At 43.5% G+C, this 71985-nt stretch overlaps 3 protein-coding genes, 1 non-coding gene and 1 pseudogene across 5 annotated transcripts; 4 read left to right on the top strand and 1 right to left on the bottom strand.

Annotated features, from left to right (window-relative positions):
• Window positions 1-4128: 4128 nt before the first annotated feature.
• On the top strand, window positions 4129-5480 carry LOC121565816 (OX-2 membrane glycoprotein-like; the record flags this gene model as incomplete). Its single annotated transcript, XM_045218463.1, has 5 exons — window positions 4129-4485; window positions 4684-4989; window positions 5076-5111; window positions 5197-5305; window positions 5468-5480. Coding segments are annotated over 5 exons (821 nt in total), but the record flags the coding sequence as incomplete, so codon positions are not given.
• Window positions 5481-18946: 13466 nt separating this feature from the next.
• On the top strand, window positions 18947-19136 carry LOC121565818. Its single transcript, XR_006659706.1, has one exon. It is a non-coding gene; the product is annotated as a U2 spliceosomal RNA (small nuclear RNA).
• A 2013-nt stretch (window positions 19137-21149) lies between these two features.
• LOC121565817 lies at window positions 21150-21330 on the top strand (annotated as a pseudogene).
• Window positions 21331-31114: 9784 nt separating this feature from the next.
• Window positions 31115-35781, top strand: LOC123487280 (OX-2 membrane glycoprotein-like). Its single transcript, XM_045218462.1, has 10 exons — window positions 31115-31181; window positions 32256-32591; window positions 32815-33111; window positions 33530-33565; window positions 33700-33796; window positions 33900-33965; window positions 34282-34341; window positions 34495-34512; window positions 34657-34719; window positions 34993-35781. The coding sequence occupies exons 1-10, from the start codon at window positions 31127-31129 to the stop codon at window positions 35006-35008; spliced, it is 1044 nt and encodes a 347-aa protein (XP_045074397.1). The 5' UTR covers window positions 31115-31126; the 3' UTR covers window positions 35009-35781.
• A 19694-nt stretch (window positions 35782-55475) lies between these two features.
• On the bottom strand, window positions 55476-60108 carry LOC123487281 (nectin-4-like). Of its 2 annotated transcripts, XM_045218464.1 has the most exons (11): window positions 59940-60107; window positions 58693-59031; window positions 58100-58399; window positions 57811-57846; window positions 57568-57676; window positions 57406-57465; window positions 57184-57243; window positions 56411-56440; window positions 56213-56275; window positions 55974-56012; window positions 55476-55707 (listed from the first exon to the last, which is right to left on the bottom strand). In XM_045218464.1, exons 1-11 carry the CDS (start codon window positions 59989-59991, stop codon window positions 55680-55682), a joined length of 1116 nt encoding a protein of 371 aa, XP_045074399.1. In that variant the 5' UTR covers window positions 59992-60107; the 3' UTR covers window positions 55476-55679. The 2 variants fall into 2 exon arrangements, 1 of the variants encoding a protein (XP_045074399.1); XR_006659705.1 differs by lacking the exons at window positions 55476-55707; window positions 55974-56012; window positions 56213-56275 and having other exon boundaries at window positions 57351-57465; window positions 59940-60108.
• Window positions 60109-71985: the final 11877 nt, after the last annotated feature.

Raw genomic sequence — 71985 nt, 5'->3', positions numbered from 1 at the left:
TGACCCGTTCTAGGTGTGGATCTGGTGGTGGATCTATATTGACTGGATCTAGGTGTGTAACCTGGTGGTCCCTGCACGCACCCCACACCTGGAGTTCCAGGTCTCAGGCAGCCTCTGGAACTGCCGTTCTGCCCAACAAAGCTGACTTCATCCCAGCCTATGCCAACCTCCAGTCCCTCGACTTCCTGGCGCTGACGGAAACATGGATTACCACTGAAAACACTGCTACTCCTACTGCTCTCTCCTCGTCTGACCATGTGTTCTCGCATACCCCGAGAGCATCTGGTCAGAGGGGTGGTGGTACAGGTATCCTCATCTCTCCCAAGTGGACATTCTCAATTTTTCCCCTAACCCATCTGTCTATCTCCTCATTTGAATTCCATGCTGTCACAGTCACTAGCCCATTTAAGCTTAATATCCTTGTCATCTATCGCCCTCCAGGTTCCCTTGGAGAGTTCATCAATGAGCTTGACGCCTTGATAAGTTCCTTTCCTGAGGATGGCTCACCCCTCACAGTTTTGGGGGATTTCAACCTCCCTATGTCCACATTTGACTCATTTCTCTCTGCCTCCTTCTTTCCACTCCTCTCCTCTTTTGACCTCACCCTCTCACCCTCTCACCGTCCCCCCCTACTCACAAGGCAGGCAATACGCTTGACCTCATCTTCACTAGATACTGCTCCTCTACTAATCTCACTGCAACTCCCCTCCATGTCTCCGACCACTACTTTGTTTCCTTTTCTCTCTCGCTCTCCTCCCACACTACTCACTCTGCCCCTACACAGATGGTAATGCGCCGCCGCAACCTTCGCTCTCTCTCTCCCACTACTCTCTCCTCTTCCATCCTATCATCTCTTCCCTCTGCTCAATCCTTCTCCCTCCAATCTCCTGATTCTGCCTCCTCAACCCTCCTCTCCTCCCCTTTCTGCATCCTTTGACTCTCTGTGTCCCCTATCCTCCCGGCCGGCTCGGTCCTCCCTCCAGCTCCGTGGCTTGATGACTCATTGCGAGCTCACAGAACAGAGCTCCGGGCAGCGGAGCGGAAATGGAAGAAAACTAAACTCCCTGCCGACCTGGCATCTTTTCACTCCCTCCCTCTCTACATTTTCTTCATCTGTTTCTGCTGCTAAGGCCACCTTCTACCACTCTAAATTCCAAGCATCTGCCTCTAACCCTAGGAAGCTCTTTGCCACATTTTCCTCCCTCCTGAATCCCCCCCCTCTCTCTCTGTGGATGACTTCGTCAACCACTTTGAAAAGAAGGTTGACGACATCCGATCCTCGTTTGTTAAGTCTAATGACACTGCTGGTCCTGCTCACACTGCCCTACCCTATGCTTTGACTTCTTTCTCCCCTCTCTCTCCAGATAAAATCCTGCGACTTGTGACTGCAGGCCGCCCAACAACCTGCCCGCTTGACCCCATCCCCTCCTCTCTTCTCCAGACCATCTCCGGTGACCTTCTCCCCTACCTCACCTCGCTGATCAACTCATCCTTGACCGCTGGCCATGTCCCTTCCGTCTTCAAGAGAGCGCAGAGTTGCTCCCCTTCTCAAAAACGAACACTCGACCCCACTGATGTCAACAACTACAGACCAGTATCCCTTCTTTCTTTCCTTTCCAAAACTATTGAGCGTGCCGTCTTTAGCCAACTCTCTTGCTATCTCTCTCAGAATGACCTTCTTGATCCAAACCAATCAGGTTTCAGGACTGGTCATTCAACTGAGACTGCTCTTCTCTGTGTCACGGAGGCTCTCCGCACTGCTAAAGCTAACTCTCTCTCCTCTGCTCTTGTCCTTCTAGACCTGTCTGCTGCCTTTGATACTGTGAACCATCAGATCCTCCTCTCCACCCTCTCCGAGCTGGGCATCTCCGGCGCGGCTCACTCCTGATTACGTCCTACCTGACCGGTCGCTCCCTACCAAGTGGCGTGGCGAGAAGCTGTCTCCGCACCACGTGCTCTCACCACTGGTGTCCCCAGGGCTCAGTTCTAGGCCCTCTTCTTTTCTCCCTATACACCAAGTCACTTGGCTCTGTCATATCCTCACACGGCCTCTCCTATCATTGCTACGCTGACGATACACAACTAATCTTCTCCTTTTCCCCCTTCTGATAACCAGGTGGCGAATCGCATCTCTGCATGTCTGGCAGACATATCAGTATGGATGATGGATCACCACCTCAAGCTGAACCCTGGCAAGACGGAGCTGCTCTTCCTCCCGGGGAAAGGACTGCCCGTTCCATGATCTCGCCATCACGGTTGACAACTCCGTTGTGTCCTCCTCCCAGAGTGCGGAAGAGCCTTGGCGTGACCCTGGACAACACCCTGTCGTTTCTCCGCTAACATCAAGGCGGTGACCCGCTCCTGCAGGTTCATGCTCTACAACATTCGGAGAGTACGACCCTGCCTTACACAGGAAGCGGCACAGGTCCTAATCCAGGCTTTTGTCATCTCCCGTCTGGATTACTGCAACTCGCTGTTGGCTGGCCTCCCTGCATGTGCCATTAAACCCCTACAACTCATCCAGAACGCCGCAGCCCGTCTGGTGTTCAACCTTCCCAAGTTCTCTCACGTCACCCCCCCTCCTCCGCACACTCCACTGGCTTCCAGTTGAAGCTCGCATCCGTTACAAGACCATGGTGCTTGCCTTTGGAGCAGCGAGGGGAACGGCACCTCTGTACCTTCGGGCTCTGATCAGTCCCTACACCCAAACGAGGGCATTGCGTTCATCCACCTCTGGCCTGCTGGCTCCCTTCCTCTGCGGAAGCATAGTTCCCGCTCAGCCCAGTCAAAACTGTTCGCTGCTCTGGCACCCCAATGGTGGAACAAGCTCCCTCACGACGCCAGGACAGCGGAGTCACTCACCACCTTCCGGAGACATTTGAAACCCCACCTCTTTAAGGAATACCTGGGATAGGATTAAGTAATCCTTCTACCCCCCCACACACAGCGGAGTCGCTCACCACCTTCCGGAGACATTTGAAACCCCACCTCTTTAAGGAATACCTGGGATAGGATAAAGTAATCCTTCTACCCCCCCACAGCGGAGTCACTCACCACCTTCCGGAGACATTTGAAACCCCACCTCTTTAAGGAATACCTGGGATAGGATAAAGTAATCCTTCTACCCCCCACCCACAGTGGAGTCACTCACCACCTTCCGGAGACATTTGAAACCCCACCTCTTTAAGGAATACCTGGGATAGGATAAAGTAATCCTTCTACCCCCCACTGGCTATAGGGTGAATGCATCCATTTGTGAGTCGCTCTGGACAAGAGCGTCTGCTAAATGACGTAAATGTGCCCTTGAGCAAGGCACTTAACCCTAATTGCTCCTGTAAGTCGCTCTGGATAAGAGCGTCTGCTAAATGACTAAAATGTAAATGTAAAAATGGATCTGGACCACGGTCTATATTGACCCCGTTCTAGGTGTGGATCTGGACCACGGTCTATATTGACCCCGTTCTAGGTGTGGATCTGGACCACGGTCTATATTGACCCCGTTCTAGGTCCAGATCTGGACCGTGACCTGCCAGTTGAGTATGGCTGCTCTATAAAGTCATTTTTGATTGGTTTTCATCTTTCATTGCATTAGGTAAAGTGATGAAATGCCTAATAATAGAGTGGTAATTGTCTGCTTTCAGTAAAGTGAAACTTTCTGCACATCACACATGATGACATCACACAAATATGTTTTTCTGTCTCACTCTTCTTTATTCAAACAGTTGCATAACATTACACAACACAACATAACGCAACATAACATAACATAAGAAAACACAAGACAAGATTACATAACGCAACATAACATAACACAACGTAAAGTAACACAACACAACGTAACACAAATTGCCTCTAAATCATACAATTGACATTTTGGCCCTCCTGCACGTTGTATTAACATAAATAGTTTTTTAAAAAGTCTACGCCCTGTGCTACAAAACGATACAATATATATTTTAAAGATATGGCTTTTAGCTGACGCTTTTCTCCAAAGCAACTTACAATACAGTAAGTGCATACATTTTTTTATTATATGGTCCCAGCGAGAATCAAACCCACAACGCACCATGCTCTACCAACTGATTATGTGTGTTTGTGTGAGTTTGTAATATAGTAAGTACTAAGTAGTGTGTAACTGTCTTAATGCAGGGCTCTCTCAGTTGGTGAGAACACAGCAGGTTGTCACAGCAACCCTGGGAGAAGATGCAATCTTAAACTGTGAGCTCATGACACCCAAAGACGTGCGGCAAGTCACCTGGCAAAAACTGACACCAGGGGCGATTGAAAATGTGGCCACCTACAGTAAACGCGGTCCCAATGTCAACCCACCTTTTAAGGGGAAAGTGGAGTTTGAAGACGAGGGACTTCAGAACTGCTCTATCATCATCAGAGGAGTGTCAAGAGGAGATGAGTCCTGCTACAAGTGTCTGTTTAACGCCTATCCAGATGGACCAATCAGCGGAACGACCTGCCTCCAAGTCAATGGTAAGAACTGATAACATAATGTACTGTAAATGACTGACCCAGAACAACTTCTTCAGACCTTCAGGCAGCCATTTTATCAGATCATACATCCAATGTCTTGCAATAATTTATCAAAATGGAATCATTTAGTAAATCATGTACATGAAAACATTATAGTATTTACATTCACTGTGATCTGTGTCTGTTGTTGTTCTGTAGAGCTGTATGGACCCTCACTCCTCATCACACAAACCAACAACAGTCACACCACTCTGTCCTGTTCTGCTACTGGACGACCTGCTCCCATAGTGACCTGGGAAGACACAGAAATTCTAGAAAATTCCACAATGGCCAACGTCACCCATCCCAATGGAACTGTCAGTGTCACCATAACTTCCATGCTGGCAGCATTCAGTCTACCTGACAAAGACACGAGGGTTGGCTGTATGGTTTCACTGTTCTCTGGAGGTGTCACCAAGAACATATCCATGGTTATTCCAGCTAGAACTCAAGCTTCATTTGCTGGTGAGAAATGGTTCTGTACATGCCTACAGTAACAATCAACATGCTGGTGTCATTCTGAAGTACTGTTTCTGTATTTTCTGTGCTAGGTCTACCTGAGGTCACTGATGGTGACAGGATCAGTGGTAAGTCATTCATCTAATGACCACAACTAATCTCTGACACTCTTATCTGTGAATTGTACCATTCTCATCTTGTCCTCTTTGACAGGTAAGACAACAGTGATTGCTGCAGTGATGGGTTCACTGTGTTTCATTGCTGTGTGCTGTGGAGCTGGGGTACTGTGGTGGTGGTGCAAACTGAGAAAAAAAATGAGAAGGTAAGTTTTACTGTCCAGATGACAAAGAGAAAATACAGTATTAATTTGACATTGATTGTCAAACTTACAAAAACAATCTTTAGCCCAAATCCCACAGCCCATGACAGAGATCAGGAAGAACTATCAACAGTCAACCCTCAACATGATGACCCTGAAATCTAGAGGTCTGATCTAACAGTAAGACACATATTCTAATTAACAGTAGGGTTTATAATTTCAAGTAGACAGTGTTTGTACTTACTGTAGGTAAGGAATAGAGTAGAACACACTGAATTGTTTTTCAGCATCAAATGTAATCCCTGGAGAATATGTAACTGTAAATGCCCACAAAGTAGTTATATTAGTACACTTTTACAACAGATGATTTGGCTCTTCTCATTATCATTGCCAATTTTAATTTCTTTCAGGACCACACCAACCTCCAGTCCATTCCAAATGTAAGTATTTGTACAGCCTTATTTTTATCATCCTGGTAGAGTGCTTGAAACAGAGATGATTGTGAATGTTATAATGTGTCACAATAACCCCCAAAATTCAAAACAGGTTTCAGGTAACACTCCCTCAGCTCCTCAGCCAAGCGTATGATGCAACAAGCACAAGATGTTGTAGAGAAGTAGGTTTAAGTCCTCTTTTATTTTATTCTCTCAACAAGAAGCTCTGGAATGATGTTCTGTGGTGGTAGTCATGGTGACTGCATACATACAAATGAGTTGCATTGTTGTTATGTTAATCATGTCACTAATATAGGATACTCCATTCAGTCAATTTTTTAATTACCTTATTTTATACAGAATGCAGTGCATTCGGAAAGTATTCAGACCCCTTGACTTTTTCGACATTTTGTTACGTTACAGCCTTATTCTGAAATTGATTAAATAAAAGTATACTGTATAATGATCACTTTAATTGTATTTTAAACACCTTGGTCAGCTATTTGTTTGTATTAGACCATAGCTGTCAACACTTGACAGTTTTGACTTTTCTATTTTAGGAACCTTTTAGAGTCTTACGAGAACTGAGTGACTACCACACTGTCTAACACACATCTGTGTGGTTCAGAGACCGTCTCTATCCATAGGCATTGTGGGTACTGAATAGTGGACTGAATGGCTGACACACATACAGTGGGGGAAAAAAGTATTTAGTCAGCCACCAATTGTGCAAGTTCTCCCACTTAAAAAGATGAGAGAGGCCTGTAATTTTCATCATAGGTACACGTCAACTATGACAGACAAAATGAGAAGAAAAAAAATCCAGAAAATCACATTGTAGGATTTTTTATAAATTTATTTGCAAATTATGGTGGAAAATAAGTATTTGGTCAATAACAAAAGTTTCTCAATACTTTGTTATATACCCTTTGTTGGCAATTACACAGGTCAAACGTTTTCTGTAAGTCTTCACAAGGTTTTCACACACTGTTGCTGGTATTTTGGCCCATTCCTCCATGCAGATCTCCTCTAGAGCAGTGATGTTTTGGGGCTGTCGCTGGGCAACACAGACTTTCAACTCCCCTCCAAAGATTTTCTATGGGGTTGAGATCTGGAGACTGGCTAGGCCACTCCAGGACCTTGAAATGCTTCTTACGAAGCCACTCCTTCGTTGCCCGGGCGGTGTGTTTGGGAACATTGTCATGCTGAAAGACCCAGCCACGTTTCATCTTCAATGCCCTTGCTGATGGAAGGAGGTTTTCACTCAAAATCTCACGATACATGGCCCCATTCATTCTTTCCTTTACACGGATCAGTCGTCCTGGTCCCTTTGCAGAAAAACAGCCCCAAAGCATGATGTTTCCACCCCCATGCTTCACAGTAGGTATGGTGTTCTTTGGATGTGTCAGGATAAACGTGTATGCGGTGAACGAAGTCAAGCGCAGGACACTGAGAGACTGGCAGATGTACTTTACTAATAAACGTAAAGAGGTACAAAACAACAAAACCTCCAAAACAGGGAGGAACAATAATCGCAATACACAGTCCTGCCGAAAACAAACGGAGAACAATCACACACAACAAACGAATGACAGACAGGGGTTATAAAGGGAAACCATCAACACTAATGGGAAACAGGTGTACACAAAGCAGACCAATCTAGATGATTGCTGAAACCTAGATCGGTGGCAGCTAGTACTCCGGGGACGACGAACGCCGAAGCCTGCCCGAGCAAGGAGGAGGAGCAGCCTCGGCTACATCCGTGACAGTACCCCCCCCTTGACGCGCGGCTCCAGCCGTTCGCCGACCCCGGCCTCGGGGACGGCCAGGAGGACGCGGAGCAGGGCGAGTCGGATGACTCCGGTGGAAATCCCTCAGCATGGAGGGGTCTAGGATGTCCCTCCTAGGAACCCAGCACCGTTCCTCCGGACCGTACCCCTCCCACTCCACGAGATACTGCAGGCCCCCCATCCGACGCCTCGAATCAAGATGGAACGGACTGAGTACGCCAGAGCCCCCTCGATGTCCAATGGGGTCGGAGGAACCTCTCGTACCTCACTCTCCTGGAGTGGACCAGCTACCACCGGCCTGAGTAGAGACACATGGAACGAGGGGTTAATGCGGTAATTAATTGGCAGTTGTAATCTATAGCATACCTCGTTCAATCTCCTCAGGACTTTAAATGGCCCCACAAACCGCCGACCCAGCTTCCGGCAGGGCAGGCGAAGGGGCAGGTTTCGGGTCGAGAGCCAGACCCGATCTCCCGGTGCATACACCGGAGCCTCACTACGGTGGCGATCGGCGCTCGCCTTCTGCCGCCTGATGGCCCGTTGCAGATGGACATGCGCAGCGTTCCATTTCTCCTCCGAGCGCCGAAACTACTCGTCCACCGCAGGGGCTTCGATCTGGCTCTGATGCCAAGGTGCCAGAACTGGCTGATAACCCAGCACACACTGAAAAGGCGAAAGGTTAGTGGAGGAGTAAAGGAGTGAGTTTTGAGATATCTCCGCCCAGGGGATATATACCGACCACTCCCCCTGCCGGTCCTGGCAATAGGACCTCAGAAACCTACCCACATCCTGGTTAACTCTTTCCACCTGCCCATTACTCTCGGGGTGAAAACCTGAGGTAAGGCTAATCGAGACCCCCAGACGTTCCATAAACGCCTTCCAGACTCTAGAGGTGAACTGGGGACCCCGATCAGACACTATATCCTCAGGCCACCGTAGTGCCGGAAGACGTGTGTAAACAGGGCATCAGCAGTTTGTAGGGCTGTAGGGAGACCTGGCATAGGAATGAGACGGCAGGCCTTTGAAAACCGATCCACAATGACCAAGATCGTAGTGTTCCCCTGGGAGGGGGGAAGGTCCGTGACAAAATCAAAATCAAAAACGATGGTCAGTCAAAATGAGAAAAGGGTGGTTAGCCCCCTCAAGCCAATGTCTCCACACCTTCAGGGCTTGGACTACAGCCAACAGCTCCCTGTCCCCCACGTCATAATTACGCTCCGCCGGACTGAGCTTCTTAGAGAAGAAGGCACAGGGGGCAGAGTTTTGGTGGCGTACCCCGAGCGCTGAGATAGTACAGCACCAATCCCAGCCTCGGACGCATCCACCTCAACTTGGAACGCTAAAGAGGGATCCGGATGTGCCAGCACCGGAGCCGAGGTAAACAGGTCCTTCAGATGTCTAAACGCCCTGTCCGCCTCAGCCGACCACTGCAGACGCGCCGGACCCCCCTTTAGCAGGGAGGTGATGGGAGCTGCTACCTGTCCAAAGCCCCGGATAAACCTCCAGTAGTAATTGGCAAAACCCCAAAACCGCTGCACTTCCTTCACCGTGGTGGGAGTCTGCCAATTACGCACGGCTGAAATGCGGTCAATCTCCATCTCCACCCCTGACGCGGACAACCGATGCCCCAGGAAGGAGATGGACTCCTGGAAGAACAGACACTTCTCTGCCTTCACATACAGGTCATGCTCCAACAGTCTACCAAGCACCCGACGCACCAGGGACACATGCTCGGCGCGTGTAGCGGAGTATATTATAATGTCATCAATATACACCACTACACCCTGTCCATGCAAGTCCCATAAAATCTCGTCCACAAACGATTGGAATACTGAAGGAGCATTCATTAAACCGTATGGCATGACAAGGTACTCATAGTGACCCGAGGTTGTACTAAATGCTGTCTTCCACTCATCTCCCTCCCTAATACGCACCAGGTTGTACGCGCTCCTGAGGTCCAATTTTGTGAAGAATCGCGCCCAGTGTAATGACTCCGTCATACTAGCAATCAGAGGGAGAGGATAGCTGTACTTGATTGTGATCTGATTGAGACCACGGTAATCAATACACGGGCGTAAACCCCCATCCTTCTTCTTCACAAAAAAGAAACTCGATGACACAGGGGAAGTGGATGGCCGTATGTATCCCTGTCCCAGAGATTCGGCGACATATGTCTCCATAGCCGCCGTCTCCTCCTGAGACAGAGGATACACATGACTACGAGGAAGCGCAGCGCCTACTTGGAGGTCTATCGCACAATCCCCCTGTCGATGAGGTGGTAATTGAGTCGCCTTCTTTTTACTGAAGGCGAGCGCCAAATCGGCATATTCAGGTGGAATGTGCATGGGGGGAACTTGGTTCGGACTTTCCACCGTCGTTGCCCCTAAGGAAACACCTACACACCGCCCGAAACACTGATCAGACCATCCCTTGAGAGCCCTCTGCTGCCATGAAATGTTGGGGTCATGTGACATTAACCAGGGGAGTCCCAACACCACGGAAAACGCAGGAGAATCCATCAAATACAGACTAATTAACTCCTCATGGCCCTCCTGCGTTTTCATCTTGAGAGGTGCTGTGACTTCCCTAATCAATCCTGACCCCAAAGGACGGCTATCTAGGGCATGGATGGGGAAGGGCACATCAACGGGTACAATAGGAATCCCTAACTTATAAGTGAACTGGCGATCTATAAAATTCCCAGCTGCGCCTGAATCTACTAGCGCCTTATGCTGGGAATGAGGAGAGACCTCGGGAAACATAACAGTAATACACATATGCGCACCATAGAGCTCTGGGTGAGTTGGGTGCCTACTCACCTGGAATGACTCATCAGTGCGTTGCCTACCACCTCGAATCCCAGGAGACCCTCCCCAGCACCGACCAGCAGTGTGTCCTCTGCGGCCACAGTTGGTGCAGGGGACGGCCTCCCTCCTGGCCACTCTCCTGGTCTCCCTAGCACCAGCACCTCCGAGCTCCATAGGGGTCGGCTCGGAAGTGCTGGGGGATGGAATGGACGGCCCTGAATCCGGACGTCCGCGGGTAGCCAACAGGGTATCCAGGCGAATAGACATGTCCACCAGTTGGTCGAAGCTGAGGTTGGTGTCCCTGCAGGCCAATTCCCGACGCACGTCCTCCCTCAGGCTACATCGGTAGTGGTCGATGAGGGCCCTCTCATTCCATTCCGCGTTGGCAGCCAGCGTCCGGAAGTCCAGCGCGAACTCCTGTGTGCTCCTTCTCCCCTGCCTGAGGTGGAATAGACGCTCACCCGCCGCCTTACCCTCTGGTGGATGATCGAAAACCGCCCTGAAGCGGCGGGTGAACTCCGCATAGTTGACATTAGCGGCGTCTATTCCCCCCCACTCGGCGTTGGCCCACTCCAGTGCCTTGCCGGACAGACAGGAGATGAGGGCGGACACGCTCTCGTATCCCGAGGGCACCGGGTGGATGGTTGCCAGGTAGAGTTCAACCTGGAGCAGGCAACCCTGACACCCGGCAGCTGTGCCATCATAAGCCCTCGGGTGCGAAAGCCGAATCCCACTGGACCCCGGAGGAGAAGCGATGGGTAATGTCGATGGTGGTGGTATCGTAGGAGGAGGTGTAGGCAGACCCCCTCTTTCCCATCGCTCCATAGTGCTCACCACCCGTTCCATGGCGGTGCCGAGAGCCTGGATCATGGCCGCTTGTTGTTCAACGCGTTCCTCCACTGATCCAGCTGGCACCGCCGCTCCTGCTGACTCCATGTGTGGTGTGTGATTCTGTCAGGATAAACGTGTATGCGGTGAACGAAGTCAAGCGCAGGACACCGAGAGACTGGCAGATGTACTTTACTAATAAACGTAATGAAAAGTACAAAACAACAAAACCTCCAAAACAGGGAGGAACAATAATCGCAATACACAGTCCTGCCGAAAACAAACGGAGAACAATCACACACAACAAACGAATGACAGACAGGGGTTATAAAGGGAAACCATCAACACTAATGGGAAACAGGTGTACACAAAGCAGACCAATCTAGATGATTGCTGAAACCTAGATAGGTGGCAGCTAGTACTCCGGGGACGACGTTCGCAAAGCCTGCCCGAGCAAGGAGGAGGAGCAGCTTCGGCTACATCCGTGACAGGATGCAACTCAGCATTCTTTGTCCTCCAAACACGACGAATTGAGTTTTTACCAAAAAGTTATATTTTGGTTTCATCTGACCATATGACATCCTCCCAATCCTCTTCTGGATCATCCAAATGCACTCTAGCAAACTTCAGACGGGCCTGGACATGTACTGGCTTAAGCAGGGGGACACGTCTGGCACTGCAGGATTTGAGTCCCTGGCGGCGTAGTGTGTTACTGATGGTAGGCTTTGTTATTTTGGTCCCAGCTCTCTGCAGGTCATTCACTAGGTCCCCCCGTGTGGGTCTGGGATTTTTGCTCACCGTTCTTGTGATCATTTTGACCCCACGGGGTGAGATCTTGCGTGGAGCTCCAGATCGAGGGAGATTATCAGTGGTCTTGTATGTCTTCCATTTCCTAATAATTGCTCCCACAGTTGATTTCTTCAAACCAAGCTGCTTACCTATTGCAGATTCAGTCTTCCCAGCCTGGTGCAGGTCTACAATTTTGTTTCTGGTGTCCTTTGACAGCTCTTTGGTCTTGGCCATAGTGGAGTTTGGAGTGTGACTGTTTGAGGTTGTGGACAGGTGTCTTTTATACTGATAACAAGTTCAAACAGGTGCCATTAATACAGGTAACAAGTGGAGGACAGAGGAGCCTCTTAAAGAAGAAGTTACAGGTCTGAGAGCCAGAAATCTTGCTTGTTTGTAGGTGACCAAATACTTATTTTCCACCATAATTTGCAAATAAATTCATTAAAAATCCTACAATGTGATTTTCGGGATTTTTTTATTTCTCAATTTGTCTGTCATAGTTGACGTGTACCTATGATGAAAATTACAGGCCTCTCTCATCTTTTTAAGTGGGAGAACTTGCACAATTGGTGGCTGACTAAATACTTTTTTTTCCCAACTGTAGATAGGCCTGCTGGTTATTGTATGTGTAAATACAGTATGTATGTATGTAAATATATTTAGCAGTTGGTTAATGATGAAACATGATAAATCCACACTAGACTTGTGTTTTGTTTTATTCTTCCCTTTAATATTAATCAAATGTTGTAATATTATAACCTACATACACAATGTCATCATGTAGACTACTTTCATGGTGTGTGTTATAATATTATAACCTACACAATGTCATCATGTAGACTACTTTCATGGTGTGTGTTATAATATTATAATCTACACAATGTCATCATGTAGACTACTTTCATGGTGTGTGTGTTGTTTTCTTTCTTCACTTTTTATACATCAAATGCTGTAAGATACACAATATTGTAATGTACTTGGTTGTGTGTGTGTGTTTTCTACTTTTATAAATAAAATGTTTAAACAATGTTGTAATGTACGTTTTTATTTAACGTGTCATACATTTTCTGCTGGTAATGCTTTAAAAGTGAATCGTCTTTGATTCTTCTGCTACTCAAGAGACCAACAAAAGTTACAAACAATTGCCACTAGGGGTCGCCTAAATATACTTTTAGGGAGAGAGGTCGTAGAGAAACGGGTTTGATACTGTAGTTTTGCAGCGCTCATTCAACTGACGTCACTCATGAAGAGGCGGAACATATCATAGTCAGTGTAGCAGATTATGTTTTGCACAATACAGAGAACAGAATTGAGTGATTCTCACTAACTCCATCCACTGCTCAACGGGTAAGTAGTTGTTAAAGCAGTATGTATTTGTTATAGGGCCCAGTTAAAATAAAAACCTGTTAAACGTTCATAATAACGTTGTCTATATTGCATTCTTTTTGAAAGATGAGACAAACCTATAGGCCCTACATTTATAATAATCAATGTTTATATATTTTTTGGGGAAATTATATAGCCTATTTATAACCTGGAACAACTCCAAACACTTACAATACATGACCAGAAGTATGTGGACACCTGCTCGTTGAACATCTCATTCCAATACCATGGGCATTAATTATCTTGTTTCAGGAGAAGACCCAGATGCAGACAGTGTTGAAGTAACAAAAAGTTTATAACAAAAACAAGGCGCAGGCAAACGACAGGTCAGGGGCAGGCAGGGGTCAGTAATCCAGATCAGAGTCCAAAAGGTACAGAACGGCAGGCAATCTCAGGTTCAGGGCAGGCAGAATGGTCAAAACCGGGAAAACTTGAAAACAGGAACATGAGCAAGACAGGCGCAAGGAGAAAACCGCTGGTAGGCTTGATGAAACAAAACGAACTGGCAACAGACAAACAGAGAACACAGGTATAAATACACTGGGGATAATGGGGAAGATGGGCGACACCTGGAAGGGGGTGGAGACAATCACAAAGACAGGTGAAACACATCAGGGTGTGACATTAATATGGAGTTGGTCCCGCCTTTGCTGCTATAACAGCCTCCACCCTTCTGGGAAGGCTTTCCACTAGATGTTGGAACATTGCTGCTGGGATTTTCTTCCATTCACCTACAAGAGCATTAATGAGGTCGGACATTGATTTTGGGCAATTAGGCCTGGCTCGCAGTCGGTGTTCCAATTCATCCCAAAGGTGTTCGATGGGGTTGAAGTCAGGGCTCAGTGCAGGCCAGTCTAGTTCTTCCACACCGATCTCGACAAACCATTTCTGTATGGACCTCACTTTGTGCACGGGGGAATTGTCATGCTGAAACAGGAAAGGGCCTTCCCCAAACTGTTGCCACAAAGTTGGAAGCACAGAATCGTCTAGAATGTAATTGTATGCTGTAGCGTTAAGATTTCCCTTCACTGGAACTAAGGAGCCCGAACCATGAAAAACAACCCCAGACCATTATTCCTCCTCCACCAAACTTCACAGTTGGCACAGTTAGCGTTCTCCTTGCATCCGCCAAACCCAGATTCGTCCGTCAGACACTTGATTTGAAGAGTGTGCAAGGCGGTATAGAATGTGTCACTGTCTGTCAATGTGTCACTGTCTGTCACCTCACATTTTTCTCTCGACCTGTGTGCACCAACATTGCAAACTTACATTTATAGGCTCGGTTGTAGCAACCTCATGCTGAGTATAGGGAAAATGTGAGTATCATGTAGTAGCCTTAACCTATAGATGTTACATTGAACTGGGTGAATGGAATATGAGTGACAGTCATCCAATATGCTGTAATAGAAATTAGGCCATGCTCATAAATAAATAAAAATCGTCCTCCCTCATCTTAAACGGCACTGACTGCCACCTGACTACAATGCAACGTTATTTACTCAGTAGAGGAACAAAATAAAACTTAAGCAAACCAAAGTGATGCTCCTTTGACTGGGTTCACTTAGTTATAATGAACCTTGAGAATTGATAGGAGGAAGTGGTGCTGTTGTCTAGATTCTACCTGTCTTACAGTTTCACCCCCCAGCCACAGACCTTCGTTGACTCCAACCTCCTCTCCCCCTTGTTTTCCTAGGGATGGTCTGGTCTCCAACCTCCTCTCCCCCCTTGTTTTCCTAGGGATGGTCTGGTCTCCAACCTCCTCTCCCCCTTGTTTTCCTAGGGATGGTCTGGTCTCCAACCTCCTCTCCCCCTTGTTTTCCTAGGGATGGTCTGGTCTCCAACCTCCTCTCCCCCTTGTTTTCCTAGGGATGGTCTGGTCTCCAACCTCCTCTCCCCCTTGTTTTCCTAGGGATGGTCTGGTCTCCAACCTCCTCTCCCCCTTGTTTTCCTAGAGATGGTCTGGTCTCCAACCTCCTTCTCCCCCTTGTTTTCCTAGGGATGGTCTCCAACCTCCTCTCCCCCTTGTTTTCCTAGGGATGGTCTGGTCTCCAACCTCCTCTCCCCCTTGTTTTCCTAGGGATGGTCTGGTCTCCAACCTCCTCTCCCCCTTGTTTTCCTAGGGATGGTCTGGTCTCCAACCTCCTCTCCCCCTTGTTTTCCTAGGGATGGTCGGGTCTCCAACCTCCTCTCCCCCTTGTTTTCCTAGGGATGGTCTGGTCTCCAACCTCCTCTCCCCCTTGTTTTCCTAGGGATGGTCTGGTCTCCAACCTCCTCTCCCCCCTTGTTTTCCTAGGGATGGTCTGGTCTCCAACCTCCTCTCCCCCTTGTTTTCCTAGGGATGGTCTGGTCTCCAACCTCCTCTCCCCCTTGATTTCCTAGGGATGGTCTGGTCTCCAACCTCCTCTCCACCTTGTTTTCCTAGGGATGGTCTGGTCTCCAACCTCCTCTCCCCCTTGTTTTCCTAGGGATGGTCTGGTCTCCAACCTCCTCTCCCCCCTTGTTTTCCTAGGGATGGTCTGGTCTCCAACCTCCTCTCCCCTTTTTTTCCTAGGGATGGTCTGGTCTCCAACCTCCTCTCCCCATTGTTTCCCTAGGGATGGTCTGGTCTCCAACCTCCTCTCCCCCCTTGTTTTCCTAGAGATGGTCTGGTCTCCAACCTCCTCTCCCCCCTTGTTTTCCTAGGGATGGTCTGGTCTCCAACCTCCTCTCCCCCTTGTTTTCCTAGGGATGGTCTGGTCTCCAACCTCCTCTCCCCCCTTGTTTTCCTAGGGATGGTCTGGTCTCCAACCTCCTCTCCCCCTTGTTTTCCTAGGGATGGTCTGGTTTCCAACCTCCTCTCCCCCTTGTTTTCCTAGGGATGGTCGGGTCTCCAACCTCCTCTCCCCCTTGTTTTCCTAGGGATGGTCTGGTCTCCAACCTCCTCTCCCCCTTGTTTTCCTAGGGATTGTCTGGTCTCCAACCTCCTCTCCCCCTTGTTTTCCTAGGGATGGTCTGGTCTCCAACCTCCTCTCCCCCTTGTTTTCCTAGGGATGGTCTGGTCTCCAACCTCCTCTCCCCCTTGTTTTCCTAGGGGATGGTCTGGTCTCCAACCTCCTCTCCCCCCTTGTTTTCCTAGGGATGGTCTGGTCTCCAACCTCCTCTCCCCCTTGTTTTCCTAGGGATGGTCGGGTCTCCAACCTCCTCTCCCCCCTTGTTTTCCTAGGGATGGTCTGGTCTCCAACCTCCTCTCCCCCCTTGTTTTCCTAGGGATGGTCTGGTCTCCAACCTCCTCTCCCCCTTGTTTTCCTAGGGATGGTCTGGTCTCCAACCTCCTCTCCCCCTTGTTTTCCTAGGGATGGTCTGGTCTCCAACCTCCTCTCCCCCTTGTTTTCCTAGGGATGGTCTGGTCTCCAACCTCCTCTCCCCCTTGTTTTCCTAGGGATGGTCTGGTCTCCAACCTCCTCTCCCCCTTGATTTCCTAGGGATGGTCTGGTCTCCAACCTCCTCTCCACCTTGTTTTCCTAGGGATGGTCTGGTCTCCAACCTCCTCTCCCCCTTGTTTTCCTAGGGATGGTCTGGTCTCCAACCTCCTCTCCCCCTTGTTTTCCTAGGGATGGTCTGGTCTCCAACCTCCTCTCCCCTTTTTTTCCTAGGGATGGTCTGGTCTCCAACCTCCTCTCCCCATTGTTTCCCTAGGGATGGTCTGGTCTCCAACCTCCTCTCCCCCTTGTTTTCCTAGAGATGGTCTGGTCTCCAACCTCCTCTCCCCCTTGTTTTCCTAGGGATGGTCTGGTCTCCAACCTCCTCTCCCCCTTGTTTTCCTAGGGATGGTCTGGTCTCCAACCTCCTCTCCCCCTTGTTTTCCTAGGGATGGTCTGGTCTCCAACCTCCTCTCCCCCTTGTTTTCCTAGGGATGGTCTGGTTTCCAACCTCCTCTCCCCCTTGTTTTCCTAGGGATGGTCGGGTCTCCAACCTCCTCTCCCCCTTGTTTTCCTAGGGATGGTCTGGTCTCCAACCTCCTCTCCCCCTTGTTTTCCTAGGGATGGTCTGGTCTCCAACCTCCTCTCCCCCTTGTTTTCCTAGGGATGGTCTGGTCTCCAACCTCCTCTCCCCCTTGTTTTCCTAGGGATGGTCTGGTCTCCAACCTCCTCTCCCCCTTGTTTTCCTAGGGATGGTCGGGTTTCCAACCTCCTCTCCCCCTTGTTTTCTGCTTGCCTTTCTTTATTTTCTTTCTCCATCCATCCATCCATCACCCTCTTCATCCATCCTCCCCTTTCTCCTCACCCTCATCACCCTCTTCATCCATCCTCCACCTACCTTTTCACCTTTCAACCGGTAACACCTCGCCAGTCATCTCCAAGACCTTCCTAGTAACATATCCCAGTAATCCAGGTGCTTATCTCTTTCCTGTGTGTGTGTGTGTGGCAGTGTTTGGCCCCAGCAGGGGTTATTAACCTGCTCCATATGGACCTGGATGTACTATTGCAGGCCGCCACATCTCCAGCACCCAAGGTTGGTGTGTCTCCCCATTGGTCAGGCAACAAGGTCACCAGGTCAAGGTTCAGGGGTCAGTCAGACACAGGCTTGTGGTCCTGGTGGTTTGAACCCTTCCCCTGGTTCTGTGCACAGTCTTTGCATGCTATGCATGGGTTCACTCAACGCATGCAAGGGATGAACTGACAGCCTTCCTCACATGGCAGTAAGACCGAGGGTACCGACTGACAGACTGGGTACAGACAGACAGACAGACAGGGTGCAGACAGTGTGTCTCTTCAGTCCAACCACTGAGATGGAATACGATCCATCATTGCAGCATTACCAACAGGCAGGCCACTGGACTGGACTTTAGAAAGGACAAACGTTCAGTTATTCATGAACATTTGTTCCAGTGAACCAAAGGGAGAGTGATGCTCTATTATTGGATGCTATCATAATATAAACAAAACCCTGAGAGGATAATAAGTAATACTAACACAGAAAATCAGAAATGGAGAGTGATTAATATGGCATATGAACACAGAAAATCAGAAATGGAGAGTGATTAATATGGCATACGAACACAGAGAATCTGTTAAATTATAGATTTTAATAATAAAAAGACTTAGGCTATTTTTATTGTTCACATTATTTGCATTGATGATGTATTGAAGTCAAGTGGTTCAACATTCAAATGCAGTTTGATGTACCACACAGGACAGATTGGAAAAAGCGACGGTCGGTGGAACTCTGGTGCCACCAAGTGGACAATTGCTTCAGTTCCGTTGTGGCAGCAATGCTACCAGAGATATTTAATATAAGATCAAATGTTATGTCAATATTATTATCTCCAAATTGTTTCCCCCCCACCCGTGATATATTATTATTCCAATTGAGCTGTTAATCTGGTTTTAATTTAACAATGCTCCGATTGGAGGGCGGATCACCACGTGACTTTAGAACCTACCAACTTGTTACTTTGTAACAGTCAAACGTGGTTATTCCCTACGTTGATCAACTCCCAATCTATGCCACCATTTTCTAAAAGCATTATCTTTGATATTTGGCGGAAAGCTTACCGAGCTCATTTTGGTGTAACCATAGTCGAATTTGACGTGTCGGAGAACGGCCCCTTCCTCCCGAAAGCATTGCGGTATCGCTTCTCGGCCTTTTGGCTAAGATCAAGTGTAGTATCTGTTCTTATCAGATCACGGACAGCCTAGTACTGATCAGAGATGCCATCTGTTATGCGAGAGACAGAAACATGCGGCTTATAGTCCTAAATTTAGACTTTGAGAAAGCTTTTGATCGGGTCTCGCACCAGTACCTCTTCAAGGTACTGCAAAAAATGGGATTTCCTGAAAGGTTTCTAGCTTGGGTGGGATTGCTGTATGGGGACATCACCAGCAGAATCCTTGTAAATGGGCATTTGTCAAGAGCAGTGGGAGTACACTGCAGGCGTCCGTCAGGGATGTCCATTATCTCCCCTCCTGTTTGTGGCCTGCATAGAACCACTGGCACAGGTCTTGAGAAGGGACCAACGGATCAGTGGGGTGGGTATCCCGGGGAGTGGGGGGATGACCGCCAAGTGCGTCTTTTACATGGACGACGTTAACATTTTATGCACCGACCTTTTATCTGTTGACAGGACTCTGGACAGGACTGACTGGTACGGACGAGCCTCTGGGGCGAGACTGAACAGAGATAAGACAGAGGCCCAATTTTTCGGACCGTGGGCAGACTCAGACTTGACAGGACTACCACTGACAGTTAAAATGACTGACATAAGGGTTCTGGGGGTAAAATTTGACAGAGAGGGAGGTGGTAGTGGGAATTGGACCGGGACGTTAGGGACAGTAAGACAGAGACTAGGGTTTTGGGGACTGAGACAGCTGACTTTTGAGGGCAAGGTTTTAATCATCAAGGCTGTGATTTTACCTGTCCTTTTATTAATCAGTTCTGTTTTTATCCCCCCACGAACAACTCTTTTAGCTCTGGACCGGATGCTCTTTTATTTCCTGTGGGGAAGCAAGTGGGAGAGGCTGAGGAGGGAGGTGGTAAAGAGGCCCAGGTTAAAGGGGGGGAAAGGCTTGCCTGACCTCTACTTGTTCCTGGGCAGCCGCTATACAGCGTTACATCTTACTCTTGCCACCTCCCGGTCAACAACAAGACCCAGGCCCTCGCACGGTTCTGGCTGGGATCTTACCTCAGGTCTCTGAGGCTGATCCCAGTCGACCTGCGAGCCCCAGTCTCTTTCCTGCTCCCCACACACTATGCACAGCTCAAAACGTTTTTAAGACATTTTAAACTGGAAAAGGAGCCTGTCACAGTTTTAACTAAACACCGCTCTCTTCTCTCTCTTGTGCAGGAACGGGAACCGGTGTGTCCAGTGCGCGGGCTTGCTATAGGCGAGCTCTCAACGGTTTGGCGCAACGTGGCCCATCCTGCTCTGCTGAATCGGCACCGTGACCTGTCCTGGATGGTCGCCCACGAGATCCTCCCGGTCAGGGCCGTTATGCACTCCCGGGGCATGGCGAGGACATCCGAGTGCCCCCGACCAGGCTGCGGCCAAGAAGAGTCGGTGAGGCACTTGCTCTGGGAGTGCAGAGCCGCACGGGACCTGTGGAAGGAAGCAGGCCCCCTGATCTCCCCACGCCTGCCAGCAGGGGAGGACCTAACGCCCCAGCTCGTGCTGTATGGGGTGGGCCGAAGGCCTATTACAACAAAGGCCTTCACACAACTCTGGCCCACCCTCACGTGTCTGAAGGATGCACTGTGGTCCTCCCGTAACCTGCTGGTAGGGAAACAGGTAGAGACCACCCCCCAGGCAGTGGCTTTGGTAGCCACGGAAGCCCTGGGGTGGTACGAACGACAGGGGGCCTCGACCCCAGGCGAAGGGTCCCCCACAACACCCAAGGTCCCGGCGGCCACGGCCTGACAGCGCTGCGGCGCCTAGGGCGATGCGCCTAGGGGAGGAGTCTCCTCTGGGCCCCGACGGACGGGTACGAAGTCGATTCAGGAAGAGCAGGAGGAGGCTTTTTCGATAAGGACTCACCCCGTTTGTGTACAAAGGACTGAAGACAGTTTTTTAACAAAGTGACTTTTTGACAGGCTTTTTATGTCTTAAAAAATGTTTTTACTTTGTTAAATCATGTACACACATTTTAAAATGGCTTTTATTAATTGGCTTTTACAGGAATGGGTACTTTTATGTAGGATTGTTTTATTGTTTTAAATAAACAACATGTACCTTTTAAAATGTAACTGTAATGTAATGCTGGTTTTAATGCACTTTATGCCGTTTTTATGTGTGTAAATGTATTTCAAATGTGAGCTGTTTTAAAGGAAATTATCAATAAAAACTTTTCCAAAAAAAAAAAAAAAAATCTGTTCTTATCAGTTTAATATCTGATACGTCCCCTATCTGGGGACCATATATTAAATTGATTTTTGGAATAGGGAGATGGAATAGGGGCTTGCTCCGTCCACTCCACGCATCGACCTGGTATTGCAGTACCTCCAGGAACGGTGCACCCCCTGTCATTGTGAAGATAAATTGATAAAGATAAACTTCATTGTGAAGTTAACGCAGTTGCTCAGTTTGAATTTGTTAGGATCATGATGTGTATTGTATTTTCACATTTGAACAAGTTCATCTCAACGTCAATGATGGCTAGAGAGTGCTGGTCATGTCGGTCACCGTTATCTTGACTATGATAGCTGATATCAATGGTGCATTAATCTTCTAATCAAAGTTTATTCGTCACCTCCACAGTACAGTGAGGCTTACTTGCAAGCTCTCCTCAACAGTGCAATACACATGATCAAAAATACACACAAATAGCTAAGTAATAAAGTAGTTTAACAAAAAGAAGACAATTGTTATGATTAGAAATATATACACTAGAAGACTATACAGTATAAACTATGAAATGTGCTAAAGTCATGTACCGGTAACGTTATCTGATGTACATTTTACATTTTAGTCATTTAGCAGACGCTCTTATCCAGAGCGACTTACAGGAGCAATTAGGGTTAAGTGCCTTGCTCAAGGGCACATCGACAGATTTTTCACCTAGTCGGCTCGGGGATAACGTTATCTGATGTGTTTGTCTGAAGTCATTATTTGATAGGCCTGCTATTTCACAATACTCAAATATATGCCGTTGAAATGTATACATGGTTTGTAATCCGTCTTCCTGTGTTACAAAGTAACTATGGCTATTCATCCCATTGATTCTATTTCTATGATTTCACACTGCACCTTTTCCGAGTGACAAACGTTATATAGTGTACCAAGAGTTATTCCTTCGTTTACGGCATGTATACAGTACATATCATATATACAATACAGTCGTTGGCTTACGGCCATACCAGTCGCAATACGCCCAGTCTCGGAAGCTAAGCAGGGTCGGGCCTGTTTAGTACTTGGTTGGTACACTGCCTGGGAATACCAGGCGCTGTAATCATTTCTGTCCAGCATGGTGTACTCTTCTACTATTTAATATGGGAGCAACTGTCTTTATTTATTACAGTTTCTCTCAATCGCCTACAAGCATATTTTGGCACAATTTTGTCTATTTCCAAAACAGTGTCCACAAGACACACAACATTTGCAAAACAGTAAATGCTTTTTGAAAATGTAGTAATATATTATACCGTCAAAATTGCAAATACATTCATCAAAAGAACATGACTGCCTGAAAAAATATAATTATCTCTTGAGTGCAAGCAGACAAAACAGAAAGTTAGTCTGTCTTTTAAAAATCCCAGTAGATCCATAAATGTTCTTTGCAGTCACTAAATCCCAATGATCAAAACTGGAAGCACAACTATCCAAAGGTGCAGAATTATGGGTAATTACTCTCCTTTTATGCATATTTCACCAAACAATTTCATACACATCAAATGTGATTCCTGATAAAAATGAAGAAAAAAAATAAGCACATTGTGTGCATGATTCATTCATGGTGTAAGTGAGGACTTGGTGGACTGTGTGTTCTTTAGGTTAGTTTCTACTTTATGTGTTCACTCCCATGTGCTGGTTAAGGGCACACATGACAGACAGGTAGGATTCCAGTGGAGGTGGTTTAAACTATTGAAATGTCTATCAAATTCATTGTGATCGTATAGTGGATTGAACAATTTCTAATCATTTCTAATTTAATATAATAAAAATAAATACATTGTTTCCATGTGTAATCTCATATTTACAACATCAGAATAAACTATCATGCATTTTAGTATTCAAAATACATTAAATTAACCTGAAATTAATCAATGTCACACTCTTGTGGCAAATAAATATTTGAGCAAGTTCATCTCAACGTCAATGGGGCGGCAGGTAGCTTAGTGGTTAAGAGCATTGTGCCAGTAACCGAAAGGTCGCTGGTTCTAATCCACAAGCCGACTAGGTGAAAAATCTGCCGATGTGCCCTTGAGCAAGGCACTTAACCCTAATTGCTCCTGTAAGTTGCTCTGGATAAGAGCGTCTGTCAAATGTAAATATAATACACCTAGAATGTGCCACATATTTTCCTAAACTAACAAAACCAGGCTAATACGCTGGCTGGTGCTCATGAGTTTATACAACATATACTTTATAAATGTGTTATAAATTAACTGCAATGATGGGACACACATTGTGGATGAATGATCAGTAGTCGACGGGATATAAATAGCACTCCTAAAGAAGATGATTTTCGAGTTAGCTACCAACAATAAAGAGGGAATTTTAGCTAGCATAAAACCCACATGGAAAACGGAGATTCGGCAAATAACATATAAAGAGTGGCTTATCTGACGCCAAACAAACAACAGTAGTTACTAATAAAATAAATTGCTAATGTATGATGTAAAAGGTGGATTTTTAGATGTAATGTCAACTTTATACATTTCTATCCCGGGACCATTCAATTTTCAACTCACCTACAGCAATTCTCCATAAATCTGCTGTGGATTACCCAGAATCCCATCTCTTCATCACTGAGTGTATAAAACAATGTAAACACACTCATCTACCAGGAGGTGGCATAATACCCATTTTATGCAGGAATTTAACAATTGAATAGGCTCTATGCACGCATCACTTCCGCATTGGCTTAAGGATGCTTGGGCATTTCCGGTAACCGGAAAAAACATTAGACAGTGACAGTAGACCATTATGATGGCAGAGATGAAGTTTACAAGGTGTTTGCTGGAGTTGCCTAAAGTATCTGTTAATGATATACGGAGGGTCGTCCGGACATCCAGTACGACACCACGTAGCAAACTGGATAAAGGCTTCAAATTTTACGTTTCTTATTTTCTTTGCAACTTTGAAGGTAATATGCTAACGCTAGCTAGCCTGAGCTAGAAGCCTTGCTTTGGTGTTTTAAGTCATGACTCCGTCCTGCTTCAGGTTAATCATGCTTTAAATAAAGTTGAATCATGTGTATATACCTCTCACTTCATGTGTTTGTACTTTTATGAAAGTATCAGGTAAAAACAGGGTTACAAATGAGATCTCTGTGAGAGCCCACTGCTACCGCTCAATGAAGAAACTAAAGCCACCACACCAGCTGAGAGTTGGACTAGATTAAGTGACACGTTCAAAGTTCTGTTGAACTTGTTCAAGGTTCCATTCAACACATGTTTTACTCGTTTAATGTTACCACAGCTTTGATTGCCATTGCTAAGAGAACACTTTAGTGGTTTTCACGATAGCTGAACAGTGGTAGCCTAATACAGACCAGGGTAGCTGAGTGGGAATTGCCATGCTTTGTTGTTGGGTCTGTTGTAAACAAATTAGAGTTTGGTTTGAAATGTAAACAATAATGAGATTACTACTTTTTCCTGACTTGATGACTGCAATGACAGTAACATATTCCACTCAGCTATTCTTCAAACTGCTGATGTTCTACTCAAAACTGTCCTGTCATCTTTACTTCTTTCTTTATAAACATATGGCCCAACTTCCTTGCTTTTGTACTTGATGTTTCTACTTTTCAAGAGGAATTAGGAGCAAAACCTTCACTGTTGCACCACTCACCTACTGCTCTGCCAATACTGTTTGAAGGTAGGTAAATGGCACAAGACAATAGGTAAGTGGTGGGAGACAGTATAGCCAAGTGGTGCAAGACAGTAGGAAAGTGATGCAGAAAGCACAAAAGTGACACGAGACAGTAGATAAGTTGCTTACACCAGTAAAAAGAAGAAAGAACAAGTTTTGCTCCTACTCCTGCTGCTGTAGACCCTCGTCTTTCAAAACCCATTAAATGATGCTTCTGTGTATTTCAGATGACATTGCGTGATTCACAGCCAGTTGTGCTTGTTAAAAGCTACTGTTCCTGTGTGGCTGGGTGTGGGATATGCAATCATTTGGTGGCATTACTATATCAGACTGCCCATTACTCTGAATGTGGCATGTCTGTCATCCCTCCTGTACTTTCGTGCACTGAAATAGAGCAGAAGTGGCATAAACCACGAACAATGGTTTGTATAATTTCAATACCAGACAGTTGTGTCACATGCATACTAGCATCTCTCCTAATACCATCTCATAAATAAATAGGGAGTGAAGCCAGGACCTGTGGATGCCATGGTTGTAGTGAAGCCCAAACCAGATGCTACTCCGGCAAGCGGAATTAGGTATGCAGAGTCCAATTAAATAGGCAGACTACAATGTGTTGCGAAATAAATGTTATTAATCGCTGTTAGATTCTGGTGTATTTCCTAGTGAACCCTTTACTTTTCCTGATATTGTTATTCCAGATCTACACTTTACAAGGGCTACAGCGGTGAGCTACCAGACCCATCAACCCTCAACCCACTACCTGCCTATGCTGACATGGAACCAGACTCTCTTCCCCTTATCTGCAGAATGAACATCACATCTGACAAACACACTCATCTACCAGGAGGTGGCATAATACCCATTTTATGCAGGAATTTAAACAATTTAATAGGCTCTATGCACGCATCACTTCCGCATTGGCGTACCATACGTAAAAATGTATGCACACATGACTGTAAGTCGCTTTGGATAAAAGCGTCTGCTAAATGGCATATTATATTATATTATTACAAACCACTCACAATTCCTTGTCTTTGGGAAAAGTAAAAAAAACTAACAGAAGAATTGCATCTGGCAGACACTGTACATTGCGGCACACAGCAGTGATGGCTGGAAGAGCTGCCATCCCGTTTTTGGAAAGGACACTTTCTTACGTTTACACGTCATCGTGTTATAAGTCAAGACGAAGTATAACAAGTAAAAACATTAACATAAACATTAAGATAAACAACAACAACAACGAAAATAAACCGTTTCTGATGTTTTTGACGACAAGCATTCAATGCTAGCATACGTTAGCACAGCATTCTACGATAACCGGAGGTTTACATCCATCCTGAGATTTAACCGGAAATACGTCATGCTCGCCTGTGCATATCGCCTGTTACACCGTTACACATGCTCTGCTCCACTTCATCGATGGGCGGATCTACAGCTCTGATATGATGAACTGACGTTACTGATATGATTAACTACAAATACTTCACAGCCTTTTGTACAGCAGCCCATTAATTCACTCCTAAGAAATGCTAAAAACTTAACTTGACTTTCTTAACTCTTACTTAACTCTTACTTACATATTTTACCCAAACTTAACAGACATGAGAACAGATGTCTAGGGCTGTCTAGCCACCCCATCGACAGATGGCCTGGCTAGGCATAACCATTAATAACAAATCAACTCTAGTCCGGTACTTAAATGATGGAAAGGGTTCTCTACTCTAGCATGTCTATGTCAGCGTAATGTTACATAACATAGCTCCTTATATTCACTGATGTCCACACATTCTGTAGTTGATGTTACTTTAATAATTCAATAAAAACAAATAAAGAGAGTTGCACACTCTATGTATAAACTCCCAATAATGTATTGGGTAAGAAACCACCAACTGTACCTTCAACACATTAACCCATACTGCAGTCAGTTTAAAAACCCCTTCATTCATAACTTCCTCAAGCCTAGACTAGACTAGAGTTCCCTTAAAGGTCCGATGCAGAGTTTATCTCCATGTCAAATCATCTCTGGGTAACAATGAAGAGCCTTACTGTGATGGTTTTTAATTAAAATGGTCAAAAAGAAACAAAAATAGCTTCTTAGCAAAGAGCAATTTCTCAAGCAAAGGCTGTTCTAGAGGGAAAGGTGGGTCCGACCCAGTACCAGATGGACGTTCCTAATAAACTGGCCACTGAGTGTATATATAACACCGGGAAATTCTGTACTCCCCCTTCTGACCATTCTGAGTACTACATTTAAGTCATAATGCCTGAGAAGGCGGTGTTTGGAGGATACAGTTGAAGTCGGAAGTTTACATACACTTAGGTTGGAGTCATTAAAAGTCGTTTTTCAACCACTCCACAAATTTATTGTTAACAAACTATAGTTTTGGCAAGTCGGTTAAGACATCTACTTTGTGCATGACACAAGTAATTTTTCCAACAATTGTTTATAGACAGATTATTTCACTTATAATTCACTGTATCACAATTCCAGTGGGTCAGAAGTTTAAATACACTAAGTTGACTGTGCCTTTAAACAGCTTGGAAAATTCCAGAAAATGATGACATGGCTTTAGAAGCTTCTGATAGGCTAATTGACATCATTTGAGTCCATTGGAGGTGTACCTGTGGATGTATTTCAAGGCCTACCTTCAACCTCAGTGCCTCTTTGCTTGACATCATGGGAAAATCAAAAGAAATCAGCCAAGACCTCAGAAAAAAATTTGTAGACCTCCACAAGTCTGGTTCATCCTTGGGAGCAATTTCCAAACGCCTGAAGGTACCACGTTCATCTGTACAAACAATAGTTCGCAAGTATAAACACCATGGGACCACGCAGCCGTCATACCTCTCAGGAAGGAGATGCGTTCTGTCTCCTAGAGATGAACGTACTTTGGTGCGAAAAGTGCAAATCAATCCCAGAACAACAGCAAAGGACCTTGTGAAGATGCTGGAGGAAACAGGTACAAAAGTATCTATATCCACAGTAAAACAAGTCCTATATCGACATAACCTGAAAGGCCACTCAGCAAGGAAGAAGCCACTGCTCCAAAACCGCCATAAAAAAGCCAGACTACGGTTTGCACTGCACATGGGGACAAAGATCTTACTTTTTGGAGAAATGTCCTCTGGTCTAATTAAACAAAAATAGAACTGTTTGGCCATAATGACCATCGTTATGTTTGGAGGATAAAGGGGACGCTTGCAAGATGAACAACACCATCCCTACCGTGAAGCACGGGGGTGGCAGCATCATGCTGTGGGGGTGCTTTGCTGCAGGAGGGACTGGTGCACTTCACAAAATAGATGGCATCACGAGGAAGGAAAATTATGTGGATATGTTGAAGCAACATCTCAAGACGTCAGTCAGGAAGTTAAAGCTTGGTTGCAAATGGGTCTTCCAAATGGACAATGACCCCAAGCATACTTCCAAAGTTGTGGCAAAATCACTTAAGGAGAACAATGTCAAGGTATTGGAGTGGCCATCACAAAGCCCTGACCTCAATCCTATAGAAAAATTGTGGGCAGAGCTGAAAAAGCATGTGCGAGCAAGGAGGCCTACAAACCTGACTCAGTTACACCAGCTCTGTCAGTAGGAATGGGCCAAAATTCACCCAACTTATTGTGGAAAGCTTGTGGAAGGCTACCCGAAACGATTAACCCAAGTTAAACAATTTAAAGGCAATGCTACCAAATACTAATTGAGTGTATGTAAACTTCTGACCCACTGGGAATGTGATGAAGGAAATAAAAGCTGAAATAAATCATTCTCTCTACTATTATTCTGACATTTCACATTCTTAAAATAAAGTGGTGATCCTAACTGACCTAAGACAGGGATGTTTTTACTAGGATGAAATGTCAGGAATTGTGAAAAACTGAGTTTAAATGTATTTGGCTAAGGTGTATGTAAACTTCCGACTTCAACTGTATATTGGCAAGGGTGTGGTTAGGCCTACGGTTCTGACTTGGTGGTCTACAGGGAGAACACTGTAAGAACATTTACATTTAAATGTACGTCATTTAGCAGATGCTCTTATCCAGAGCGACTTACAAATTGGTGCATTCAACTTATGATACTTATGATTATTTATGGTGGGGGGGGGATGACTATTCCAGGTTTTCCTTAAAGAGGTAGGGTTTCAAGTGTCTCCGGAAGGTGGTCAGTGACTCCGCTGTCCTGGCGTCGTGGGGGAGCTTGTTCCACCATTGGGGTGCCAGAGCAGCGAGTAGCTTTGACTGGTCTGAGTGGGAACTGTGCTTCCGTAGAGGTAGGGGGGCTAGCAGGCCAGAGGTGGATGAACGTAGTGCCCTCGTTTGGGTGTAGGGTCTGATCAGAGCCTGAAGGTAAGGAGGTGCCGTTCCCTTTCACAGCTCCGTAGGCAAGCACCATGGTCTTGTAGTAGATGCGAGCCTCAACTGGAAGCCAGTGGAGTGTGCGGAGGAGCGGGGTGACATGAGAGAACTTGGGAAGGTTGAACACCAGACGGGCTGCAGCGTTCTGGATAAATTGTAGGGGTTTAATGGCACAGGCAGGGAGCCCAGCCAACAGCGAGTTGCAGTAATCCAGACGGGAGATGACAAGTGCCTGGATTAGGACCTGTGCCGCCTTCTGTGTAAGAACGGCCCATGTTCTGAATTCTGCCGCTGTACATTTCAAAAGTCTAATATTAAGGATCTCTTTTGGTCCTATACTTGGCGCTCCGGTACCGCCATGGTCCAAACACAGAGGAGTGATAAAAGCTGAAGCCAGGCCCACTGTCTTCAGATATTGTGTATGTTCTCATGCGTTCCATCTCCCCAATGCATTTTAATAAACTTGTCCTAAAACATTTATTATTTCCTTTACATTGTTGTCCGATCTCACCTATGATTCCTCTGTCAGTGCAATGCATATACAACTTCAAAATCAAATCAAATGTTATATGTCACATACTTCGTAAACAACAGGTGTAGACTAACAGTAAAATGCTTATTTATGGGCCCTTCCCAACAATGCAGAGAGAAAGAAAATAGAGAAAAAAATAGAAATGGAATAACATGTCATAATAAAAGTAATAATAAATACACAATGAGTAAAGATAATTTGGCTATATACATGGGGTACCAATACCGAGTCGATGTGCAGGGTACTCCTGAGTGGCGCAGTGGTCTAAGGCACTGCATCGCAGTGCTAACTGTGCCACTAGAGATCCTGGTTCGAATCCAGGCTCTGTCGCAGCCGGCCGTGACCGGGAGACTCATGGGCGGCGCACAATTGGCCCAGTGTTGTCCAGGGTAGGGGAGGGAATGGCCGGCAGGGATGTAGCTCAGTTGATAGAGCATGGCGTTTGCAACGCCAGGGTTGTGAGTTCGATTCCCACGGGGCGCCAGTATAAAAAAATATGTATTCACTAACTGTAAGTCACTCTGGATAAGAGCGTCTGCTAAATGACTAAAATGTAAAAAATGTAAAATGTAGGCGACGAGGTAATTGAGGTAGATATGTACATTTAACTAGGAATAAAGTGACTAGCCAACAGGATAGATAATAAACAGTAGCAGCAGCGTATGTGATGTGTCAAAGGAGTTAGTGTAAAAAGGGTCAGTGCAGATTGTCCTGGTAGCTATTTGGTTAACTATTTAACTAACTATTAAGCAGTCTTATGGCTTCCGGGTAGAAGCTGTTCAGGGTCCTGTTGGTTCCAGACTTGGTGCATCGGTACCGCTTGCATGTCATGTTGATGATTGTTTGATATCCCCTTTTCATTAGATTGAAGTGTGTCGAGTTTGAGTTCATATCGTCATTTATTTGATTATGTAAATAAAGTCTTGTTTTGTTTGATTCCACACTTTATTGAATTATTGAATTATTTTCCTGCTTGATCTGTCGGATTTTCAGATTGTTCAACATTCAAAACCATTGTTTATTTAAACAGCCTTTATGGATTGTGTTTTCTCCCTCCAATCTGTTGTCTGAGAATAGCTCATCGAACTTTGTACTGTGGTTGGGGGGGCAGATATACAGGAGGCTAAATTGATTGAGCTGAACTATGACTGTAGAGCAAGTTTAATTTCACTTTTATGGAGGAGGGTAGCCTGGTCCCAGATCTGTTTGTGCTTTTGCCTACTCCATTGCCATTGCCAAGCTAAACATTTTTGGCATTACAATTCCATGAGGAGTTGGCAAGAGAGCATAAACAGACTGGTACCCAGGCTATGGAGCAAGTGCGGGAAGAAAGAATTTCCCGCTTTTTTTTCTCTTATCTCAATACTGTGGTAATACAGTAAATCACATTTTCACCATGTCTGCGGCACTCTACAACTCCCTGTTTATTCTGCTGATAATCCTCCCTAAAGGTGAGTTATATCAGTTTTATGCATGATAATACCGCATTTGACTACCACTTTGAAAGTGGCACAATATTGTTAGTGCCACTTTCTTTATCTAATTGTGCTTTCACAACTGTTGACAAACCTGTTTATTTCACAACACTAAATACATGTCATGTTGAAGCTGTAGCTCAATCATCTTGTTGCATGGGTAAATAGCTACAAACTCTGAATTGTTAAATAATTTGTATTTATTAGCAAAAAGTAGTAAGACAAAGGCTGGGCACAGCACAACGCGTTTTGGTTTCACAGAACTAGAACAAGATACACGAGGCTTCAAGCCACTAGAGGGTACTACTAGACTGAGGCTAATGTAACCACTCTGAAATTCATAGACATAGATATGGAAGCAAGGACCTACCATCTATGATAATAAAAATAAATGTTTTGAGGCTATACAGTGTTTGATCAGATTTGATCGATAAAGTTGTCTAATTCAATATATACATAAAAACAAGAGTGTATGACATACGTGTAAATCATTGAGCTATGCATTAAGGTGTCTGTAAACAAATCTAGACATTAATAAATGCATTTCTATATCTTCCAAAACGTTTTAAACAGTGGTCGAGGAGTACAAAAATGGCGGCGCAGTGGCTTCAAAACATCACCTAGTCTCATGTTTTTATTTCTAAATAGAAGTAGTCCAATCCATCACCCTCCCTCTTCGGAGGAAACACATCTAGTGTTTATATACATAACTGTATGTCTGTCTGTCAGTGTGTGCATGCGAATTGTGTGTTAACTGTTGACAAACCAATTCATTTCACTACAGTAAATGCATGATTTCATATTGAATCTGCAGCTCAATACTCTTACTGTATGCAATGATTGATGTCGCTCTAATGGGTACTTTAATGTTGATGTGTGCTGTGCCCTTATGCACATATCATGTATATTCTATCCTGAAATTGATAGTTCTACAACAGGTGCCATCACTTCCTCCCTCCTAGACTGGACTTCCCTTACCTCCATACTCCCCCTTCTGACCATTCCGAGTACTATTAGTGTCTAAGAACTATTGTGTCTGTCTTAATGCAGGGTTCTCTCAGTTGGTGAGAACACAGCAGGTTGTCACAGCAACCCTGGGAGAAGATGCAGTCTTAAACTGTGAGCTCATGAAAACCAAAGACGTGCGGCAAGTCACCTGGCAAAAAGTGACAACTGGGCCGAATGAAAATGTGGCCACCTACAGTAAACGTGGTCCCAATGTCAACCCACCTTTTAAGGGGAAAGTGGAGTTTGAAGACGAGGGACTTCAGAACTGCTCTATCATCATCAGAGGAGTGTCAAGAGGAGACGAGTCCTGCTACAAGTGTCTGTTTAACGCCTATCCAGATGGAGCTATCAGCGGAACGACCTGCCTCCAAGTCAATGGTAAAAACTGATAACATAATGTACTGTAAATGACTGACCCAGAACAACTTCTTCAGAACTTCAGGCAGCCATTTTATCAGATCATACATCCAATGTCTTGCAACAATTATCAAAATGGAATCATTTAGTAAATCATGTAAATGGAATCATTTAGTAAATCATGTAAATGAAAACATTATAGTATTTACATTCACTGTGATCTGTGTCTGTTGTTGTTCTGTAGAGCTGTATGGACCCTCACTCCTCATCACACAAACCAACAACAGTCACACCACTCTGTCCTGTTCTGCTACTGGACGACCTGCTCCTATAGTGACCTGGGATGACATGATGATAGAACATTCCACCACGGTCGATGTCACCCATCCCAATGGAACTATCACTGTGACAACTACTGCAACAGTGGCAGTGTCCAGTCTAACTGACAAAGAGGTTAGGTGTGTTGTGTCACTGTCCTTCAGTGATGTCACCAATAATGCTTCCATGGTGATTCCAGCTAGTGATCAAGCTTCAATTACTGGTGAGAAATGTATATAGATCAATGTGTAATATATTGACATAATAGGAACATGATGTCATGATGAAGTATCTTAGTCTATGCCGCTCTGACATTGCTTGTCCATATATTTATTTATATATTCTTAATTCCATTCCTTACTTAGGTTTGTGTGTATTGGGTAAATGTTGTGAAATTGTTAGATATTACTTGATAGATATTACTGCACTGTCGGAGCTAGAAACACAAGCATTTCGCTACACCCGCAATAACATCTGCTTAACACGTGTATGTGACAATACATTTGATTTGATTTGATTTGAAGTACTGCCAGTGTTCATGATGAAGTACTGCCAGTGTTCATGATGAAGTACTGCCAGTGTTCATGATGAAGTACTTCCTGTGTTCATGATGAAGTACTGTCTGTGTATTTATATACTAGGTCAATCTCAGGTCTCTGATGATGACTGGATCAGTGGTAAGTGGCTGTTATTCTAATAATGACAAGTCATAGTCAACCTACTGTTTTTAATCTTTTATGATTTAACTTTCAGGTGTAGTGTACCTGTGAATTTGACCTCTGTCTTCTCTTGTCATCTCTGTCATTCACAGGTACAGTGGTTAGTGCAGTGTTGGGTTCAGTGTGTCTCATTGCTGTAATCTGTGTATTAGTGTTGCTGCTAAAGAGGATAAAAGAGACTTCGTCCAGGTAGAGATACAAAATATTACCTTGAAAATGAAAACAGGTATTATGAATATAATATGTGATTTGTCTGCCAGATGTTTACCAGTTGATATCTAATTTGATGTAGAAAACCCCCAGTAACTGACCCTGAAACCATCAGAACTCCCTTAAAGACACCACCACCATCCAAACAGTAAGATGCTCATTCTAAAGAACATTTAAGGAATCATGATTGAAACCTTTTTGAAAGAAAACATGAAACATGACAATTACATTTTCTGAGACTGTGCTATGCTGGTTTAAACGCATTCTTCAAGATTAAATAATTGTAATAAAATAATAATGAATCCGATTATGTGGTTCTTGTTAGTACATTGTACATTTTGATTTATTTCAATGTCACACCAACCTCCAGTCCATCACAATTGTGAGTGTCTCTTCCACATTTAAAAAAGCTTTTTAAGGAAAAAAATAATTATAACTAAAAAATATACATTTTGTTTTTTCAGGTCAAACTCGTCAACCAGCTCACCAACCAGCTCAACAACCAAGCGTAGGACGACTAAGAAGTAGGTTGACCTTCTCATACTTTCATAGCCTCTTCATGTCTTCTGTAATCTCTCTCATTGAGAAAGAAACTTTGGAATGAAACTTGGAAATGTACTTCTGTGGTGTATGTTTCCTGCCGGTACATTGTCTGTTTTGATCTCTTTCACACCAAGCTCCAGTCCGTCACACATGTGAGTATTTTTACAACTTTATTTGATTATCCCGATAGAAAGCGTGAAACAGACGATATTGAGAATGTTACAAAAGCTTTTAGTATAAATTACAAAAAAAACTAAAATTGAAACATAACTCAAAAATGTCCTCTTTTGTTTCAGCATACAATCCCTCAGCTCGTCAGACAAGCGCAGGATGCAACCAGCTCAGGAGGCTGTAAAGAGGTAGGTTTCCATCTTCATTCTCTCACTGTCTGCTGTAGTCTCTCTTCTTCAGGAAGAAGCTCTGAAATGATGTACTGTTGTGGTGGTCATGTTGTCTGCATCCATGCACTCAGCTGCATGTTAATACCTGTTCTGCTGTGTTTTGTCACAATGGCTGTCAGACCATCTTATTACTGGACTGTGTGTACAGAAGAAAACCTCTACCTCATAATGACCAGTGTATTCATCCAATTGAAATATGACAATTTTCTTTCCCCCTCTTTTCTCTCTCAGGAACCTTTTTCAATGACTACTGAGTGACTACTCACACTGCCACACACACACCTTATCATTATTGACTAATCTGGTTCATGTTATTTTATCTTTAAAAGTCTGTGACAATCAATCCGTATTTTAAAAGCAGTCCTTTTTTAAAGATGTTGTATTGAGCCTGTCATAACAGTTAGATTAGTTGCCTGGTTTGGCTCAGGTCATGATACTCTAGGGCCTAGGGAGAGTTGTGCAGGTCAGTTTAAAGATTGTAGGGAGACCACCATAAGGCTCTCTGAGACATTTACAAAGATCACACACGTACGAGGGGAAAATCAATCTTATTGGACACTTCCACTGAACAATCAATATGCAGTACTGCCATCAGGTAACATAATCAGGTTTTGACCTCTTAAAACCAAGAGAGACGGCATCAGTACAGCTTTTAAATGACATTATGAATTTTTTACTCATGTTTATCTTGTATATACCTTGTAAGCATTGGTATCTGTCATGTGTGTTGCTGTTTATATGTTTACTTTCAATCTTTATCTTATGTGATGTGCCACAACTGAAGTTCCTTCTGGAAAAAATGTACTTTTTTTATATTCTAGTCTATTTAAGGTTTCAAACGAAGGGTATATTACTAGAAACTTTCGACGTTTACCAGTAAACTACCAGAATTTTGGTAACTTTCAAGTTTTGGTGGGGAATTTTATAAAATGACATCTAATGAGCTTTTTTTGGTACTTCAGATTATCATGTGTCTGTAATTATCTCTGGCCCTCTGTGTGGCCTTACCACATGTCTGTAATTATCTCTGGCCCTCTGTGTGGCCTTATCACATGTCTGTAATTATCTATGGCCCTCTGTGTGGCCTTACCACATGTCTGTAATTATCTCTGGCCCTCTGTGTGGCCTTACCACATGTCTGTAATTATCTCTGGCCCTCTGTGTGGCCTTACCACATGTCTGTAATTATCTCTGGCCCTCTGTGTGGCCTTACCACATGTCTGTAATTATCTCTGGCCCTCTGTGTGGCCTTACCACATGTCTGTAATTATCTCTGGCCCTCTGTGTGGCCTTACCACATGTCTGTAATTATCTCTGGCCCTCTGTGTGGCCTTACCACATGTCTGTAATTATCTCTGGCCCTCTGTGTGGCCTTACCACATGTAAAATATATCAAATTATCAAATTAGATGATATAAAAAATAGAAGAAAAGATGTAAAACATTAACCTAAATATAAACCATCAATTTAGTGAATACCATTGGTATTTAATATGAGGGTTTCAGGATGAGATATCCTTTATATATTTTTACACATTTTAATGTATTTTACAATATGTCTTTGTTGTAAAATGTTTTGGCGCCAAACTGGTGTCAGTTGTGAAAAAAGTCAACAGCTGGAATAGTTGCAGAGTTAATAAAAAATAATGCAGTTGTTGATTAGATGCTTTTCTTATTAATTAGACTATTTTCTCTTGAACCATATGGTCTATCCACTAGACACTCATGGACAATATGGACACAGATATAAAAAACGAATTTAAAAAAAAAACATTATTCAAGTATAAATTACCAAAGTTACCATTGATTGCCATAGATTACCTGTTAATTACAAAAATTATCGAAGATTCCGGTAACTTTGCAACCCTCATTCTATTCTATTCTATTCTGTCTGTCACACTCTCTTTACTTGAGCCTTAGCTTAATAGGGTTAATCCCTGGCTGTGCACTTTTCATATTAGTCTCAGCTGCTGGTATAAGTGTTTTTTGTTTATTTAAATGTTGTATTAATAATTTGTATATGTTTTAGTTGTCTACATTGGCTATGTTTTTGAAATTTCACTTTTGCTAAATATTTTTGTTAAATAATTCAAAAAGGTAAGGGCTGCATTATTATTCATGAGATGTTGCCTGACGACATATCGTGCATTTAATTCCGCTGCTCTATCGATCGCTCCATACATTCAGTCTGAAACTGCCATACTAGAAATCATTTGTGCTGACGTCAAAATGAGGGGTATTGTACAAAATAAATTAACCAGCAATTGGAACTTCTCTAACCAATCAGAGTATCAAAGCCAATGACGTGATTCATGTAGGCTAGCTCTGTCCCAACACATCAGTTTCTGGGACCAATCAGAATTGTCCGAATGTTTTCACATTCTTAAGACGTCGGGGAGGAAAGCAAATCCAGACTCATGGTGGAGAAGAAACGCTAGGGGGCGTTGTGTTTGGCCGGATCGATGTGGATGGGTAGTCAGGCTAACTGTGATGTGGATGGGTAGTCAGGCTAACTGTGATGTGGATGGGTAGTCAGGCTAACTGTGATGTGGATGGGTAGTCAGGCTAACTGTGATGTGGATGGGTAGTCAGGCTAACTGTGATGTGGATGGGTAGTCAGGCTAACTGTGATGTGGATGGGTAGTCAGGCTAACTGTGATGTGGATGGGTAGTCATGCTAACTGTGATGTGGATGGGTAGTCATGCTAACTGTGATGTGGATGGGTAGTCAGGCTAACTGTGATGTGGATGGGTAGTCAGGCTAACTGTGATGTGGATGGGTAGTCAGGCTAACTGTGATGTGGATGGGTAGTCAGGCTAACTGTGATGTGGATGGGTAGTCAGGCTAACTGTGATGTGGATGGGTAGTCAGGCTAACTGTGATGTGCAGGAAGGAAACAAAGGAGCTGCCACCATGAAACAGTTATCTCATGCTTTTAATAGACTGGCCTTGCATCCACAGAAGTACATAGGCTACAACATACATACATGTTTTTTTTTTACATTTTTTGTTTGTTGGAAAAACAGTTATAATTTTGTATTTATTAACATATGCACTTAAACATGTAGCCTAATTCATGTAGCCAGGCCTATATAGTAAACAGAAAACTATAAAACAGGTCTACATTAATATTCTGTTTTCTAAAGTTACAGTTTGAATACAGTGGCAGTTGGGACTTTTACTGATTTCTCCATTAATGTTTATGGCAGGAACATTTTAGTATTTTCTAACAGTATACTGACACCTGGTGGAAAAGTTTATGATTTTGGGATCAGGTGATCTCCACAGAAACAGCTTTGTTCTATCCGCAAACAACAACAGAACAGCTATACTTTTGAGACATGTATAATACAATTGTATTTCCATAACAGATGTGCAGCCTACATACAGTATGTGTTGATATTTACAACAACCACAGAAGATCTACAGCAAAGGAGAGGCTGATATATGGCAATTCAGACAGGGATTTGTTTTTGCATTTTCAGTAATCAAAATATTCACAGTAAATGTATATCTACCACTCTACCGTAGAGCTGTATAGCTAGCTGTTACTAGAAGGTGTCTAATGTCATGTGGTCATTGGCCAACGGTGCCTGAGGGTCAGAGGTTAGGATGAGGCAGCTGGAGTGTTGAGTACAGCCCATTTTCTCTCCCTGTGAACGTGCTGTAGGGCTCAATGTCCTGTTGCTCCTCCTACAAAGACATTAACAATAGTCACCATATTACACTGGAAAATCTCATATGGGGCTGTGGAAAATTCTATTGAAAATGTAAAAGAGCCTAGTCTGCAGGGGCCTCATTTATAAACGTTGCGTACGTACAAAATATCCCCCAAAACAACCATGTGCCAGTTTCCGTTTATAAAAACTGAACTTCACGTGAGAATGTGGAGTTCTCCCGCTAACTTTAGACCATGCATACACACAGTTTCTAGTGGTTGAGGTACTGCATTGCAAGAAGGCATATGTAGCTTACATTTCCATTTTAGTCATTTAGCAGACGCTCTTATCCAGAGCGACTTACAGTTAGTGAATGCATACATTTATTTTTTTCCTACCCCCTGTGGGAATCGAACCCACAACCCTGGCGTTGCAAACGCCATGCTCTATCAACTGAGCTACATCCCTGCCGGCCATTCCCTCCCCTACCCTAGACGCTGGGCCAATTGCGCGCCGCCCCATGGGTCTCCTGGTCGCGGCCGGCTATGACAGACCCTGGATTCTAACCAAGATCTCTAGTGGCACAGCTAGCACTGCGATGCAGTGCCTTAGACCACTGCACCACTCGGGAGACTTGTACTAGTAGCCTTGTGGAGGAATATATGATGACACTCTGATTCAGAATAATAAAATGGGTAGCAAAATATAATAACAAGATGCAACCATTTGCAGTTAGTTAGAAGCGCGAAAATCTATTTATTTTATATTTGCATTCTAAAATAATTAGGTGTGCTTGCCAAGCAAAGCACAACTCTAGATTTCTTACATACTCTTATTATAATTATTATTACTATTATTATTATATTTATTTCGCTCGCTCTAGAGTTTAAACGATTTAAGCTATTAAAAAGAAACCAACTTCCAGACTGCCCCAACTTAGATTGCTTGTCAAAGGATTTTTAAAGCTGTGTATACTTTTTGAGCTATAACCATTTAAAATTTTCATAAATTAAAACAGGTTTGAATGAGAACCATTGCAATCAATATATTTTTATTTATTTATTACTTTTATTTATACAGGGTGGGTCAGCATTGAGACCAGGGTCTCATTTTCAAGGGAGCCCTGTGGACATACAATAAATAATATCAATACAGTAAATACAACAAGATTAATCAAAACAAGGGCCCAAAATCGACCCCTTTCGTGATATTGAGAACGCAGCTACTGACCACAACTACTGAGCACAACTACTGACCACAACCACACAACAACTGACCATGACCACACAACTACCGACCACAACCACACAACTACTGACCACACAACTACTGACCACAACTACGGACCACAGCCACTGACCACAACTACTGAACCACACAACTACTGACCACATAACTACTGAACCACACAACCACTGATCACAACCACACAGCTACTGGCCACAACCACAGAATACTGACCACAACTACTGACCACAACCACACAGCTACTAACCACAACCACACAACTACTGACCACAGCAACTGACCACAACCACAAAACCTCTGACCATAACCACACAGCTACTGAGCACAACTACTGACCACGACGACTGACCACAACTACTGACCACAATCACAGAACACTGATCACAATCACAGAACACTGATCACAATCACAGAACACTGACCACAACTACTGACCACATCAACTGACCAGAACCACACAACTACTGACCACAACTACTGACCACTGCTACTGATCACAACCCCAAACTACAGACCACAACTACTGACCACAGCTACTGACCACAACCACAAAACGACTGACCAGTATTGACCCCAACTACTGACCACACAACTACTGACCACACAACTACTGACCACACACCTACTGACCACACAACTACTGACCACAACCACACAACTACTGACCACAACTACTGACCACACAAATACTGACCAAAACCACACAGCTACTGACTATAACTATTGACTACAACCTCAGAACTACTGGCCACACGACTACTGACCACAACTACTGACCACAACCACACAGCTACTGACCACAACTACTGACCACACAACTACTGAACCACACAACTACTGACCACAACCACACAGCTACTGACTATAACTATTGACTACAACCTCAGAACTACTGACCACACGACTACTGACCACAACTAATGACCACAACCACACAGCCACTGACCACAACTACTGACCACAGCTACTGACCACACAGAGAAAACGACTGACCACAACTACTCACCACAACCACCCAACTACAGACCACACAACTACTGACCACAACCATACAGTTACTGACCACAACTACTGACCACAACCACACAACTACTGACCACACAACTACTGACCACAAATACTGACCACACCCAGAAAATGATTGACCACAACTACTGACCACAACAACTGACCACAACCAGATAACTACTGACCACACAACTAATGACCACAAACACACAACTACTGACCAAAACGATTGACCACAACTATTGACCACGTCCATACTGTAGGGCCCAAAGAACCAGCAACAGAACAACACAACTACTGACCACAACCACACAACTACTGACCACATAACTACTGATAACAACTACTGACCACAACCACACAACAACTACTGATCACAACTACTGATCACATCCATACTGTAGGGCCCAAAGAACCTACAACACAACCACACAACTACTGACCACCCAACTACTGACCAAACCGATTGACCACAACTACTGACCACTACTTACCACAACTATTGAACCACAACTACTTACCACAACCACAAAACTACTGACCACAACTACTGACCACAACCACAAAACTACTGACCACATCTACTGACCACATCCATACTGTAGGGCCCAAAGAACCAGCAACAGAACAACACAACTGCTGACCACATAACTACTGACAACAACTACTGACCACAACCACACAACTACTGACTACAACTACTGACCACAACTACTGACCACATCCATACTTGTAGGGCCAAAATAACCTACAACACAACCACACAACTACTGACCACAACTACTGACCACAGCTACAAACACCACCCCAACGATGACATGTGCAGACTGACAAAACGTAGGTGCCTTCAACACAGATTTTTGATATCATTCTTACTTCATAAACTATAAAGCTATAAAATTGGGGAATGCAGGCTTCAGCACTCAAAACTGAAATCACTGCCACAAAACTTTCAGAATGTTCAAACTAAAACATTTTGAGAGCTTTAAAACCCATTATATGGCTTATGATTATATAGTACTCACTCTAGCCTACAATGCTAGCCCACTATAACCCACTAGAATAACTCCACACCTACAAACCACCCCAAAGTAGGTCACTATAACTAACACAGAGCCTATGAAAACCCTATGACTACCATTGCTACTACTAACATTACTACTGCTGTCACTACTACTACTATTTCACAAGCATAAATACTTCAAGACTAGCAAGCACACCACATTTACTTCAGTAAATGTCCTTTTCTAGTTAGAAAAATACATATTTTTCCTATTTATCTAATTTCCATGGTCATTGCAGAATAATCTCCTCACCGTTTCTGACCGTGATGGTTTCATAGCCTATAGGCCTACAACAAGTTAAGATAGGCTACCATTACTGCCATCTGTTATTTAAGTCATGTGTAGCTCAGTTGGTAGGGTTGTGGGTTCGATTCCCACGGGGGACCAGTATGAAAATGTATGCACTCACTACGGTAAGTCGCTCTGGATAAGAGCGTCTGCTAAATGACTAAAACATAAATGTAATTAGACCCACTTCACAGTAGTAAATAGATAAGCTATTTCAACTATTTTGCTCTATGCGATCCGATCCGAAGTGCAGTTTAACAGTAGGACAGACGGTTCACCTTTTCGGTTCACCTTTTCCATTGACGTTTGTCTGAATACTGCACTGTCAAATTTCTCGAGTAGACAATATTTAATTTATAAACATAATACATGTATCATAACCATTGTAGAATAGATTCCTTACCTTTTTTGGCCATGATGAGTTCATATTCCTAAAGTAGCCATAACATAAATTACCATTTACTTGTGCCTATGAGGCTATAATATCAAGTTGTTGCTCTATGCAACTGAAAGGAAGCGCGGTTTATAACAGTTGAATTTAACAGAAGAACAGACAGTTGATTTTTTGTATTGAAGTGTGTAGGCTACCACTGTAAGCAGGCGTATACTGTAGTTGTCATTTCTTTCCGAATAGACAATGTTTCAGAATTCACGGGCAGTGCAGCATATTAAAAAGTGAATGCAAAACATTATTGAATTCAAACAATCTGTTTAGAGGTCCACAACAATTTGCAATGGTTTTTTTTCTTTCAGAAATGGTCAGATACAGCAAATGTCACTGTAAACGTTTACAACATTCTGCCAGAGACATTTGATAAAGCTCGCCATTGCTATTTAGAAACTGCCACGGTTTAATTCCAATACTTCCAGTACACAGCTAAAACGGGCGTTATTGTCAACATAAAAGGTAAATGATGGTCGTTTTTCAGGCGGATTGTAATGCTCGTTCATGTGCGAAAAGGTTCAGGATGGGTCTGATTTATAACGGGAAACATGCGTATGTATGGCATTCGCCTAGTTTATAAATCTCAATATTTTTGTACGTGTGCAGTCTTTTCAGAAATGACGCACGCAGATATTTTGTGTGAAATGTACGCAACAGTTATAAATGAGGACCCAGATGCCTTCATCTGACTAACAGGCAACAGCAAGTAGTGTTGTGGCACCTCGTTGACGGTTCCAGACACTTGTAGCTGTGTTCTCCTGTTGAGCAAATAATAACAAGATTGAATTAACATAGCACCAAATGAAACATGTTTTACACAGCACATTTTTCAGAGCAAAATGATTGTGTGCAGTGTATGTGTTTTTTTCACCACACTTGTTTTTGACAGGAAATGAGAAGTGAGAAGCCACAACAAAGTGCAGTTTTTGGAAAGTACTCACTGGTCACATATCAGTTGAACATCTAGCCTAGTTTCGATTTACATTTTGGTTGAGTTGTCAACTAACGTGATGCAACATGAATTCAGCAAAACATTTCACCATGTTATTGGATTTAGGTTAAAAGTAGGGTGAAAAAAAATACGAAATTCCCTTAGATTGATTACTTTTTGCAAATCCAATCAGTCCCACGTTGTCATCACATTACATTTTTTTGTTGAAATTAAGTGTAAACAACATTGATTCAAAATGTTGCCTATTGGGTAGTGATCAGTACAAAACGAATCGAGTCAGACTTAAAGTATGTCAAGTAGCCTGTGTGTTATACATGGTGTTTAGGTATTTAAAAATGTCTCAGTAGGATATATAGCATTGCATGTGAAGGGCTTATATAGAACAACTTCCAAACGGACTAATTCGAGGCAGAAAGGAGTTGGAGCACTGAACAGTCACAAGTTCTCATCCTATCCAATGGATTAAAGTGAGCTAAAATCAATCAATTTCTCCCTTTCTTGTTGAGTGCTCCAACTCCTTTCTGCCTGGAATTAGTCCTTTTGGATGTTTTTCCTGGTCAGCCCTTTTCATGCTTTTCGTCATTGTTGTTGAGCACCCCTCCTTTCCTTTGTTTGCTGAAGAGTGAAGGCCCACCTGAACTCAGAGCATTGCATGTATTTCTTACATTTACATTTACATTTTAGTCATTTAGCAGACGCTCTTATCCAGAGCGACTTACATTTAGCACATACATTATTTTATCGAACCCTTAGACACCAATTCAGTACTCTGAATGCACCATTTTTACTACAGTGCTTCCAAGTAATTATTCAAATACCAAAAAGCTGACAAATAGTCATGACAGCAACTATTTTTTATATTATCTTACCTGAGATGAATTTTCCTCATGATTATGCCACCAAACACCAGGACAGCGACACATGCTGCAACGCCTGTTATCATCCCAAAATAGAAGAGACTGTTGTCTGTGGCCTCTTGCACTTGGGTTCCTGAGAAAGGAAAAATATATATTATGATCTTATATGTGTCTCTTCCGCCATCTTGTTCATTTACATGAAGTCATTGTGTTGTCCACAGTCTCCATTTTAAGACATTATTACATGTATTGATGAGAAAATCCAATATTGTGACTACAGAGATTCTCTCAGTTCTGTCAGATGTAACTTCTATGACAGACGTTAAAAAACAAGACAACAAAACACTCACAGAACATAAAGGTAAGCCAAATACATATTACATATTGAAGGTACTTTTGCACATGACGTGCATTCCACTAAATATGTGGTAATAACATTATGCTGAAGTTCATTTTAAAATGATTAAACACTTACCATTGACAGAAATATGTATGTTTATTTCAGCATTGCCTTCGTCATATGTACAATCACAGGTGTAGTTCCCTTCATCAGATGGTTGTATGTTGGTGATGTGTAGAAACACTCTGTTATTCTCTATCTGTAGTGTGACTCTGGGGTCACAAGTGCTGTTGGTTTGATCTTTCTCAAAGTCTTGTGAGACTCTACACTCATTACCCTCACTCATCATTCTATTTTTTTTACATACTACAATACTGATGTTAGTGATTTTTTGGTTTGGGCAGAGAAGAGTGGCATCTGCTCCTCCGGTCTCCAATGTTTTCTCTCGAGTTACTGTAAACACGAAGGGAAACAGATTGTGAGTATATTGTTTAATGAGATCAGTTTGATTGAGCATGAGTAGTACTTTCAATTCTCATTGATAAAAAGTCCCATTTCAGTCTACAGAAATTACTACAGACCCAAAATGACGTTTCTTAATGGTAAAAGGAAACCTGGCACAAGAAAAAGTAACTTTACTGAGCTGTTATTGCCCAAATGATGACGACCCAAAGTTCATTAATGAACTTATACTAAAACTATCTCAATGTAAAGGTAATATTAAATGGGGGGGGTTTAACTGTGTACGGGATGTAACTCTAGACAAGTCATCGACTAAACTATATGGTCTTCCTAACATGTCTAAGGTATTAAACCACAACATCAAAGAGATGGTCTGTGTGAACTGTGGAGATATAAACATCCAACTGAAAGACAATACTCCTATTACTCACACGTCCAAAACTCATATTCAATCATTTACTTTTTTATTGTAAACTTTGCTTTAATTGACTGTGTTTCTGAATGTAAATACCTTCCTAGAATAATTACGGACAATAGCCCATTTTCTTTCACGTTTAAGGTCAAACCTCCTATGCCAAAAGCAAAGACCTAGCGATCCAACACAATGTTTCTTGGAGATAAGGAGTTTACCTCATTTCGCAACACACAGATAGACATGTTTTTGGAAATCAATGTAGACAATGAAGTATGCCCAACTGTTGTCTGGGAAGCTCTTAAATCATACATGAGAGGTTGTATCATGTCTTACTCTTCACAGAAGAAAAAGAAGACCCATAAAGAATTAGAAATACTAGAACAGAAAATCCACGACTTAGAAAGAAAACACAGTTTAGATAGAAATGTTGACACCCTTTAACAGTTGAACACTTTGAAGCTTGAATATAACACAATAAACACACCCTCTGCAGAGATTGCTGCCATGAAATCCAAGCAACAATATGTTGAGCGAGGTGAAAGTGCAGGGAAATGCTTGCTTGGCAAATTAAGAAAGAGGAAGAGGAATGAACCATCCATAGCATTGGAACCCCAGATGGTAGCATAACAATGGATCCATCGGAAATTAACTCAGTCTTTAAAATATTTTATCACAAACTGTATCAATCCAAAAACAAAAGTTCAAAGAAATATATAGACAATTTCCTTAATAAGGCCATTTGACCAATTATGAGTGAACCAGAGAAAATGAATATGGATAGAAATATTACCCCTGGTGAACTGTTGGAGGCAATCAATAATTTACAGATTGGGAAATCTCCTAGTAATGATAGATTCCCAGTGGAATTTTATAGACACTTTCATCCCAAATTACTAAAGCTTATGTTACTTATGCTCACAGCAGCTCTAGAGAAAAATAAACTTCCCCAGTCACTATGTTTGGCTACAATCACCCTCCTTCAAAAGAAAGATAATGATCCATTGTTAATACAGAACAGTGAAATGGGCAAAGACACGTATGAAATACCTGGGTGAACTGATACCATGCAGTCTGGAGGAGATATATAAAATCAATTACTCTCCTTTAATAGATAGGAATTGATTCTGATGTTCAGAGATGGAGATCTCTCCCTATCTCTATGTTAGGTAGGGTCAACATATTTAAAATGATTATATTACCAAGGTTGATGTATTTATTCCAGGCCTTGCCCGTTTCAATTCCATCCAACCTTTTAAATAAAATAAATGGCCTGCTCTCCAACTTTATTTGTAATGGAAAGACCTCGAGAGTAAAATTGACTGTTTTCCACTTCCCCTATAAAGCTGGAGGTCTTGGACTACCTCATATGAAGATGTATTACTGGGCTGCACAACTGTGTTCACTAATATAAATAGACAGCAAAATATCCTTGTGGCATGGAAGAGTATCGAAGCCACAAATGTAAAACCGTATGATGATCTAAAATATATTCACTACTTCGGGTCCAAGGCATTGAAGGAAAAAACAGACAATGCAATGAGTCTCAATTCCATTCGTATTTGGGGCAATATAAATTCATGAGGTGGAAAGAACCAATATTGCCAGGCACACATTTGGAATAACCCCACCTTACCTCCAGCATGACACCTTTAAGTCCTGCTCCCAAAGTGGCATCATGAATTTTGAACATGTTTACTATGATGGATCTCTACTGTCATTCAATCAATTACATTATCCAAGGGCCGATTTCTTTATGTTCTCACAACTCAGAAATCATATTCAATCGCTTCAACAAAATCTGGATGAACCTAAGGCATCTAGCATAGAAAAATGCTGAAAGTAGCTGCTACGCCAAAGAAGTTGATTGCCAAGTTATATCAAGGGTTGATTGAAATTCTACCTGATGACTCAGAACCTATAAGGAACAAATGGGAAACAGATCTAAATGAAGAACTTGATGAGAATATATGAAAATGTTCATATCTGCTCCTACAACTTAAGACATGAACTACTGCAATTTAAGATAATTCATAGGACTTACTACACTCCTGCCAGAATGCATGTAACGCACCCAGAAATGTCACATCTCTGTTAGAGATGCAAAAAGCATAAAGGAACCCTATTACATATGCTGTGATCCTGTGACAAACTGACACCATTTTGGGATAATGTATGTGCTATCAATTCATTCTGTCTAGCAATTCATATCCATTCATCTCCACGATTATGTTTGTTGGGAAATGTAAATATTGGTGATCAATATCAGAGAAGGTTTTGTAATCTAGGTCTAATTGCTGCAAAGAAATGTAAAAGCCATCAACTGGAAAGCCCCGTACCCACCCTCAATAACAAACTGGAGGATTGAACTATCTAGCTACATCACATTAGACTTACAAAATCAAACATAAACCAGACATATTTGACAGAATTTGGAAATGTTATGTTGACCATCTTAGAGAATGTTTTGTATAGTTGACATTTTGTTTTTGTGTTGTTGTTTGTGATAAATAAATACAAATATCAAGAGTATGAGTAGCTACTGGTAGTGAAGTAAAAAGGAAAGTTTATTTTATTGACTAACTGCATTAAAACGGTAGTGAACAATTTGGTTACACTTTACAATACAGTGTGCTTATTACTGTGTAGGTCTAACTCCTGTAATCACTCCTGTAATGTTTAGGGCTAGGGTCCAAATTAAATAGATCATGGGATACATCTTTCTTACCGTCAACAGCTGTGAATAGACCCCACAGCACTAGAAGCAGAGCAAGTCTGGATACACTTCCACACATACTAACCAACTGCAGAACCAAACGTTGACCCGACACTGCCCGCTCAGACCGACTACAGATATGACGTCAATACAACGTTACTCCCTCAGTAGAGGAACAAAATAAAACTTAATCAAACCAAAGTGACCCTCCTTTGACTGGGTTGACCTAGTTATAATGGACCTTGAGAGCTGAGGAGGAAGTGGTGCTGTTTTCTAGCTTCTACCTGTCTTAATGATGCTAGTGCATCTTGGTCTTTGTGACTGAGGTCTTTGTAAAGCACTCACCACAGAGAGGTCTTTTGATCAACCACAGACACATCAACAAGTCCACTTCCTTCTTTAGACACAAACAATGATAGATTCTGCACCACCATATGGCTATAGGGTGCTTTTTATCAAGCGTAGAACAGATGCAGTTATTGGTTAGTTTCAATCAACAATGAAACGGCCAATGTGTACACATTTGTAGTTTTGACCGCAAATATATTCATTGTTTTTGTATTATTGCAGTATCCATGCTCGTAATGTCACCTATCTCCATCCCCATCCCTGAGCTAATGTGGCTATCACTGGGCTAAAACACAAACTCCAGATTGTGGCTTTATCAAGACAGCAGCACCACCTGCCGTTTACTAATTGAAAGACCAAAGAGAAGAGTGGAACGTATTATAGATAATGTTCACTTCTCTTAGGAAATATTGTCTGAATATTTGATCCTTCATTTATTTCACCTCAATCCATTTCAAAATGATAGACGTGTTGCACTTATATTGATGTAAGGTGTATGAGGTCTTGAAAAAGTAAAAAGTGATGAAAAAAATAGACTTATGGTGTGTTTGGTTGAGTAAATCTTGGGTATCCATTAAGTAAAGTCAAGTCAATCTCTTGTCGTCATAGCGCCTAGGCTCGGCCTTCAAAGTTCAGAATGTCCCTTCTGCACCAACTAAACTGTCCCTTTGTGGTAGAGCGCGCTCACCCCCTGGACATTGTGTGCTGGAGTTTGGATTTGTTCTCCTGGTTAACTACAAACCACTAAGTTATTCTTCGGATTGCTTGGCCTGGCTGTAGCAATGAGTAAGATGGCTAACGCAATTGCAACGAAAAAGGCTAACAAGCCGGGTTGGGGGTCGCAACCTTGTATGTCTCGGCTCTGTACATGCTCTGGCTGCCCTCACTCAAATCAGTTTGTGTGCGGGACTAGGGGACGGTGCTGGTAAAAGTGGCTTGCCCGCAGCGGGCACTGTTTCCCTAGTAATGGGCACAGGTTCTCTTGACAATCGTAGCATTCTTGAGGGGCCTTGGTGTTTCCAATAGTGACTTCCTCTCCCTCGTGCGGATACCTTGGCTGTGTCCAAGTGGCGGGATGCAGAGATGGATTGGGTCTTTGGTCGAAGCAAATGTCTTGTCTGCCTGGGCGTTGTGTATGCGCCTGTCTCGGGCAAGCACCGATTGCCTTTCTTCCTAGACTTGTTGATGAAGGGTCCGGTCCCAGCTCTGTGATCCGGTCATACGTAGACTTTTGAGACCGGGCTAGCCTTTTGCATAGCGTGCTAGCCATGTTGACTAACTCGCAAAGGCGAACTAGCTATTACTAGCTATTCCCGCTTCCCCACGGTGGAGTTGCTTGGTTAGCTTTCTTGTTTAGTGTACGTAGTGTTAAGTTGTTTGGTTATTCTAAACGGACCATACTGCGGTCAAAGAGCCTAGCTTGTCTCAATTACACTAAAAAGCCTCCTGGCTAACGTCGGCTATCATGCTAAACTTCCTAGCTTTCCCCCGTCGTTATGGCAACCCAATTCCTATTTCCAATTTCTGGAATCAGGTAACCCCCAGAGCGAGGGGCCTTGGCACGGGTCTGTGCGACCAATGCACCCCTCCACAAAAACGTTACTGTGGCAACAGTGCCCCTATGTTTGGCTACAGTTCAAACGGGGTACTACGCCAGCCGTTGCCCCCTATGCCCGCAAGTGGTTGTTGGTAGCGAAGTTGAGGGAATGAGCAGGGTTATTATCCCACACACGGTCTCTGTGGTTTGTATGAACCCGAACATGAGCTGTCTGTCTCCAGCTCAATGCTTTTCATGCCCGTTTTGAGGGAGGAAATATCCTCCCGTCTCCAGAAGCAGGCAATCAGAATGGTTCCTATGTCGAAGATCCAGGACGGTTGGTACAGCTGGTATTTCCTGGTTCCGAAAAGGCGACGGGACTTTGCGTCCCATTCTAGACATACGTGCCCTCAGCAAGCACGTCAGAGTCTACAAATTCAAAATGCTCACGAGCCGCCGGCTTTTACAGCTGATTGGCTGGTGGCAGCAGATTTGAGGGAGCAAGCAGTTACACACATCTATGCTACTGTCCGGTATTCAGTCTCTAGGCTTCATAAGAAACCAGAAAAATAGCTGTCTGACTCCATCTCAGCGCATTCTGTTTCTGGGTCTTGTGCTAGACTCACTTGCATATCGTTCTTTTCTATCCCCACGGAGGGTGTCTTGGTTCTGGATGGGTCACACAGTGCGTTGTACGTCCACTCCCCTTAATTGCTGCAGCAGCAGCTGAGCTGTCTGTGCTGCTAAGCCTAGCATCACTGGGACCAGAAGACCAGGGGACCACACTGCCTGTGCTGGGCCCAGCATCCTCCTAGGGTAACACTTTATTTGAAGGGTCCATAATAAACCATTTATAAGGCCTTTATAAGGTATTTACAAACTTTTTGCTCACCTTTTATTAATCATTACTCCCACATAAATGTTAGTAAGCTAGTTATTCACACATGTAAATATATATTTCCTTAAACATCCTGTGTTGTGTGCTTGTTCTATTACCAGGTACTGAAAGAATGTCTACCAATGGCCAGCCCATCTTTTTGTGAGAAATTACAATGGTAACTCAAAACATTTATAAGTATTTATAAAGTATAAATAGCACTCACTTTAGATTAGGAACCGCAAAAAGACTAATGATTAGTAGTAAATTTGGGTGGTGTAAAGTACTTAAGGAAAAATGCTTTAAAGTACTACTTAAGGAATTTTTTGGGGTATCTGTATTTTACTATTTATATTTTTGACTACTTTTACTTTTACTCCACTACATTTTCCCTGACACCCAAAAGTACACTTTATATTTTGAATGCTCAGGCAGGACAGCAATATGGTCCAATTCAAGCACCTATCTATATAACGTGTTGTCATCCCTACTGCCTCTGATCTGGCGGACTCACTAAACACAAATACTGCGTTTGTAAATGATGTCTGAGTGTTGGAGTGTGCCCCTGTCTGTCAGTAAATTTTTAAAACAAGAACATTGTGTCATCTGGTTTGCTTAATATAAGGAATTTGATGTATAGCATTTACTTTTACTTTGTACTTTTACTCAAGTATGAACACTGAGTACATTTTCCACCACTGTACTTAAGTACATTTAAAACCAGATACTTTTAGACTAGTATTTTACTGGGTGACTTTTAACTTTTACTTGAGCCATTTTTTATTAAGGTATATTTACTTTGACTCAAGTATGTCAATTGAGTACTTTTTCCACCACTTCATCTATTATTTTATCACTTTTATCACCACAAGACCCAATAAACCTTGCCTCAACAAAAATGCAACACTTGCTATCATTTTGAAATGGGTTGAGGTGAAATAATTGAAGGATCAAGTATTGCAGACACAGAAAATAAGTACCCCTGCACATTGACTTGGTACTGGTACCCCTTGTATATAGCCTCGTTATTGTTATTTTATTGTTACAATTTTTCCAAGCACATTTTTCTTACTTACTTTTTTATAACTCTGCATTGTTGGTTAAGGGCTCGTAAGTAAGCATTACACGGTGAGGTCTACATCTGTAGTATTGGGCGCATGTGGTTTGATTTGATTTGATATTTTGTAAGAGAAGTGAACATGATCTACACTCCACTCTTCTCTTTGGTCTTTCAATAAGTAAACAGTAGGGGGTGCTACTGTCTTGATAAAGCCACAATCTGGAGTTTGTGTTTCAGCCCAGTGGGAGCCCCGCCACATAAACTGAACGAGAAAGATAACATCACAAGCATAGTGGTAGCGCAATAATACAACATCAGAGTTTATTCAGCAGGATAGATCTCATCCAATATTATATTTAACATGACTTTCAGTCACATCTTTATCTACTCGGAATGTTTTTGTTTGTTTACGTAAAGGACGGCATACTGCTTGTTTAAGCGAGTACTGCTTCCCTCCCATCTGACCCATACCTGGCACGAACTCGGGACCTCTGCCTTGTTAGCACACGTGACAGTCCTCCCTCAAGCATCTTAGCTGATCGCGCCACCTCAAAAGTTAATAAGGCAACGAAAAACGGGACAATTAAAACTGAGGCGCAGGGTTGAGGTCAATTCCAATTAAATTCCAGTCAGTTCAGGAAGTACACTGAAATTCCAATTCCAATTCTCTTCAATGCCTTGCAATTAGGAACATTTAGAATTGGAATTTGTTTACTTTATGAATTGATCTGGAATTAAAATAGAATTGACCCCACAATAACCCTGCTGAGGAGGATTTTTCACACATCTCCATGTGCTACATTCATCCCTCAAATGTACTCAACAGCGACCCCAGTGTGCTACATTTACAAACTACTGCTTAGTCCACTGAAGACGCCTCTAAAATAACTAGTGTGAAATGTTACAGTTGACAGAATTAGACAAACTCATTTGTTTCAAGACAATATTTGTTGAGCTGAACATAATATTATATCTTTCTCAGAATCCCCTGTGCAAGAGGACCCAGTCAAAGGAGCATCACTTTGGTTTGCTTAAGTTTTGTGTTCCTCTACTGAGTAAATGCATCATATCTGTAGTCCATATGAGCAGGCAGTGATGGTCAACGTTTGGTTCTGCAGTTGGTCAGTAGTGGTTGATCATAAGACCTCTCTGTGGTGCTCTACAAAGACCCCAGTCACAAAAACCAGGTTGCACTAGCAGAGGTGTAATTGTTTCTGCGTAGGAGTAACACGAATACAAGCTAGACAACAGCAGCACTTCCTACGCTCAGCTGTCAAGGTCCATTATAACTAAGTCAACCCAGTCAAAGAAGGGTCACTTTAGTTTGCTTAAGTTTTATTTTGTTCCTCTTCTGAGTAAATAACGTTGCATTGACGTCATATCTGTAGTCTGTCTTAGCAGGCAGTGTCGGGTCAACGTTTGGTTCTGCAGTTGGTCAGTATGTGTGGAAGTGTATCCAGACTTGCTCTGCTTCTGGTGCTGTAGGGTCTATTCACAGCTGTTGAAGGTAAGAGAGATATATCCCATGATCTATTTAATTTGTACCCTAACCCTAAGTACAGGGTAACAATGAGTAATGACAGTACTTGTTACACTGTACTTACAGGAGTTAGGCCTACACAGTAATAAGGACACTGTATTGTAAAGTATAACCAAATTGTTCACTACAGTTTTAATGCAGTTAGTCAATAAGAATAAACGTTCCTTTTCACTTCACTATAGCTACTAATGCTCAATCAAACCTTTCCTATGAAAAAACACTCTCACAATCCACTCCCCTTCCTGTTTGCAGAGACTCAAGTGAAAACATTGTGAACATGAGGAGCAGATATCACTCTCATCTGCCAAAACCAAACACTTAATTACATTACGCAAACGATATGTAATTTAAATAGAGTGATGAGTGTCGAGTGTCATATCGATCTGACCCAAAACGTACAGACAGCACTCGTGACCCAGAGGATGACAGAGTGTTTCTACACATCACCAACATACAACCATCTGATGAAGGGAACTACACCTGTGAGTGTTCACATCATGGAGGAACACATCTTTTGCATTTCAGTATTTCTGTCAAAGGTAAGTGTTTGGAGTTTTTCCAGGTTATAGAGCTCGCCAGCTTGTAGTCCTAAAAACCGAAAATTAGTTACCTCTGGTTCGTTCAGCCCTTCCTATGGGGAACATGAATGGAGAAAGAATACGTTTTTGGAATAAACACCGAAAATAAGGTCTGAGGTTAACACAGGCTTAGGAGATATTATACATTTTGTTCTATGAGATAATATCAGTCAGTTAACATGACCTTTATGAATTATGAAGCCTTCATGTGCTTTATGTGTTCGTTATTATTACATAAATGCTTCAAAAATCACAAAACATGATGTTAGCTGATGAAGATGATCTCATAGAACAAAACGTATAAGACCACAGACCTTATTTTCAGCGTTTATCAAAAAACCCTACAAAAACTCCATTAATTTTCCCAGTCTTTGCCCGAAGAACCATGGCGGAGTTAGTGCCTACAAAAATAAGCTATCTCTATAAGTAGGCTATACAATTCCCCTCCCAAAATATACTAACATTGATTATTATAAATGTAGGGCCTATAGGCTAACCCTATAGGTTTGTCTCACCTTTAGAAAATAATGCAATATCGACAACGTTATCATGAACTTGTTTATATTTAGCTGATATTAAATATACAACATAATACAACTTTATTTTAACTGGGCCCTTTAACAAATTAATACTGCTATAACAACTACTTACCCCTTGAGCAGTGCATGGAGTTAGTGAGAATTATGAAATTCAGTCATCTGTGTGGTGTAAAACATAATCTGGTACACTGAATATCAAATCCATGTTTCAAAAGTCTTTCCCCTGAACACACCGGGTGTGATGCGTTCTGCCGCTTCATGAGTGGCGTCAGAGAGTCTGTCTAGTCAACTGTGGATCGAGTGTACAATCGGTGGCGCGCAGTTGCATGGGCACTGCAAAAATAGCAAAACCGTTTCTCTACCGCCTCTCTCCCTAAGATGACCCCTAGTGGCAATTGTTTGTAACTTTGGCTGGTCTCTTGACTGGTAGAAGAATCAAAGACGATTCATTTTTGAAGTATTGCCACTAGCAGATTTATGACACCATATAACAAGCAATGTCACAACATACATTACAACATTGTTTAAACATTTTATTTATAAAAGTAGAACAAAAACAATACACACAAAAACAAAGTACATTACAACATTGTGTATCTTACAGCATTTGATTTATAAAGAAAGAAGAGAACCACACACACACCATGAAAGTAGTCTACATGATGACATTGTGTAGGTTATAATATTATAACACACACCATGAAAGTAGTCTACATGATGACATTGTGTATGTAGGTTATAATATTACAACAATTGATTTATTTTAAAAAGTGAAGAATAAAACAAAACACAAGTCTAGTGTGGATTTATCATGTTTCATCATTACCCAACTGCTAAATATATTTACATACACACTGTATTTACATATACAGTAACCAGCAGGCCTATGTGTGTCATCCATTCAGTCCACTATTCAGTTTCCACAATGTCTATGGATAGAAATGGTCTCCGAACCACACAGATGTGTGTGAGGCAGTGTGGTAGTCACTCAGTTCTCGTAACCCTCTAAAAGTTTCCTAAGATAGAAAAGTAAAAACGGTCAAGTGTTGACAGCTATGGTCTAATACAAACAAATAGCTGACCAAGGTGTTTAAAATACCATTAAAGTGATCATTATACTGTACATCCAGCAACAAGCACTGATATTTGATAAGGGATCAATCAATGCCAAGACCTTTACCTAAATAAGATACAACAGAATGGCACATATATATATATATATTTTTTTTTAAAGATACTTCTGACTGCATCTTTGTAATTATTTATGATTATTTCAGCTCACCTTCTACATTGCAGGTCATCTGGTCTCTCAAGAAATATTCTGTATAAAATAAGGTGATTTAAATATCGACTGAATGGAGTATCCTATATTAGTGACATGATTTACATAACATAACAACAATGCAGCAATGCAACAAATGCAACTCATTTGCATGTATGCAGTCACCATGACTACCACCACAGAACATCATTCCAGAGCTTCTTGTTGAGAGAATAAAATAAAAGAGGACTTAAACCTACTTCTCTACAACATATTGTGCTTGTTGCATCCTACGCTTGGCTGAGGAGCTGAGGGAGTGTAACCTGAAACACAAAAAGTACATTTTGGAGTGATGTTTAGAATTTTGGGGGTTATTGTGACACATTTTAACATTCACAATCATCTCTGTTCCAAGCACTCTACCAGGATGATAAAAATAAGGCTGTACAAATACTCACATTTGGAATGGACTGGAGGTTGGTGTGGTCCTGAAAAGAAATTAAGAGGGTCAACGTATTGATAAGGACCATATTATCTGTGGTAACAGACAGTCAGTGCCGTTACTAGACGTAAGTGACATAAGTGGCTGCTTAGAGCCCCGCAGCCACTAGGGGGCCCCCAACCAAAACAATGTTTTTATATACAGTATATATCATATGTTTTAGGAAGTCAGTCGGGGTCTCAACATACTGTTGATTTGCAGGACATTAACTTTTAAGCTGCACATTTTTCTCTCTACCGCCAAGAGGAGGGCCACTAAAATGTTTTGCCCCCAAGGGCAGACAGTGCTGTAAACACTGACACAATAAACAGGACCACTCTTTGATCACAGAAACACACATCTTTCCCAAGTTTCCCAAGTTGAGAGAATATATAGTGCATTAGTGACATGATGAGTAACAAAGCGGAACAAATACTAACATGCAGCTGACTGCATGGATGCAGACAACATGACCACTCTATGACCACCACAACAGTACATCATTTCAGAGCTTCTTCCTGAAGAAGAGAGACTACAGCAGACAGTGAGCGAATGAAGATGGAAACCTTCCTCTTTACAGCCTCCTGAGCTGGTTGCATCCTGCGCTTGGCAGACTAACAAAAAAGTAAATGTTTCAGTTTTGTTTTTGGGGTTATTGTAATTTATCCTAAAATCTTTCGGAACGTTCTCTGTCTCCCCTGTTTCAAGCACTTTATCAAGATAATAAAATAAAGTTGTACAAATATTCACATTTGTGATGGAGTGAAGGTTGGTGTGTCCCTGGTTGGTGGACTGGAGGTTGGTGTGTCCCTGAAATAAATAAAACCTGTCAATGTACTGACATGAGCAAATATTTTTTTTAACCTGTGTGGCACACATTTTTTTTTACAATACATTAGCATGTTTCAGGTTCTTACAAATAGATTTGATGGACCTATTGACCCCTTAAAGGTTCTTTAGAATGAGTCTCACCATTCAGTTGGTGTCTTTGTGGGAGTCCTACTGATTTCAGGGTCAGACGCTGGGGCTTTTCTGTACATCAAATTAGAGATCAACTGGTAAACAACTGGCAGTCAAATCACATTAAAATCATAGTAACTGTTTTCAGTTTCAAGGTAATATTTGTATCTCTACCTGGACGAAGTATCTTTTCTCCTCTTAAGAAACCACAGTATTACACAGAATACAGCAATGAGACACATTGAACCCATCACTGAACCCAACACTGAACCAGCCACTGCATCTGTGAATGACAGAGATGACAAGAGAAGACGTATGTCAAATTCACAGGTACACTACACCTGAAAATTAAATCATAAAAGAGCAAAGACAATAGGTTGACTATGACTTGTCATTTTTAGAATAAAGACCACTTACCACTGATCCAGTCATCATCAGAGACCTGAGATTGACCTAGTATATAAATACACAGACAGTACTTCATCATGAACACAGGCAGTACTTCATCATGAACACAGGCAGTACTTCATCATGAACACCGGCAGTACTTCACCATGAACACTGGCAGTACTTCATCATGAACACAGGCAGTACTTCACCATGAACACAGGCAGTACTTCACCATGAACACAGGCAGTACATCATCATGACATCATCCTGATCATGTCAATATATTATGGAGGTATAAACCCTAACCATTTCTCACCTGCAAATGAAGCTTGATCCCTAGCTGGAATCACCATGGAACGCTGCTTGATGGCACCGCCGGATGACACTACACACCTAACCATGGTGTCTTTGTCAGGGAGACTGAATGCTGCCACCGCGGCAGTTATGGTGACAGTGACAGTTCCATTGGGATGGGTGACATTGGCAATTGTGGAATTTTCTAGAATTTCTGAGTCTTCCCAGGTCACTATGGGAGCAGGTCGTCCAGTAGCAGAACAGGACAGAGTGGTGTGACTGTTGTTGGTTTGTGTGATGAGGAGTGAGGGTCCATACAGCTCTATAGAACAACAACAGACACAGATCACAGTGAATGTAAATACTATAATGTTTTCATGTACATCAAGGTCAAATGGATGCATGATGATTTGAGGGAATTGTTCCTGGGTTAATCATTTGCACACAGGTCAAGGTTGAACAATGGATTGAAGGCATTTGGAGGCCATTGTTCCTGTTTTAAAGGGATATAACACATTGTTTTAAGACCTCAAAAGTAGTCTAGTGTTAAGGTGAATCCACATTATACCATTTTGATTTTAGAGTGTAATGTCCCTTTAACCCCTCATATTTTACCATTAACTCGGAGACAGGTCCTGCCACTGATAGCTCCATCTGGATAGGCGTTAAACAGACACTTGTAGCAGCCCTCGTCTCCTCTTGACACTCCTCTGATGATGATAGAGCAGTTCTGAAGTCCCTCGTCTTCAAACTCCACTTTCCCCTTAAAAGGTGGGTTGACTACTGGTCCAAATCGTTTGTTGTAGGTGGCCACATTTTCAATCGCCCCTGGTGTCACTTTCTGCCAGGTGACTTGAAGCACGTCTTTGGGTTTCATGAGCCTGCAGCTGAAGTGAGCGTCCTCTCCCAGGGTTGCTGTGACAACCTGCTGTGTTCTCACCAGCTGAGAGAGCCCTGCATGAAGACAGTTACAGGCTAGTTAGTACACACATCTAATTTAGCGCTACATTTTAGCAACCTGCAGTGCACACTGTGAAGGGATTAAACAACTACATAAATATATTTAATGGTATATGCAGCATTGTATCAATCAGTTGAAATCCCATTCTGTATGTTTGTACATTTCAAAGCACTCTTGGAAGACTAGCCCTTGGTGGGCTAAAAGAGATCCTAATAAAACAAAATTGTAGGTTGATATATTTGTATTAAGTTTGAGACAAGTATGTTAATGTTGTACTTAAAGTCCCCCTTGACTCCGTTCCAGTTTCAGTTATTATCCAGTTAATTCACTGGGCAGTGTTTATTTTCTATCCTGACAACAAATCCACTTTTTTGCTATATCTGATGTAATGCATCATATGTCCGCTACTGAAATATATATTTTAATTGTGAACTGGTCCCTGACAAGTAAATGTACTAAAATAAAGTAAAATACATCATGCAGAGAGGCAAATTGGGATATATGTTAATAAGGCACTTGTATTTTGAGCCAACACTGTATTTTAAATTGAGATTTTCAGCAAACTGAAATTGTTTCATTCAACTCACAATGAGCAAAAATCATTGGGTTAGTGAAGTATTCCATGTCAGCTCAACAATCTCCCAATTCAAATGTCCAGTCAACTTAGATATTTAAGCTACATGGACTCTAAGTTGCATTTTTTTTACAGTATAGAACAGGAAGATGATGATGTTTGTATACTGATGGTGACCGGACCAGCCATTCACCAGTAAAAAGGAACCTTAGCTTCAAACAATGTTTCAAATTAATTGTATACCTTTAAGGTCTATTTGCAGTTACACCTGATGCATAATGCACCTATACATGTAGTGTAGTTCATCTGAAAACTGATGTAACTCACCCTCAGCAAGGAATAGCAGCAGAACAGAAAGGCAACTTTTAACACGAGCCATGGCAGCAATCTGTAGCTAGGTGAGGCTAGGTGATGTAAATGGACGTCTGGATGATGTGCGGCAAAGTAGTATTTCCAGCTAGGAACCGTTTTCAAGGGATGCATTGTGGGAGGCATGGTAACGTAGTCCGTTGGATAGTTCAAAAACTAACAACTCTGTTGTTTTAGTTTAAAAAATGCACCGTGTTGGCCAATGTTTAATGTGGCTTTACAGGTGCAGGGTGCACCTGGTTGGACTACAATCGCTCCAGCTCCTCCTCCAGTGAAAGTGAAAGTAAACACAAAACGGTATCAGGAAAAAACACCGTTGAAAGTTTCGGGGTAATAACATTATGTATCATCATGCATAGCTAAGTGAATCTAATGGTGAGATTAATTTAATCTATATGGTTTTCCCTTGTGTGTGTCAGTGCCATTGTTTGCTCAAAGATGTAGCTGTGAAGTAAGTCCCTCCCGACAGTGGTTTGATTTCACACTCAATTTGCTGGGCCAGTCAAAGATAAGGGTGGCGTCTGAACTATGCTCTAAACAGCAAGCAGATTTGATTTGTAAATATGCATGTGTGCCAGCATTTTAAAAATGTTATTAACAACAAATCAATTTTTAAAAAGTACATGGGGGAACACAAGTATATATAAAGAATATACAAAGGACATTTGGGCTAGGTGGTACAATATCACATTACACAAGGACCATAAGGACATACACACACTTCTAATTCTAACAGCTTTTTTGTTGGTAGAATATTTCATTTTCTTAAAATATAGTTCAATTTATTTGTGTAAGTTAAGAAAATGTGGTGTTTCGTTTGTAAATTTACATTTGTGAATATGAAATTCGGCCAAAAGAGTAATGAAATTAATTACATAAAATTGTTTAAACTTATTTATATCGTAGGTAAAGAATCCAAGCAGTACATCTCTCGCATGTGTGCCAGCATGCACAGCCAAGTGATTGTGGGAAAGACACTCATGTGATATTCATGTGTCAAGGGGGAAATGGACTGTTTGTGTGTGTTGTTTTTGGGTTAATTGATACTGCATAGTTTTTTTTTCTGTCAAACTCTTGACACTGTGATTTTCTGTCAAATTCTCAGCTACTCTTTTGTTACTGAGAATGTTCCTGCACAGCAGGAAATGCAAACTTATAGTGCATTTGAGGTTTAAAAAGGCTTCTAAACTGTATCAACCCCTACAAAAAATGTCCATGAATTATAATCCACATTTCCTGTTGCTGCAGGATTATTTTCCTGCTGTAGCAAACTGGGTCAAATTAAGATCCTACACCCATTTAAAGCAAAGGATGGGTACAAAAAAGCAATCTGCTAGAAAACCTTGGTAGTGTATGGGTGAAGTGGGCTGTGGTACTCATTAGAATTTCCTGTCTTTTTCAGCTTTTGACCTTCTCATTTAAATTTAAATTTAAATCATAGTTGTTGTGTTTTAATTTCCATGGTTGTGTGTCATCTATCTGTAGTGAAAGTACACAATAATGACAAAAGACAATAGAAATGAGGTAGTTATTAGTATTTATTCAATGTTACTGTGAAATACTAAGAGCAGATTTTCCAGAGGGAAGCGAAAAACCAGAATCCCATTTAAGCCAATATGGGATGAACTGGAAAATTATTCCCTGATCTCTTTTAACAAGACAATCGAGCAAGCTCCTGGAAAATACAAAAATCTTCAACATAAACTTTGTAAGTTACTTTAAAGTTTACTGAGGACAGGCCTAGTATTAAAATACTGTACCTGTAAGCAAAAGTGAGTTATCACAAAATACATCATTTACAGCCAAATCATCAGACACAGGAACTTTTGTACATATAAATCAGGGGTAGCCAAAATGGCTCTTAAAGTGGTGGTGCAGGCTTTTTGCTCCATCCCAGTCCTACCACACCTGATTCTACTATTCAAGGTTTTGATAAGCAGCTGACTAGTAGAATCGTTTGGTGTAGAACAGTCAGAATTTACAAATATCACAGCAGAGCTGCAGCAAAGAGTGCTTCCTCTGAAGTGCTATGGCTATGTTTACACAGGCAGCCTGAGACCCCAAATCTGATTTTCTTTCTATAGCCAATCTTTTTTTCTGACTGTCCACACTCAGTTTTACATGTGACCCATATCAGATTTAAGAAATTCACACTCTGAAGTAGCACACAGATGCAATTCTCATTTCCTGTCACTGTTCCTTTACATTTTGGGGTGGTGGTCATGGTAACATCAGGTGCAACAACAAAAAAATCAGCGCAAAAGAAATCAGATCTGAGCGTTCAGACAGAGGTCGCATATGGAGGATGGGGTTTGTATCAGGATTTTGCTCTACATATGGAGGTGTTATAAATATAAAGTAAAAAGATCAGATTCCATGTGTTTTTTTAATGTTTACACATTAGGGAAAATAACAGATAGGTATCATATATGCAAATAACTGTCAAAAGATCTGAATTGGGCTGCCATAAGGCAGCGTTTACATAGGCAGCCCAATTCAGATTTATTTTGAAACTAATTAGTCTTTTGACCAATCAGATCAGTTATTTTGCCCATAATTGGGCTGCCTGTGTAAACGCAGCCCAAGTACCTAAGAAAACCATGAGTGGATGAAAGCCAACATGACATTAGATACCATACTTACCTCATCCACCCCAGGAACTCGCAAATGTTTTAGAACATTGTGTATGTAATCTGCTGAATCCCCTGTATGCTTTCTATACTGCAGATGCTTTCCATGATCAACTGGAAGCATCAATAGATGATGAAGTGTGATGCCTCCCACAATTAATAAATAAATAGATAAATACACAAATATATAACATTTAAATAAATAAATAACATGTAAAATATTTGAAGTGTGTTATCACTCTGATATCACAGTGATGACCCAAGGTGTGGTGATTAATAATAATAATTATTAGGTGTGTGTTTATATTCATCCTATTTCACACAGTGTGTATTATAAACATGTCTGAATTGGAAATGTATTTGTTGCATATCCCAACTCCCACTGAGACACCAGCCAGGGTGTGCCATTATCAACGGAGACCCTGGAGCAATTAGGGTTAACTGCCTTGCTCAAGTTCAAACTAGCGACCTTTGGGTTACTGGCCCAACGCTCTAACCGCTAGGCGACCGGCCATAGTAGTTCCTGTCCAAACAAAGTCACTAGGTGTGTTGAGGGGCTCAGGCGTTCCAGGGGACATCATCTCTGCAGCAGGCCAAGGCACCTCCAACTGCAAGAGAAACAGAAACTGGTGCCAGTATAATGTTTCATAATACAGTATATTCAGACTCAAAGTAACGACACAGAGGAGATCAAATAACCCCCATCTCTCTCACACACACACACACACACACACACACCTACCTAACAGGGATCAGCAGGTTTCCAAGTCAGTTGCTCTGTGTTACAGCTGCCATACACACTTAGTAATAATAAATAATAAAACATTTGTAGAGGATTTTATTTGACTCTTCCACACAAAGTAACCTGATAATGTGAATAGGAAAACAACCTGGTATTTTCTAGGTTTACTTCTACTATAGTGAGAGGTTCAGAATAAAGAGTTTGAATGATCCTCCTTGATCCGTTGTTGAAGTTAAATTATTTATATTGTGGCATAGAGGAAGTTTCAGTTTCAGAGTCAAATGCTTTTTCCATGTCGAGGCTAAACCAGAATGGAGCTCTTCTTTTCAATGTCTATATTGTTCATGATATGGAGGGTTCTTCTTATGTTATCTTGAGTTTGTATATTTTGTATAAAACCAGCTTGATGTAAAAGCCTATGCTCAACTTGTAGAAGCCTAACTTGAAACTAAAAGGACAGACAGACACAGAGAGAGCGAGAGAGACAGACAGGCAGACAGATAAATATGAACATACAGATAAGTAGGTTAACTGAGCACCAGAGCAGACATTGTGCGGAAAACTCTGCCTCAGATTTGAAGTAGTGCCGGCCCTGCTCAACCAACACCATGCTCAGTAGTGTCTGAGAACAAAGAAGGAGAAATATATCATCACATTCCAATTTGGGAAATTCAGAGATCTTTGTGGGGAATATTGTGTCTATACAGTCTACCATAAAGATTTAAAACAAAACCTTCCAATGGGCTTACAGTCATTGTGGAACCTTGGAACCATTGTGGAACATAGTTTGATGAAATGTTGGAATTTGCAATGCAACCTCCAAAAGGAATATGTGCAAATAGATTGTTTTTGCAAACAACCAAAAACTTTCAAATATTATATTTTACACATACACAACATTTAAGAAATATAGTCATAATGAACATAGCTGCGAGAGTCCTCCTGATTTCAGGGTTATAAGGCTCTGTGCATCAAAAAGGAGAACATTTGATGAAGTAATCTAAAAGCAGTTGTCACGATCGTCGTATACAGAGGAGGACCAAGGCGCAGCGTGGAATGCGAACATATTTATTAAATAATGATCACACGAACAAAACGATAACGTGACGTCCCTGGTTACATACACCAACCAACACGGAACAAGAAACCACACCAAATGAATGCCTAACGGCTACCTAAGTATGGCTCCCAATCAGAGACAACGAGCTACAGCCGTCTCTGATTGGGAGCCACCCTGGCCAACATAGAATTACAAAACCTAGAAATTAACACCCTGGCTCAACATACGAGAGTCCCCAGAGCCAGGTCGTGACAGAACCCCCCCCCCCCCAAAGGCACGGACTCCGACCGCGCCAACCAAACACAACAGGGGAGGGACCGGGTGGGCACTCCGCCTCGGCGGCGGATCCGGCTCCGGACATGACCCCCACTCCTTCTCTAACCCCCCAAAGTACCCCTGGTCCGGTCTGGCCCTGCTGACCGGAGCTGAACTGAACACTGGTGGAGCGGATTGCTCTAGCTCCGGCGTGACGCAGCTGACCCGTGCCGACCCAGGCACCGGTGGAACAGGCACGGGCTGTGCCGTACTGACGACGCACACTACTGGCTTGGTGTGGGGAGCAGGAACGGGCCGAGCCGGGCTGACGAAACGCACCACTGACTTGGTGCGGGGAGCAGGAGCGGGCCGGACCGGGCTGACGAGGCGCACCACTGACTTGGTGCGGGGAGCAGGAACGGGCCGAGCTGGGCTGACGAAATGCACCACTGACTTGGTGCGGGGAGCAGGAACGGGCCGAGCTGGGCTGACGAAACGCACCACTGACTTGGTGCGGGGAGCAGGAGCGGGCCGGACCGGGCTGACGAAGCGCACCACTGACTTGGTGCGGCGAGCAGGAACGGGCCGAGCTGGGCTGACGCAGCGCACCACTGGCTGGGTGCGGGGAGCAGGAACAGGCTGGACCAGGCTGGCGACGCGCACCACAGGCTCGGTACGAGGGACAGGAACAGGCCGGACCGTACTGGGGACACACACCACTGGCCCTACACGGGGATCAGGAACGGGCCGGACCGGACTGGTAACACACCCCAGTACCTCTCGCCGTGCCTCTACACTTTCCTCCCCTTTTGTGACCAGTGGCCCCCGTAACCTGGCGGCCTCCTCTACTAACCGCTCTATCGCGGCCTCCTGCTGCCCCGTCGTCCACGACGTGAGCCCCCCCCTAAAAATGTTCTGGATGTCTCTCCTCCTCGTGGACCAGGCCTCCATAGTTCTCGCCCAACTCTCGCTCTTCTGCTTCCAAGTCCTCTCTGGCGTTGGCTCCTGGACACGCTGCTTGGTCCAGTTATGGTGGTTTCTTCTGTCACGATCGTCGAATACAGAGGAGGACCAAGGCGCAGCGTGGAATGCGAACATATTTATTAAATAATGATCACATGAACAAAACGATAACGTGACGTGACGTCCCTGGTTACATACACCAACCAACACGGAACAAGAAACCACACCAAATGAATGCCTAACGGCTACCTAAGTATGGCTCCCAATCAGAGACAACGAGCTACAGCCGTCTCTGATTGGGAGCCACCCTGGCCAACATAGAATTACAAAACCTAGAAATGAACACCCTGGCTCAATATACGAGAGTCCCCAGAGCCAGGGCGTGACTGTTAGGCCTACTGCTGCTAGGTAGCTCTCTCTCTGCTCTCCCCCTCCCCTCTGTCTGTCCTTGATTGCAGGAGTGAAGTCTGGTGTGCGGGAGTCAGGGTTCCAGCTGCAGCTCATTCACCATAATCACCTCAGCCTTTAAGACCCGGTCAAACTTTCCACTCATCGTCAGATCATAGTCAAGACAACCATGTTAGTCTCGCTGCCGACTCAACCTGTCTGTTTTCGCTCTTGTGTTTTTTGGACTGTTTATTTACTTTTTCTCCTGTGCCACAGATATTTGGAACCTGACTCCTGCCTCCGCTTCACTCCTGCCACCACCATCCTGCTCTCCACTATCGGGCCTCTCCTTTGGACTCACCACGGACACTAGGACATTACGGTACCACACCTGCCCTGACCTGGATCTGTACCCTCCCTGTAACCTGGACTTGCTCTTCCCCATTTATTGGAAACCTGGACTATTGAACATTATAATAAACCTGTTAAAACTTCTCTGGCTTGGTGTACTTGTCTGCATTTGGGTTCTATCCAGTTAAATCATAACAGTATGATCTGACCAACATGAACCCAGCAGACAGTAGCTCGGATACCACCCCAGAGTGCACTCAAATTTGGACTGCCATAGCCAATCAGGGCATTCTACTTGGCCAACATGATACCCTGTTTAAGACGATTGCTGAGGACAGTCAGGTGCTGCTTAATCAGGTTCAATTACTCACCAATCAAGTGTCTGTCCTTACTACCCCTTCAGCCCAGATCAGAGAGCCTTTTGTTCCTGCTCCAGAGCGCTATGACGGGAACATGGGAACCTGTGGCGATTTTTTTGACTCAATGCTCGTTAGTGTTTGAACAACAGCCCCTCACCTACGCCTCAGAAAGAGCCCGTATTGCCTACCTTATCAACTCTACTAGCGGTTCCGCTCGTGCCTGGGGATCCGCGGTCTGGGAGAGTCAGTCGGACATTTGCAACGCTTACGTGGCCTTCACCACGGAGATGAGGAAGGTTTTTGACCACCCCGTGCGAGGCAAGGAGGCTGCGAAACGGTTGTTTTCTCTTCGGCAGGGGGCTCGTAGTGTGGCGGAGATGGCAGTGGAGTTTCGGACTTTAGCAGCAGTGAGTGGTTGGAATGACGAGGCATTACAAGGAGTGTTCATCAATGCTTTGTCTGAGACTTTAAAAGATGAATTGGTGTCATATGATGAATCGCCTACGCTGGATAATCTTATTTCACTCACTATCAGGTTGGATAATCGGATTCGGGAGCGCCGCCGGGAGAGGAGTGTTAGTTCCAAGCAACCTGTCTGTCATCAACAAACTCCTCCCTGCATCGTCCCTACGGAGAGAGCCGTGTCTTCCCGAGTCGATACGAGGAGCACTGAACCCGAAGCCATGGAGGTGGGTCGTGCACGGTTGTCCTCAGAGGAGCGTGCACGTCGTATTCAGGCTCGGGTCTGCCTGTATTGTGGAGAAGCTGGTCATTTCGTTCCTTCCTGCCCAGTTCGTCCGGGGAAAAGGGGCCGGCTCATCATTTATGGGAGAAGTTTTGGTGAGCCGAGCAGCGGATTCTTCCTCTTCTCCCCGCATTCTGCTCCAGGCATCCCTCCAGTGGCAGTCCCAGAATTTCTCTGTTAGTGCGCTGATTGACTCTGGTGCCGACGAAAGCTTTTTGGATAGAGAGTGGGCTCAACAAATGGATTTGGAGACTGTTCCTATGGACTGTCCGCTGCAGGCTAAGGGTCTAAATGGACAATTGTTGACCCGCATTACCCATCAGACTGTTCCTGTTTGTCTTAGAGTGTCGGGAAATCATCAGGAGAACATTCAATTCCATATTATCGACTGCCCACAGACTCCCCCTGGTCCTTGGTATCCCCTGGCTCATAAAACACAATCCACACATTGATTGGGTGACAGGTAGCATTGTTTCATGGAGCACATTTTGTCATGTGAATTGTTTGTGTTCTGCTCAGACTCCTGCCAGTACTGTGCCTCAACCTCCACTGGAGTCCATGGATCTTTCTGCTGTTCCTGACGTGTATCATGACCTGGCATCCGTTTTCTGCAAACACAGAGCTACTTCTCTTCCTCCTCACCGGCCTTACGACTGCGCCATTGACCTCCAGCCAGGAGCCCCGCTCCCCCAGCAGTCGCCTGTACAATCTCTCCCGGCCGGAGACGGAGGCTATGGAGAACTACATTCGGGACTCCTTGGCGGCAGGTATTATGCGTCCTTCCTCGTCACCTGTAGGAGCGGGATTCTTTTTTGTTGCTAAGAAGGATAAGACCCTCAGACCCTGTATTGATTACCGTGGACTTAACAACATCACCATTAAGAACAAGTATTCTCTGCCTTTGATTAATTCTGCTTTTCCCCTCCTTCATGGTGCTACCATCTTTACGAAACTGGATCTACGAAATGCGTATCACCTGGTGCGCATTCGTAAGGGTGATGAATGGAAGACTGCCTTCAACACACCCTTGGGACATTTTGAGTATCGGGTTATGCCTTTTGGGTTGTCTAATGCCCCTGCTGTTTTTCAGGCACTAGTCAATGATGTCCTTCGGGACATGTTGAATCGGTTTGTTTTTGTCTATCTGGATGATATCTTGATTTTCTCAGAGTCCTCCCAGGAACATGAACTGCATGTGCGCCAGGTGTTGCAAAGGTTGTTGGAGAACAAACTGTTTGTGAAGATGGAGAAATGTGAATTTCATGTGTCTGAGACCTCTTTTTTGGGTTACATCATAGCTCAGGGGGAGCTGCGGATGGACCCAGCTAAGATCTCTGCTGTCACGGACTGGCCAGCTCCCTCTACCCGCAAAACAACTTCAACGATTCCTGGGGTTTGCGAACTTCTATAGGAGGTTCATCAAGGACTACAGCCGCATTGCGGCGCCACTCACCGCTCTCACCTCCATCTCACGACCGTTCGCTTGGAATGAAGGGGCCGAATCAGCGTTCGAAGAACTGAAACATCGCTTCGCCTCGGCTCCCATTCTGATGCAGCCGGACCCCGACCGCCAGTTTGTCGTGGAGGTGGATGCATCCGACACTGGGGTAGGTGCAGTGTTGTCACAACGTTCTCCTGAAGATAACAAACTGCATCCCTGTGCTTTTCTCTCAAGGAAACTTTCTCAGGCAGAGAGGAATTATGATGTTGGAAATCGTGAACTGCTCGCCGTTAAGCTGGCTCTCGAGGAGTGGCGACATTGGTTGGAGGGGGCGGAACAACCCTTCATCGTTTGGACGGATCATAAGAATCTGGCTTACCTCCAGTCAGCGAAGCAGCTCAACCCCGTCAAGCCAGGTGGGCACTATTTTTGGGAGATTCAATTTTTCTCTGTCTTACCGTCCTGGGTCACGCAACGTCAAGCCTGACGCCCTGTCTCGTGTTCATTCGGCTGTTGATACTGGTAGTAACCCTGAACCCATTTTGCCTCCTACCTGCAGTATTGCAGTCATCACATGTGACATCGAGGGGATTGTTAGACAGGCTCAACATCATCAAGCTGACCCTGGGAGGGGTCCTCCTAACCGGATGTTTGTCCCTGAGTCTGCTCGCTCCCAGGTACTTCAGTGGGCTCACTCGTCTCCCCTTACCTGTCACCCTGGAGTTTCGCGGACCCTTGACTTTGTGCGACGGAAGTTCTGGTGGGCCACGATGGAGGCGGACACTCGAGCCTTCATTGCTGCTTGTACGGTATGTGCACGAAGTAAAAACTCCACCCAGGCCAGCGCTGGTCATCTACGACCTCTACCTATACCCAGCCGGCCCTGGTCGCATATCGCTATGGATTTTGTCACTGGACTTCCCCCTCATCTGGTAAGACTGTCATTCTTACGGTGATTGATCGTTTTTCTAAGTTCGCTCATTTTTTGGCCCTACCTAAACTGCCCACTGCCAGAGAGACGGCTGATATTTTGGTTGAACATGTGTTCCGCTCTCATGGTCTACCCACGGATATTGTCTCTGACAGGGGTCCCCAGTTTGTCTCCCAGGTGTGGAAAGCTTTCTGTAAAGCTTTGGGCATTACATCCAGCCTGTCCTCTGGATATCACCCCCAGACCAACGGGCAAGCCGAGAGAGCGAACCAGGAGATGGAGACCGCACTTCGCTGTGTCACTGGGTCTAACCCTGGGTCATGGAGCTCCATGCTCCCCTGGGTGGAATATGCTCATAACACCTTGACTAACGCTTCCTCTGGTTTGTCTCCTTTTCTGTGTGCTCTGGGTTATCAACCTCCCCTGTTCCCTTCCCAAGAGAGGGAACTTGCGGTACCCTCGGTGCAGTCCCACATGCGCCGCTGCTGCAAGGTCTGGAGGAAGGCCAGGGTAGCTCTGTCCCGAGCTTCGGCGTACATGCAGAGGCAAGCCAACCGTCACCGGTCCCAGGCTCCCGGTTACTCTCCTGGTCAAGAGGTATGGCTGAAGTCACGGGACCTTCCATTGAAGGTGGAGTCGAAGAAGATGGCGCCTCGTTTTATAGGACCGTTCAAGATACTGTCTATTGTTAACCCCTGCGCGGTTAAGCTACAGCTTCCTGCCTCCCTACGGGTTCATTCCACCTTTCATGTTTCCCAGATTAAGCCTGTGTCGGTTAGCCCTTTGTGCCCGCCCTCTCGTCCCCCTCCTCCGCCCAAGATCGTGGGTGGGGGTCCGGTCTACACTGTCCGGCGACTTCTGGATGTTCGCCGCCGGGGTCGTGGTTTCCAGTACCTGGTGGATTGGGAGGGTTATGGTCCTGAGGAACGTTCCTGGGTGCCCAGGAGCTTCATTGTGGATCCTGCTCTGGTTCGTGAGTTTCATAGGTTACATCCTGATAAACCCTGCCGGCCGCCAGGTGGCGTCCGTAGAGGGGGGTACTGTTAGGCCTACTGCTGCTAGGTAGCTCTCTCTCTGCTCTCCCCCTCCCCTCTGTCTGTCCTTGATTGCAGGAGTGAAGTCTGGTGTGCGGGAGTCAGGGTTCCAGCTGCAGCTCATTCACCATAATCACCTCAGCCTTTAAGACCCGGTCAAACTTTCCACTCATCGTCAGATCATAGTCAAGACAACCATGTTAGTCTCGCTGCCGACTCAACCTGTCTGTTTTCGCTCTTGTGTTTTTTGGACTGTTTATTTACTTTTTCTCCTGTGCCACAGATATTTGGAACCTGACTCCTGCCTCCGCTTCACTCCTGCCACCACCATCCTGCTCTCCACTATCGGGCCTCTCCTTTGGACTCACCACGGACACTAGGACATTACGGTACCACACCTGCCCTGACCTGGATCTGTACCCTCCCTGTAACCTGGACTTGCTCTTCCCCATTTATTGGAAACCTGGACTATTGAACATTATAATAAACCTGTTAAAACTTCTCTGGCTTGGTGTACTTGTCTGCATTTGGGTTCTATCCAGTTAAATCATAACAGTGACAGCAGTCAAATCCCATTTTCCACTGGAAGGTACAGCACATATTCCAGCATAACAGCATTTATGGTTTTCAGGAAAAACACCTGTAAGTTTGACAATCAATGTCGCAGTAAAACTGTACTTTCTCTCAGATATCTGAATAAAAACCAGATCTTCCTGGTCTGACCCAGCTAAAGATTACTGATTTTTTTTGGGGGGGAGGAGGTAAGTTTGGGTAAACAACATGATATGTTATAAATAACATTACCTGTTATTTTTGTACATTAAAGAGACACAATGAACCAATCACTGAACCTGTGGATAAAAGATATTGATAGTGACCAGTACAATGGTATGATTCACAGGCAAAGCATAAGAGGGCAGGTAAATATGTTGACTACTAAAATAATGAAATAGGTTGACTATGACTTGGCACTATAATAATAAGAATCACTGAGTTACCACTGATCCAGATATTGGAGATGTGAGATTGACCTAGCCCACAAAACATAAACACACACACATACAATACAAACACATGCAAACACGGTCATCAGCATGCCAACATGT

This window comes from Coregonus clupeaformis, unplaced genomic scaffold, assembly GCF_020615455.1.
Source record: "Coregonus clupeaformis isolate EN_2021a unplaced genomic scaffold, ASM2061545v1 scaf1596, whole genome shotgun sequence".
NCBI lineage: Eukaryota > Metazoa > Chordata > Actinopteri > Salmoniformes > Salmonidae > Coregonus > Coregonus clupeaformis.
Note: the sequence above shows the minus strand (reverse complement) of the source record. Positions and strands in the feature narration are given on the sequence as shown.

What these genes read in the sequence shown, in the direction of transcription:
- LOC123487280 (XM_045218462.1), top strand. Translation starts at nt 31,127, where the DNA reads ATGTCTGCGGCACTCTACAACTCCCTGTTTATTCTGCTGATAATCCTC. An exon ending in TGATCAAGCTTCAATTACTG is followed by an intron (nt 33,112 to 33,529) that starts GTGAGAAATGTA and finishes TTTATATACTAG; the next exon opens with GTCAATCTCAGGTCTCTGAT. An exon ending in ATAAAAGAGACTTCGTCCAG is followed by an intron (nt 33,797 to 33,899) that starts GTAGAGATACAA and finishes AATTTGATGTAG; the next exon opens with AAAACCCCCAGTAACTGACC.
- LOC123487281 (XM_045218464.1), bottom strand. Translation starts at nt 59,991, where the DNA reads ATGGCTCGTGTTAAAAGTTGCCTTTCTGTTCTGCTGCTATTCCTTGCT. An exon ending in GACCTGTCTCCGAGTTAATG is followed by an intron (nt 58,400 to 58,692) that starts GTAAAATATGAG and finishes GTTGTTCTATAG; the next exon opens with AGCTGTATGGACCCTCACTC. An exon ending in GATGACCTGCAATGTAGAAG is followed by an intron (nt 55,708 to 55,973) that starts GTGAGCTGAAAT and finishes TTTCTATCTTAG; the next exon opens with GAAACTTTTAGAGGGTTACG.